This window comes from Phragmites australis, chromosome 6 (genome assembly GCF_958298935.1).
Source record: "Phragmites australis chromosome 6, lpPhrAust1.1, whole genome shotgun sequence".
NCBI lineage: Eukaryota > Viridiplantae > Streptophyta > Magnoliopsida > Poales > Poaceae > Phragmites > Phragmites australis.
The window spans coordinates 23,812,155-23,884,243 of NC_084926.1; the positions used below are offsets into that span (position 1 = coordinate 23,812,155).

The following is a 72,089-nucleotide window of genomic DNA, read 5'->3' on the forward strand; positions in this document are numbered from 1 at the left end:
GCGATCCTGGCCACCAGCAAGCCTCTCATACTCCCGATCCCTCAGGCCGCCTTATCACATGCACTTGACCACTTACAAGTTCTCGAGGATCAAGAAGCTCCATTTTGTGCCTACTGAAGAGCGGTTCGCTCCGCAAAGGGATGAGGGGGTCAACCCTTTGTTCTGTATGATCCTATAGGAGAGCTTTCACACTTCTTATCTTAGGAGGAGAGTCAGCTTGAGTGTTCATAAGAAGCTTAGCTAGCATTGCTTGGAGCTAGCAGCTGGTGGACTTGATATAAGAGCCCACTTTGAGGCCATTCTAGGACATGCAAATCTATTATCAGGAGTGAACAGATACATGGAGGATTGAGTGAGAGTCTTCTATCGTTACGTGAAAAAAGCTCAAAAGTGATAGGTCGTAATATCATGGGTGACAGGTGCCGCACCCATCACCTCGAACGCGTCATTGATGACTAGTCATAAGTAACGAGTAAGGACTCGTCACCAATGAGGTCATTGGTGACGGCTCAAAATTTGACCCATCACTTATTAAGGTCATAAGTTATGGGTCACAACTATGACTTGTCACTTATTACAAGTCATAAGTGATGGGTCACAATTGTGACCCGTCACTTATGAATGACAAACGTTTTCACTTTTTTTGACATAAAAAAGTCACAAAAAATTCACCTGAGCCATCACCTAAAAGTTAGCAAACCCCCCCCCCCCCTAAAAGTTAGCAACCCCCCCCCCCCCCTAAACTCGAACTTATCGAATCAATGGCAAATTTTACAGTACTCCATGTTACGTTTCAATTATGGGCAATTCATAACTGCAATTACCAGTTACTTTGTCCATTGGGAAAAGACACATTTTCTAATCCTAACTTCTACGTCTTCACATTGTATATATGTAACATTGATAAATGAAATACAACAGCGAGTTCATTCTCTACTCTCTTGTCTACTGTAGAATAGTAGAATGCTCTTGACTATAGGTGAAACACTTGAACTAATTAGCTATTGAAATCAAAGTCAACTGCATGTTTGTACCTTCTTGACCATAATTTGATTACATTCTCATTAATTTTAACTCTAAATCAAGTATTTTTGTGTCTAAAATTTTTATGTAGGAATGGCACGTACAGAATTTGATGCAGAGTCGGTCCCACCACACAGAATTTCTCTGACTCCTCCACGGTCACCGCCACCACCACCATCACAAAGAAGAAAGCCAACTCCTCCACGGTCGCCACCACCATCACCCAGAAGAGAGCCAACTCCTTCCTTACGCAAGTCGCCACCAAGGGAGCCAACTCCTCCTCCTCAGAAGTCAGCACCAGTGCCACCAAGAGAGCCAACTCCCCCCCCCCCCAAAGTCAGCATTAGTGCCACCGAGAGAGCCAACTCCTCCCCCTCCAAAGTCAGCACCACCATCACCAAGAGAGCCAACTCCCCCCCCCCCCCTCCGAAGTTGACATATCAACTTCGGAAATTCCATGCGTGGTATATGAAGGAGTCACGGGATGGTAAAGAAATGTTCGAGGCCAGATACAAGGGTTGAGATTTCCTCCATGGGGATGGTTTCTATTTATATATTATTTGAGGAAATGTATTGACTGTACTAACAAGATGCCCTCAACATGTCTATCTTGAGTTGTTGGACTCTAAAAGTGTCGTATATGTATAATTCACAGTATACATTCATATACCATTGGATTCAATGTCTTAACTTATTCCTTATGTAGAATGAATGGAGGTACAAAGATGCAGGATGGAGGGCATCGACCATGTGGGATTCATCGACCCACATCATGTAAACCGAACAATGATGCAATCCGATCCAAAAGAAACTAAGGACTATGCATTGAAGTGTATTCTGGAGTTAAATTGAAGAGATACATACTTTTGCCCTGCACTTTGGGTACGTGTTTCCCTCCATGAATGTTCTACTCTTTTTGAGCAATACATCGTTAGAAATTAGGACCAACTAACATATGGTAAACTATGTACAGTTATCACTGGATCCTCCTTGTCATCCAGCCAAACATTAGCAAGATCGTTGTCTTCGACTCACAAAATAATCCAAAAGAAACCTACTAACACGTCATTGACTTGCTACAAAAGTAAAACCCGACCATTTCATTATTGCTCTGGTAATATTTGATTTGATTGAATCTAAGTCTACTTACGGTAATAATCACACACATGCAGAGTGTACCTACGATACATCAAGAAGAATGTTAGACATCGGCCATTCGCGAAAGAATGGATTGTCCAACATGACTTTCCTTGTAAGAAGTAGGGCCCGGATAATAATTTATATGGTTTTTATGTAATGGAATTCATCCACAGATTCAATGAAGACGCGTCATATTAGGTGGTCGATGCCGAGGTATGCGACATACATCTTGATGACTAATTTTCAGGTCCGACACGTGTTCATAAGCATTGACTTCTTCAATTCTTGAAATTGTAGCTCCTCATGTTGTCCAGAGATCGACTCATGGCCATTGAAATCAACACACTTCAAGAACAAATTATCAGGTTCATCAATGACCAAGTCATCGGTCCAACCAGCGAGTTCTATGAATTTGGCTCCTCTCTCTCATTACCTTCATCCAATAAGAAAAATGAGAGTTTAGAACCTTCGATTAGCAAGAAACTTTAAACTCCTTTTCATTGTTGTAATGAAATCTCACATGTATGCGTTGAATATATACTATGACGAGACTTGATATTTTAAAAATAAAATTTATATGTGCTTGTGTATATATGCTGTGATAAAACTTGATGTCTCATAAATTAAATTTATATGTGTGTGTCTATAAATATACCGTATACTATTGCCGGTAACGGCCAAAATTTGAAAATGCCATGGTATTAGCGGCAACCACCACATTTTGAAAATGGCAGGAAATACCTATTAGTGCCGGTTCGATCCACGAACCGACACTGATCAAACCGGCACTGATAGTGATTTTCAGTGTCGGTTCAAAACCCGCCACTGATGGCAATTTTGAACTGACACTGATGAGGGTATCTGTAGTAGTGCAAGGTGAACTCGTTCCTCATTGTTCATACTTTCTTTGCAAAGAATAGGCTATTACTAAGTTTTTGTGTTGTTTTTTATTGTTTTGTTCCTTAGGAATATGGGACAGACACTACAACCTTACATAGACGTCATCACTCAAAGGTCAAATCTACTCAGACTTAAAGTCAAGCTCTAGTTGAACTCCAAATTCTACTCGGAATCCTAGGACATCACGTTAGAAAAATAGGCATAACTCTCGCATACAAAGTCCGTTTGAGGTGTTCTTGGACTTGTTGGAAAGCTTATGATGAGCCCTTTTCAATGGATCTAGTCTCGACCAAATATTCCTTATAGCTTAGTTATAGTCAATGAAATAAGGTGATGTGTCACTATTTTGGGCCTTGTAGGGTCTTGTAATTGTGCCGGGGTCGGAGTCCAGGTTGTGTATGCCTCTATCCACAGCTACACAACCATAGGTTGACCTCCTCACATTATCCCCCCTATATATATAATAGTCGTCGTAGTTTAGACTTGGATTTAGCTTAGATTATTCTGTTTTAGATAGTTTTGCCATATATCGGTTTGTAGAACCCCAACTTGAGTAGTTCATTGGTAATCAACAATATTCATATTACATCTACATAGTCTTGCTTGTGTTCTCGATTCGCTTGCAGGAAAAGACTTCTTGGTGAGGTCAACTGCGTCTTGGCACGGTTGATAATCACGAAGTAGTGGTGTAGTGGTGTAGTGGTTGCGTGGGTTCTCAATCTGTTCTGGTCAGAACCTTTGGATCACCAACATCGAAGCTATACCAAATCGACTTATCATATTACCTTTCAGAAGATCGGGCATGCCTGCATCAGTGGGTCTATCCAACACTATTTCCTCTAACATGTGTTCACATTATTAATTTGATATCTCTATCTCCATGATCTTTGAAACATGATCATCAATCAATACATATGCTAGTATATGAATCATTATTGTCCCACATAATAATATAAGACTAGGGATCATTTAGAATAATATCACAATAAAATAAAGAGCTTCACAAACAAGTCACATACTTGCTAATCAATATAAATGATAATTATCCAAGAAACCGAATAACACATTATTCAAAAGTATATAAAGATGAACGTGATATAATTATCTCTATGATCGCCTCTAGGGCATATCACCAACATGTTTGACATAAATCGATGTTTACTTTTAACGCTGCTTGAAATTTGATTCACCAAAGTACCTAACCTACTATATGGGGTATACTGATGAACATGAACAATAGGCTACATGGTGTAAATATGCAAGCCAATGTAACTAGGAGTCACCAGCACTAGCTGTGTTTACTGAACCTCTACCAAGTTTGTTTGTTACATTGATGTATTCTTGTGGAAATGGTGCAAGTTCTACTTTGTCGATGCATTTACTAAGCATCGAAAAAATGAGAGATAGATGCATCATTCCGTGATGTTCAAGCAAAAGTGCAAAATAGTGGAAGGAATTGGCCAATGCCTTGCATTGTGTTTTATAGAGTCTCATGTCATAACCATATTGCAAGATGGAATAGGCAACACAGTTCATTCTGAGAGCTCAGATCTTTGTTCATCAACCAGGGAAAAGTAACACATAAATCCTACTATCCTAGATCATCTAAGGCAGTTTAAGGATACTAGTACACATGAATTGTCGTTCTAGCTCCATGCTCTGTGGAAGTGTGGTGGGGCAACGAGCTAGTCGTCCAGATTGCTCAAGGCGGCAGTCGAAGAGGCTACAGGAGCAGCAGTGGCACCATGAGATCTAAGGGGCTGATGCATGAGGATGGAGATCTTGGAGAGGTGGTGGACAGAGACTTGCTGGTCAGCTAGAGTAGAGAGGCAGCGGCAGAGGTGTGGTCCATGCAATTTTGGAGAGGTGGTGGCCGACGGCAAAGGTGCAGAACTACGTATCTTGGAGAGGTAGCAGGCGGTGTGCATCTAGACAGGGATGATGGATCTTTGAGAGGTCCCATGGTTTCATGTTTGGGGCCTCTGAGCGGGAGCGGGGGGCAGTGGGAGTGGCCAAGCGGTCGGGGAATCATACCCTAAACCTAAAGGCTGGAGTTGTTGGGCTACGCCAGCCACCGAGCTGCTCGTGAGCCAGCTCAGGGTCAGCTCGTTTGACAACCAAGCCAAGCATGACTGAACCCGAGCTGGCTCACGAGCCTCAAGCTTTATTTCTATCACTATTTATGGCTTAAAATAGTCAGAAAAAATGTGGTACAAACCAACTGAATGAGTTCCTTCTACAGAAGGGTTACTCAAATAATGATGATTGCTCATATGTTTTTTATAAAGAAATCCTCAATTGAATTTTGTATCGTCTTAGTGTATGTAGATGATCTCAATATCAGAAGCACGCAATCATCTTAAGACATAATTTGAGATGAAAGATTTGGTAAAACCAATTTTTGCTTAAGTCTACAACTTGAGCATCTTCCATCAGGAATCTAGTGCATCAGTCTTCATCTAGAAAATATTCAATATGGATATATCATATCCACCAAAGTACCTATGATTTTTTGGTCCCTTGATATGGATAAAGATCCATTCAGACCTAGGGATGAAGATGAAGATATACTAGGAAATGAAGTTCGATATCACAGTACCTTTGGAGAGCTAATGTATCTTCAAATTGCTCCAAGCCTGGTGTTGCATTTGCAAGAAACTTACAAACTAACTAAAGCGCAAATCCAACAAACACCATTGTGCAACAATAAAAATATCCTCAGATATCTCCAAGGTACAAAGGATCGCTTATTCTATCAGAAAACCCAAGACATGACTATGATTGGATAATTGGATATATAGGGTACTCACTATTTATCTGATCCCTACAACGCCCACTGACAGACAAGCTTTGTATTCTTATATGATGGAAAAAGCTTCTCATGGAAGTCATCAAAACAGACTCTCATGGCTACTTCCACTTGAATATGTATAACTTCACATAATGGTCAACCACATAAAAGAATAGTTCTATTGATTCATTAGAATCACCAACCATTATCAATAAAGATAATGCAGCTTTTATGCTCAAATGCAATAGTTTGTATAAAGTGCAATGTAACAAAGTATATTGCCCTAAAATTATTTTACCCTACTGAATTATAGAAATAGAGAGATAGATAACCTTGCAGATTTATTCACAAAGTCTTTACCAATATATTTATTCCATTCATGGAAATGGTATGAGATGACTTTGTGAGTTTTTCCTATCAAAGTTTCTCAAATAAGGTTTTTAATGAGGCAATATTAATACATGCATTCATATATGTCACCTCTTTTTGTCCTAAAATTTTCCACTAGGGTTTTAAGGAGTTCTCGATGGCATCTCAAAATCATATTTTTCCCACGGGTTTTTGAAGGAGTTTTCATTGAGATATATGCGAATGACTAAATTGATCAAGGGAGAGTATTAAGAAATAAATTATAATGATCAATAAGATAAAACTATTCAGGGGAGATGCCTCCTGAACAGACATCAGGGATGCCTCACCGAAGTGACATGAACTTGTTCCTTCATTTTGTATAAACAAATATGTGTGCAATGAAAGAAACGATTGATTGACTCTCAATTCTCTCAACTCTCTACTACCGATTACAATGTACTTTAACATTTTCTTTAGATACATACATGTCGCAACTTGTTCATTGGTTTAACTAGTTGAATGCCCTATGTATTTTTACAGAAATTCGAAGATAAATTTTAGAAGAATGACCTCAAAACAAAATAAACATTATCAGGGTATAACTCTCTCTTGATCCCATGTAAGGGACCAAGCGCTCTCTAGTTGTAATCTTTCTCACTCTGGATCGATGAATTCCTGTACATCTTTATCTTAGGGCTTCAATAATCACTTTACCATGAAAATCCTCAATACCAAATGCCACAAAGGTGTCTAGGTGACGCCAATCACTAAAAGTAACAAGTTAAGAATCTCACTTGACCTAATCTAGACCAAACAGGTGGATGGATGCACACAAGATACTCTTATGATGTCCTTAATCTTCAATCAATAACTTGAATCATCACTCTAGATCTTCTTCTCCCTCTTGACTCTTCAAGGATGTAGGTGAACTGAAAAATCAGCCAAGAGGACCTTCAATGAGGTCACGGGGCGTATTTATAGCTAATCACTACAAACTAGCCGTTACGCCCTCGCCTTTAGAAAATTGGGTCACCGGACATTTAGGTGGGCCACTGGATTGTCTAACAGCTTCAAATCCAATGCTCCTGACAACTTGCCGTTATTGTATAGCCACATCACCAAACAATTAGGTGAGTCACTGAACTTTTCGGTGGCCTTCATCCTCCAAGTTTCCATGCCCTCTGGACATTCTATCCGTCCACTATCGGACTATCCATCCGGACTGTTCGGCGACCGATCAAACATTTAGTTGACCTGCTGGAATGTTCGGTAACCGACATATGCCAAAACTATAAGGCTCTTGGGACTTATTGTATGATTGTCAACAGACGATAATTCCTAATTGTTCGGTGCCACCAGAAAGTCAGGTTGCCCCACTGGATTGATATGCATAGAAGAAAGATGAGAATCCTGATAAAGAGATAAGTATGCATAGAACGAAGAACAGATCTATGGATCATGAGAGCACTTACAACCATGATAACCGAATCATGCGCCCAATAAAGCTCAAATCATATTAAAACAGGGGGAAAATAGCTTTGATAACAATTAGCTTTGCATCAAAGTAACCTTCAAGGAAAACTTATCTTGAAAATCAATGTGGCAAAACTGATGAAATAGAACAAAATCAAAAATTGTTTGATGGCATAAAAAAAATCTCATTGGAGCTAGAGATCGTCTTGCCCCAGTAAGTACGACGAGAGTTTATTCTAAGGAGGAGACTCAAGCTTGTAGACGAAGTTTGAGAGGAAAGAACACCATAAATATATTGATAGTAGAAAAATGGATCGGTCTGGGGGGAGTATCACAACGTGATTTAGTGTTTGGGCACCTCTGTGTCTTGTGTGTTGCCTTGAGCGTTCTCCTTGTGACCTCCCCTCCTCAGATGACTCGACACCCTATTTATAGGGTGGTGCGTAGCTTAGTGTATAAGTTATCACGATGTACAAATATCTAGGACCCGACTGAAATAATGGATCTTATCCTGGATAACTATTTTACCCTATATGGAAGATAAATATTTACCGTGGTAACTATTGTGGTGCCTGCCCCCTGAGGGGTGAGTCGGTCGCCAATTGCGGCCCGTCGCTGCTCTGCCGGGGGTGTCAGGACGACCTTCATCGCGCTGGGGTGTCAAGATAAGCATCACTGGCACAGGCATTAATCGCCCGACTACACGACTCAGCTTTCATAGGAATCCATGCCTCCATGCAGAGGCAACAATAACTCATGCTGAACTTTTGCAGAATAAAATGACTACACCAAGCAACAGATTTCGCAAAGAATCTCTGCAGAGCATCAGTGCCGAAACTTTTCCAACTTTCACATGGAATCCTATGCTCCAACCCCCAGCCATACCCATACACTCAATCCATGTACCAGCCCCCAGCCACGATAAATAACCCCACCCTCATCCATGGATAGGCCAATCCTCAGCTCTCTCAACTGCAATATCTTACTCAGCTCCACCAAGCCCACCCAAGAAACATTAGGGTATTTTCATCCCTAGGGGGTCAAACCGCCGATGTGCTTCTGTGGCGACCCTTGTAGGCTTCGCGAGTCCCAGGACATTTCCTACACCTATGGTCTACGCTTTTTCATATGTGCTAACTACTAGTACGATAAGCCTCGACATGGAACGTACGAGTACCCACCTGTATAGCTACATACATCACTCATGTGGCACTTTTCCTATGATTTCATGCATTGTCTTACTAATCTCTCATCTTCTTTCATTTGTCTAGTCTCCTCCACCTCAATGTGACTCATAGAATGGCTAGATATGGAGCAAAGTGGCGACCAGTGGGTTCAAATGAGCATGCGGTGGAGGAGGAAAGCGTACAAATGCAGGAGTACAAGCAACAGCAGGAGGAACTACGGCTTAAGTGTCAGGAGGAGGAGCGCATAAGGAGGGTAGCGAAGGAGCGTGCCACGGCTGAAGCTCGCGAGGATGAGAGGGAAAGGAAGCGGGAGAGGGCCCGTCGCGCTAAGGCTTCCGGCCCCGATGCTCTGAGGAAGAGCAAATATCCGAGGTGCACTCAGTAGAGACTATCTTTTTAACCCAGTCTATTTTCATTCCATGCCTTAGGTTTAGCAGCGGCATGCTATTAAGTTAGTCGTTAGGTGTCTCGTACATGCCAATATTTGTTGTTGTCATCTCTTTATGGTTATTGTCCATTCACGCACCGATGAAAAACCTCATATCAAATGTAAGGTTTATCAGCGTATATAATCTCTATGCTGGGTTATATGTAATTGTTCTTCACTACTATTAATGTTCAATCATTTAGAATTTGTATCCTCCGAACGTTAATTCACTGCAAAATTACCTTGCAGAATTCTTTCCAACAAGATTTAATATTAATATGAAATGATAAAAAATACATATAAATGGAGCATCACAAAGGCTTAATATTAATATGATAACCAAGGATTTGTGCATGTTAAATTATTTTTATTCAAATTGAATTAAGAAGAAAATATCACATGAAATGATAAAAATGCATATAAATGGAGCATTACAAAGAAATTCACTTTTTCACCAAATAATATAGGGTTGAAAATATTTTTATAAATTAGTACATCACATGAGAAAAATATTAGTGAATTTTTCTAGATTTTTGAGAATTTATTTGAGGCATTAAATATTGCTAGAATTTATAAAGTTGGCTTATTTGGAGAATTTTAATTAAATATTGGCTCAGGTTTTTTGATCAAACTAATTAAAATGGTTTGCTAGTGATATCTAATTTTCTCATGAAAATATTTATAATTGTTGGACTATTTTTCTAAAGAAATCGTGAATTAAGCTTCAGCCGTGGCGTCGCATAGGCCGTATTCAGTATCTAAAGTGCTGAATACGACCGGATCAGTCTTTTTTCGGTGTTTCAGATTCCGAAATCGGGTTTTCAAATTTTGAGTATTAAATATAGGTGCTAGATTTACAAATATACTGTCTGTTATCTATTTTAACAAATAGATCATCCTATATTATCTATTTTTCCATTTTTGCACGGAACGAGTGGTCTTCATCTCCAACCGTTGCCTGCCGCGCGTAGTCGTTGCCGTCGTAGTAGACGTCCTTCTCCTCCACGATGCGTATGGTAATGTAGCAGTCGCCCGGCGGCGGAGGAGGACGATGCTTCTTTTTCTTGGGCCTACGAGGAAACGTCGGCCTCCGTGACGACGAAACTAGGCGGGCCGAGCTGCAGGTCGCTACAATCGGAACAATGGAGCCCCCATCGCCGGCGATGCGCTGTATTGGCAGGGAATAGTCTCAGGTACAGGCGCACATCACTTTTTATCACGAAGAAAAACCAGGAAAGCCAGGGTTCGATCAGGACTCGGGTTGCATCCGACTCCGAGCCCTGGCTTTTGCTCGTCGATAGATGCGGCCAGACTGCTGGCGGGTATGAATCGGGAGGAGAACGGTACGGTAATTGGTAATCCATCTCGTTCTCGAATCAAGACGTGCATGCTTGGCGCGAATTCATCTCGTGATCAAACGTGGCTCGTCATGTTGCCGAGTCATGATTTAGCTCGATATACTTGGTTACAATTTTGAATGCTTGTCCATAAACGCATCGAAATGAATTAAATTGCCGACAAGACTAAAACACCACGGACAACAACATTTGTATACATTCACAAATAAATATATTTCAGGTTCAGGTCCCAACCTTATATCCGAAATCCACAACCCAGGCATGGCCTAGAGAGTCCATAAACATATAATTTTCAGCTTTGTGCAAGGGGACTAACCCAATAAATATGTTATTAACTTACAAGCGCCAGATAAATAAGCTATTAACATATGGATCAAAAGGGCAACTTAGAGTCGTAAACACGGCTTTTGTGCTAGCCGTCTGAAACTGTTCTCCATGAAGACTGGCTAAGCTTGTTCAACTGGCTCTTTATCTGGCCTCGACCATGTGGACTCTTTTACTATGAGATTGATTCCTCTGATCCAGAATTCCACACTGGAAGCACAACTGGCCTCAAAATGGACCTCTCTACCTGTCACAGTCTCAACTAGAAAGATCAGCTGCCGCGCAGATGCGTCGATAATCCTCCGGTTCTTTGTGAAGCTCATGCTTGGCCCAGCTCGTGCCACCTTGCAGGCCACATTCCTTTTGCGAGCCGCTCCCCATGTCAGCACACCGGATCTCATCATGCGCACGGTCTTACGGTGAGGCGAGCCCTTCCCTTCTCGCGTGTGTTTCATCAGCTCCTCTCCTGCAAGAACATGGGCACGTGAAAGATGATCCAGCAACCACTCGTCCGTTGCTTTGTTCGATCTGCTGCTGCTCCTTGCTAATGATAAAGCCGTCTCATTTCTTTCATTCACTAGGCTGCAATCTGCCCCTCCATGTGATACCAATATCTTGCACGAGTCTAACCTGCCGGAAGCAGCTGCATGCATCAGAGGGGTGTAGCCATCCTCATCCAGCGAATTGGGATCATGGCCCATTTTCAGGAGTTGTAGTAAAGAGGATGTGTCACCCATTCGGGCTGCATAATGCAGAGGTCTGAATAATGCATGACCTTTGAGTGCATTGGCTAGTGAAGCTTGGAGCAAGATCTGTTCAAAGCAATCTCTAGTCGCTGAAGATTTTTGTCGAATAATAGACATAACATGTTTCCCTTCTGCACTTCTGATCGTAATATCTGCCCCCTCCATCACTAAGAGCCGGAAAATATCAACATGACCCGACTCGGCAGCAACCATAACAGGAGTGAGCCCTGAACCATCAAGCTTGTTTAAATCTGTAGCTGACTGATGTAGCATCATCAGAAGAGGTTCTGCACGCCCGCTTCCAGCAAAGAAGTGCAGAGGGGAGAAGACAGTCATATCTGATGAAATCAGGCATGCTCCACAGCTCAATGCTCTAATAAGAATGTCGACAACTGAGGAGCGAAATGAACTTTTCTTAGCTATCATAATTGCTGATTCTCCTGCATTGTTCACTATCCCAAGGTCTGCCTCAAATTTTATCAACTCCAGGAAACAATCAGGATGCGCAGCCCTTGCAGAGACCATGAGAGGAGTATCCCCATTAGAAGCTTTTGCGTTGACTTCTGCTCCATGCAACATTAGCTGTTTCAATACTTGCGCATAACCCAACCTTGCCGCCAAATGCATAGGATAGGAAACATGCCCACCTTCTATCATCATGGGAAATCTAGGATTGGCACCACCATGTAGAAGCAAACGTACTGCATTTGGGTTCTGACAGAGTATCGCATGGCAAAGAAGATTTCGACCCTTATTTGTGGATTCCAACAACCAAGGAGCTCTCTCTAGCAGCAGCCTGAGAATTTCGCCACTAGATTCATAGTATTCCACTGCACACCAAGTGGAGTTGTAATGCTCACCAAGACATGTACCTACACGAAGTTCTTCACCCGATGCAGGGTCCCAAGACCAAGAACCAACTTGCACAAGAGAGTCCAAGTAAGAACCTTCCTGCATATCACAGCAGAAATCTAGATTCAATATAATGATGACGCTTTAAATTTTTTAGATATTATACATTTCCATCTTTGTATTGACTAATTATCTGTAGCATTGACTACCTCCTAATTCATTTTTTGAAAATAATTCAGCAAGAGTTTTAGAATGCTGCAGGGCAATAACACACATTTAAATACAAAACATAAACTATGAAGAAGAAATATTTTCAGAAAAGAAAATGCCCACGAGGCAAAATGGGCCAACTGTCCTATATATGACTGACTTCGATCACACAGGAACGGCTGGAATAGTTGGAAACAACAGAGAGACAAATAGATGTAGATGCTAGATAAAATGCGTTTGCTTTTAGTTTGAACAGCATGAGTTAAGTAGGATTGTCATTCTACTACATGGTAATGACTGTTACCCAGCCAACCAGAGGGGGAGAGATCCACCCTAACATTAATAAGTAACATTAATCAGAAAGCTGAAAACATAAGATAAAAAGCAGATACCTCTATCAAGAGTTCTACAGTGGAAATCCGACGACTGATAATTGCTGCCACTAGCGGTGTGCAATCCACATTAGCATGGAGCGCAGGCTTAACTGACCTCAAGAGAACCCTAGCCATGCAATTAACATCAACTCCATTCTGAGCATCAAAGGTGTATCAGTAAAGTTGAAATAATGAAGAAATATACAGGTTTAATTTTTCAACATGATTATTAATATTTGACTGCACCTTAAGTAATATGACCACTATATCATCAAAGCCTCTTGAAGAAGCAGTCACTAATGCATGGGTCACAGCTTCAGGCCCAAGCATCTCTGAAGAGACTAGGATTCGAATAGCTTCAGCCTCACCAAAAAGACAAGCTTCTGATAGTGCATCTTCACAAGCCTCCTGGGTGGCCCCTGCCACCAGAAGCATTTCTAGAACATCAGTCTTTCCTTCACGTGCAGCAGCTGTTGTTGCATAACCTAGGAATAACTTCTGATTAACATCAGCTCCAGCCACCTGTGATTTACATAGCATGTAAATATACATATCTATACAATGTTCGATACTACCTTTTTCATCGAAAGATAATAAAGCGCTAAACATAATGAAATACATATGTTGAGGACTTAAGGTTCTGTTATTTTCTTTTTTACAGTTTGTTAATTCCTGAATTAGAAATATTTATCTCAATTTTCCTCGTAGTCTTTTGAGAAAGCAAACACAATGTTATCGGAACATTCAAGAAGTCAAATCGAATTAGCACTAGCTATATTACTCAATATGCTCACCTGGATCAATTGCAACTTTAAGTAACATTCTTGTTATATCTATATTTTGTCACTTTATTGCATGGTTTGGGAAAATAACAAAAAAGCACAAGGTAATATTGACATAATAAATATTCAAAGAGCCTGAATCATAAAGGCTTGTAAAATACAACTCTATAATATCTGTAATTAATTAATATTAGCATTTGAAGGTTTCCTTAGTGTTTTGTGTACACTAGACTGTAAAGCATGGTTATCAAATTATGCATTACAAAATTTAATTTTGTTTTGCACATGCACAGATTTTTGTTTTCAGGAAAATTTGGCCTCAGTCACCGATTATGTTCATTGAGTACACTAGGAGGACGTCTGTAGAGGCCAAACTGAACCTGGACCCTACCTTTTGATGTCTAAGCACATAATAGTAATCCAAGGCTAAAGGGAGACGATTGGAGGAGACATATTTTGTATCGACATATTTGCATTTTGTCAAACAGGCTTATGGTATCGAAGGAACAACAAAAAGTTAGAGAACAAGTCAAATAAAAAACAAACATCATATTAATTGACGTCACTCAATAGGGAGAAAGTAGTGAAGGTGAATTCCAAATGGTTGATGAAGTTGGATTTAAATGCTTGGTTCATTTCGAATTGGCAATGTGCATTTGTCTAGTATCAACTGAAATATCTTTGAGATATTACACTTCGATTGGATTATCAATTGAAAGCAACTGAAAATAAATATGCATGATGCACATGTACATTCAGGTTTTGTGGCTACATTATATGTTTGACAATCATGATAAAATAATTTTGTTCCTTTAGTATTGATCGGAAGAGTGGATGTCATAAATTTGAACATTATGGGACTTTTGATGGAATTCATGAGTTATGATAACACCTCATTATCTTTTAATGCAGCTAGTAGTAATACTATGAGATTCGCAACAAACAGTATTGTTTGGCTAAAACAATTATAAAAGGGCTATCTACTATGCTAAGACCATCTCCAAGCTTCCCTTCGCAAGTCACATTCCCTTCGCGAAGGGATCCTCGTTCCCTTTAGCGCTCTAATAGTTCCTTTCCACGGTTCCTTCTATAAAGGGATTCTCTCTCTCATTCTCTCCACTCCGGGATTCTCTTATTTCCCTTCACGAATCCCTTCGAAGGGAAACTGTTAAAGATAAAGGAAATACATGGTATAAGAATGCAGAGGGGAATAAGGAAGAAAATAAAATGAAGAAAATATAGTTGGAGATTGTCTAACATCACAATGTGTTGAGCCGATACCATCTCCACGGTGCCATCATGCCGGATCAGACTCCTGTTTGGTGCCATCGCACGCTGTCTATGTAGCCAATTAATTTGAAGTGACAACTTATAACTTCATGCCAGTTTCTTTAAGAAGCAGCTAATAAACAAATTGTAGTACATATTGTTCAGTATATGGCCCGTATATATATTTAGGCTATGGCCCATCTCTTCTATATATTGAGACCAAGTCTAATGGATAGTTATGCCTCCAAATATATGATTCCAGTCAAAGTAATATAGTATCATAGCCTTGGTTAGGGTTACCTAATCCTGATCCGTTTTTTAGTCTCTCGTTTGTTAGCCGATTCCTGTTCGGATAGTAGCTGGTCCTGCAACCCGATCACTACTGGAGGATCTATTCAGAGAGCTGATGATAAATCTTGTCATATCACTCATTAGGGTGCACTTTCCACTTCTTGCTTTTCCATACCTGATGTTCCTTTTGTACCTCAATTATCCATAAATCTTCTCTTCGTAGGTCAAGTCACTGACCAATATTGTTTTGTTGGATTGATGCCTCATCTTGTTTTATTCAGGATCTTCAAAACGGGAGTGTGATTGGGACTAGCCGTTGCCATAGAGGATCCCCTAGCCTCTACTTTCTGGACACTTTGTGTCTCCTTTCTTCCGCCAGCTCTACTGATCATGCATCATCTACTACATCGTCATCCGTTTCATCTTTTTTTTCAGTGGCATTATCTTCTTGATCACTTAGGTGGACCGTGTCTGTCTACTTTAGTTTGTCAGGGTCTTTTAGGTCATATGTGCATTAAGTCAACTTTTCATTGTAAGGTTTGTAAGCTTTGTAAACAATTCCAACTCTCATATTCCAGTAGTATTTTCCATTCTACTAAACCTTTTGATCTTATTCATTCTGATGTATAGAGCCATCACCTTTTGTTTCAAAAGGTGGTCATATTTATTATATCATTTTTATTGATGATCATTCTCGATATACTTGGATTTATTTCACGAAGCATCGCTATCGGTTGTGTTCTATATATCTATGTTTTGCTCTTATGGTTCATACTCAATTGTCTACTGCGGCTAAAGTTTTTCTCTATGACTTTGGAGGAAAATATATGTCTCCTGTTTTTCGTCAGTTCCTCACCTCTGACGGCACACTTACTGAGCTCTCATGTCCTAGGGCTCATGCACAAATTTAATTGATGAACGCAAGGATTGCCATCCTATAGAGATTGCTCCCACACTTCTTATTGCATCTTCTGTTCCTCCTTATTTCTAGGGAGAAGCTATTTCTACAACCATCTATCTTATTAACATGTAGCCATCCTTAAAGCTGGCCAAAAAATGCCTGGGTGAGGTCCTTTTTGTTACTCCTCCTAGATACGATCATATTCGGGTTTTCGGATGTACCTACTATTTCTTCCTTGCCCCTCATGAGCGGACTAAGTTGTCTGCCTAGTCGGTTGAGTGTGTTTTCCTTAGATATAGCCTGGAGCATAAGGGTTATCGCTGCTATGATCCCTCCTCTCATCTCATGCGTATTTCTCATGTCAGGACCTTTGTTGAGGACTGTCCCTTTTTCTATAACCCCATCATTCAGCCCTCTTTCTCTCCCATATAGTCCACTTTCTTTCTATGTCTTCCTCCTCCATTTGATGATCACAACTCCGTTCCACTCCTTCTCCTCCGCCTACTCCACCCACATATGATTCGGTCCCAGCCCCTTCATACACTAGCTCTAGATTCAGCTCCTCCACCATATATTCCACCTATCACCCATGTCTATACTCGTCGAACAAAAGTTCCTTCTGATCATCTGTCCATTCCCACCTCTTCGGCCAAACCTGATGCTCCTGTGTTTACTGATTCTGAAGTTGTTAATGAGTTGCCTACTAGTCCCTATTGTAGGGATTAGTGACGTCCTAAAAGGGGGGTGAATTAGAACAATTAGAACTATTTTGGCTCAAAAAATACCACAAGATAAACCTATATCAATTTCTATCTAAATAAGCTCTAAGTTTATCTAGTGTGTCTACTCTACTCATCAAAGAGCTTGCAACCTATCTAAGAAGTTAAATTACAAGTAAGTAATGCGGAAACGTAAATTAGGTAGAGAGAGCAAACTCAGCACAAAGAGTTTTTCCCGTGATATCGATAGCATGAAAGCCACCCCCAGTCCACGTTGGAGCTCCAAAAGGATATGCTCCCGATCGGCACTCGGTTGCGGCTCTTGAGCCAAAAAATCACAAAGATGAGGCTTCCACCCGGATGAGCCACCAAGGCAAGGTTTCACCACTAGCCTCTCTTTCGGTTCCTTACCGCCGTGATCACTTCGGAGCTTGAGTCACCAAGGCAAGGGTCTCCGCGTCCCCGTACATACTTCTCGTCACCGTTCCACACCAAGTCGGAGGGTCAACAAGTGTGCCAACGAGTCACTAAGACTCCAAGGTGCCGATGTACCAAGAGGTACAAGCTTAGATCACTCCTTACTCCACTCTCTAGGTAGCAATCACCTAGCAACACACTCTCTAGGCATATAAGCATTAATCACTCTCTAATCTTGTGCTTAATTACCTTAGATGATCACTTTAAGCACTTTAGTGGCTTGGATGTCTTTTCAGGTGTATATGAACTTCTCCAGACTCCAGCTGCACGCCACACATTCAAATGACTGAGTGGAGGAGTATTTATAGCCTCAAACCTACGCACTAGCCGTTAACCTAACAGCTCTGAAAAGCTGTTAACACTTAATGATCCGGTGATAACATTAGTACATCGGATCATCCGGTGAGTACACTCTCATAAACTAGCCGTTGGAACCACACTCAGGCCACTGTAAACACCAAACACTCTAGTGTAAACTTCTTCTTCATCACCAGACTTTACGGTGAGTTATTTGAGCCATTCGAGCCTCTGCATCTGCTCTGCACAAATTGCTCCGGTGAAGCCTCCATTGTGCACATCTTCATCACCGGACTATCCGGTAGGTTGTCTTCAGCCAACTGACCCAGTACAATAATCTCTGAAAATATTACTCTGCTGAGATGATCTTCAGAGCACTAGACCTTCTGGTGAGGTCACTGCATTCTCCCATTTTTCAACAATGCTCCGGTGCTTGCTTCCGATGTGTTCAAATCAATTACCAGACTATGCAGTGGGGTCTTCTGCTTCTTCTTCCTTTTTGCACTATTTATTGTCTGGTGTGTGCACTTGTATCCATTTTGCACACATGTCACTAAGAAATACTCCGATGTTTAGCAAACACTTGGCACCAGACCTTCCGATAAGGTCAAATGCCTCTGAACATAATGCTCTGACGTGTTCATCTATGTGCACCGGACCATCCGGTGAGTTCATTTCTCCTAGAACTTTTTCAATTCAACTAAACTTTGTCCCGGCTTCGGTGGCTTCTTCATGTATTGCATCCATGAGACCTACTAACATATATTTTTGGCAAACATGTTAGTCCCATTGACTATATTGTCATTAATCACCAAAATTACAAACATAGCCGAATAGAACCATTTTCCCTAAACCCATTATAATATATGTGACAGTGCTACTATTGAGGCTCTTGATATGTGGGGATTCTCCTGTGCGAGTGTTGTTATAGCTGAGGAGCCATCTACTTATCAGGAGGCATTTGGTATTCCTGAGTGGTAGTCTGCTATGTCTGAGAAGCTTGTGGCATTTGATCATATAGGAACTTGGGATCTTGTTCCCTTACCATCTCATGCTATTCCTATCACATGTAAGTGGGTATTTAAAATTAAGATAGTTAGATAGTTCTATTGAGAGATACAAAGCTCCTCTTGTTGTTAGAGGGTTAAGATTATGATGAGACATTTGCTCCTGTTGCTCATATGACCACAGTTTTTACTATGATTGTAGTGGTTGCTACTCCTTCATGAACTATTTCTTAGATGAATGTTAAGAGCACTTTTCTTCATTGTGATTTCCATGAAGTTTATATGCAGCCACACCTAGGTGTTGATGCTCCTTTATGATATGTTTGTCATCTTTGTTGTGCTTTATATGGCCTCAAACAAGCTCTTTGTGCTTGGTTCGAGTGGTTTGTTTCTATCATGAAGTCTGCTGGCTTTTCACCTAGTAACCATGATCCTGCTTTATTTATTTACCTATCTTCTATATTGATGATATGCTGATTACAGAAGATGATATTGATCATGTTGTGTTGGGACCGAAATCCCGGACAGGGTGGACCCTTGCTCACGGAAATGCCGAAGGGTCTACAGGGTGACACGTGCTTGGGGTAGAACTATTTTCACCCACCTCTCGGATACAGTATGGCCCTATTTATAGCTCGTACTCGACCACTCCAAGCATGGTTTACAGTTCCTACCCCTTACCTGCTACATCCTTGGAATATTTGGGGCATTATGGTACAATTAAGCATATTTACATAATCACAACTCTGCTCCGAGCAGTTAAGGTGGGCCCTGCTATCCAGTCGTAGTCTTCGGCTCCGGAAACACGCCGAAGTCTTCTCCATTCCATTGCCACAAGCTGGCCTTCAGCTCCAGATCGAAGACCAGCTGCTACCTTCACCCACTACAGTCAATCAGAACCGCTGGCATGGACTTCAGCTTTTGGCCAAAGGCTCACCACCAGCCTTCGCTAACACGGGAAGCCGAGACTGCGGGCACGCCTACATCCTACGACCGATGGTACTTCACGATCTTCCCTACCTTCACCTGTAATCCCTGAAACGAACATGTAGTGACAAGCAGGTGGACCTTCCGGCAGACTTCGAGCTATCCTCTGAACGGGGGGGGGGGGGGATATCATCCCCAACAACAGCCCCCTACGGGTAAGGTTTATCTTCGATGGGTCGAACCTGTAGTCTTTAAGATGCATCTCAATACCGTCCCCTTCGGCCTGTCGAAGTCTACTGAGGTGGATGCACTTCAGTCAAATAGCCTATTTTTTTTTTACAGTATGACCATGTGGCCCTTGGGTAACTATATTGTTGACATGCATTTAATGCTTTTGATGTATACCGAAGCGTCATTTTCCTCGTCGATTCAGTTCTGATGCGTCTTTTTACCGTACGACGAAACAGTTGTATTCGTTCATTATTTCCGAGCAGGTCTTCGCTTGCCATGCGATGACATGGTTGTTAAAGTGCTGAAATTGTTCAAAGTTTATCTTCACCAGCTCACGCCCAATGCCATAGTAAGGATGGGGCTTTTGCGTGGGCCGCTCGGTCAGAGGGAGCGAGGGCATCAGCCAGGGCCTTCACCACTGCTCATCGGCTTCATCACCAGCCAAAACAAGTGTTTGCCTGGGGAGTCCAGAGCGAGGCGCATTATGGGTGTTTGAATGTCGCCTACCGCACTGGGTTATCCATGCCCGTCGTTGTATACAAGAACAAATGGCCGAGCGACTGGACACAGTGGTGGTTCTACCACAAAGTAGATCACGAAGAGTTTCTTGTTTCAAAATGTGAGGAAGTAAGGGGAAACCGCGCTCTAGACATGTGCTTGAAAGCATCCCAGCAAACAGCTCTGGAAGCCTTCGCCAGGTCTATCCACTCGTGACCTCGTAATGGAGTTTGTAGCCACTAGGGTGTGGCCCCTTAACCGGGATTGGAATATCCCGGAGTTTGGGGAGAAAGGGCCCGAGGGGCTTTGCCGTCCTCATCCTTCCGTGCACGGCTTCACGGGTATACATTTTTTTGCTATTAATTTTTTTTGGTTTTTAACTTCGCTGCCACTTGCTTACGCGTCTTGACCTTTTCCAGATTCATCGGTGTTCGAAGTCGAGGCCAAAGCTACAATGCTTGTTGGAAAATTTACACCGAGTGAAGCCCAGTTATGCGCCGAACAAGGCCTTGTTCGAAGACTCAATCGAGTCTTGGAATATAGGTGTCTTTCGTACCGGGAGAGGCCGAAGGCTAGTGCGGTTCTGCAGGGTCCTGGAGAGGGCTCCCTGGCAGAAGACGCCGGCGAAGAGGTTCCCACCGGAACCTTGAAGAAAAGAAAACAGCCCGAGCGATCGCCGCAGGGAGGCCAAAAAAGAAGGCGCTTGCCCTTCGGAAAAGGCCGCGCGAAGTTGCCTCCGATGCTGTCCACGAAGATGCGTCTCCGGAGGGTTCGGCCACGCCGCGTGATGTGCAAAGGCGAGAGACTCCAGAAGGCACCTAGGATCCCCGTCCTCTGAAGTTGGGGTTTTCACACCGATCAAGGGAAGCTGAGTCGTGCTTAGAGCAACTTGAGAAGGAACTTAGCGCCCTTCGCTCGGAGAAACAAGTGGCTGACGAGGAAGTCAAATACTTGCACCAAAACTTGCAATCCTCTGAAGCGCAAGTGTGTGACCTGCAAGTGCTTTGCACCACAGAGAGCGCTAAGACACAGCGGCTGCAAGAAGAGCTGAGTGAGGCGAAGGCTCTTTCCGAAGATGCTTTAAACGTGCTTAGGGAGCTAGAGCCGAAGGCTGTCGCTGCATGAGAAGCTATCAACAATAATTTCGATGGGATTGGTGCCTCGGCCACGCCCCCCAACACACAACATTGTCGGGTTGGGTGGTCTTATAAGTTGGATTAATGAAACCAGCGGGAGCCTTCTCCCAGCCGTTCAGTTATATGGCAACTTTTGCGCGATGGTTGTCGCCCGAAGCCTTGTCCAGTCGATTGAAATGATGGGTTGTGACCATCATACCGTGCTTCAAAAGTCCACCTTCTGGTACCCGATGGACATGTCGACTTCGGCCGTTACGAGGGTGTTGAAGGCCACTGCCCAATCGTTTATCACCAATTATTGGTGCAAACATGGTCGCGAGCTCGCCCTCCGAGAAGCGGAGATCAACCACCAGCGAGTACGTTGCTTCATATCAACGGTTTTGTTGTCTTCTTGGTCGTGCACTCTTTTAAGAAATATTTCTTTTGTAGGCGAAGGCGAGGGATGATCTCTTGTCTAAAGCTACCGCCGCGGCGGCCAAAGAAACCGGGAAGGTGGGATGACTCAGCGCGAAGCGTCATTTTATTTATTGAGTTTTCCTTATCTGATGGGGCGATGTATCATACATTGACGATGTAATATATAATATTATATTTGTTAAAAAATGTTTTTGACTTGTTGCGCTCCCTGCGCAGGTCCTCCCTTCGGACACTGCGCATGTAGCCGAAGAGGCTGTCCCCGTTACCATGATGAGGGACAATTTTTTTGTGTCTTGGTCTTGCTGGGAATCGTTTCACTATTGTCATCCGGATGTTGAGTTCGAGCGGTACTGGCATGCGAAGTGTAAGGCATACGATGCCATGAATACTAGGACTAAAGCATTTTGGAAATCTTTTAGCCCTTCGGCATTAGTTAACCGCCGAGCTGAGCGCAACTTGCGCTGTACTGCGCGCGGAGACGTCGAGCGTCCGCCTATGCTCATTGAGCCGAAGATTGATCCCGAAGACGACGACGGGCTCCCACTTCACCAGCTATAGCTTTGCTACCGCCGTGGGCCCTCTTCGCAACTAGTTGAACACACCAAAGGCGAAGATGCCCTTCGTGTGTCTCCATCAGCTTCGACTCATGTTGGGTCCCCTTTGGACCCAACCATGCGTTTTCATGCAAGTCAAGGCATAGGCTTTCAATTTGTTTTTAGTCGGTGGTATAAGGATTTTATTGGTCCTGACATTGACCGCTTTGCGGAATAAAGGGTCATTTACTTTGGTGGCACTGCGCTTGAAGTGACATTGTGGCGTTTTGCAATGCTTTCGGATGTTAGGAATGCTTTCTCGCTTACTTGAGCGAAGTCTTCTTCGGTGAATGATATTCTCGATTATTTATTTGGGGTGAAGCTTTAGCAGCGATGAATTTTTAAGATTGGATAGCGCCATTTCCCTGATTTTTCACAGCAGCTACCTGCGACTGCCAGAGAAGTGCTTTTTCGAGAATGTCGTCCCCCCCCCCCCCCGATTTTTGGTCGCAAGTATCTTCGGCTGATAAAAATTTATTATTTTTGTTTGAGAGCAGGCGTCACCTTCTGTTATGTCAAGCGACACTTCGGCTTTTATTTCGAAGGTTCGTTTTTCCTTCAGTGCGGGAGCAGGCACTCTTAGCCCCCGACTTTTTAGCTCAAAGTGCGTCACCTTCTCTTAGGTCGAGCAACACTTCGACCTTTATTCCAAAGGTTCATTTTTCCTTCGATGCAAGAGCAGGCACTCTTAGCCCCCGACTTTTTAGCTCGAAGTGTGTCGCCTTCTCTTAGGTCGAGCGACACTTCGGCCTTTTTTATTTATTTTTCAAGGTCAAAAGTGTACGTCTTTTTCATTGACACTTTGCACCTCTAGTTGTGCCGTCTATTTGCGGCCCTTCACTCGTCGATTGGTGTGCCACCCTGCTCTGAGAGGCTGGCACACTTTGATGACAAGTTATCAATACTTAGAACAAGCGATCTTTTCTGGGGGTATTTCTACTATATCGATGTTTACAAGGGTTCCTGCCTCGTTAAAAATCTTACGCCCTAACGAAGGGGTCCCCCTGTGAGGAAAAGAGTGCAGTTCCCATACAATTTGATTATATGAAATTAAAAATTGCATAAAGAAAATTACACAAACTTCACTTTTGCACAGACTCGTTGCCGAGATGCGCGAAGGCCTCCATCGCTGTTACGCATAGAACTTGCGAAGGTTGTCCGCATTCCAAGTATGCGGTAGCTCCTCGCCCTCCATATTAGCCAAGTGATATGAGCCGGGTCTTAACGACCTTTTGACTAAGAAGGGACCGTCCCATTTGCTCTGTAGTTTTCCCACCGGTGAGGTATTACCGAGTCTTCGCAGCACCAAATCTCCCGAGACGAAGTTCTTTACGTATATCTTCTTGTCTCTCCACTTTCTTGTCTCCTCTTGATACCTTCCCAAATTTTTGGTGGCTTGCAATCTCACTTCCTCAAGGGCATCCTTTGACGTTGACTTTTCGCATTGCTCTGGTTCATTTACGACCCTAAATGATTTGTTCTTGCATTCTTCTGATGTCATTGCCTCCTCTCCGAAGAGGAGGCGAAACGGTGTGAAACCAGTTGGTCTTGCTACTGTTGTTCTTATAGACCATAAGACTTTGGGCAACTCTTCGACCCATTTCCCTTTGGTCAGGCCCTGCAGGTGCTTCGTGACACCAGTGAAGATGATGCCGTTTGCTCTTTCGACGGCTCCATTAGACTGTGGGTGGTATACAGATGCGAAAAGGACTTTGATCCCCAGTCCTTCGCAAAATTGTCTGAATCCTGTACTGTCAAATTGGGTCCCGTTGTCTACTGTTACTTTGCGCGGGACTTTGAAACGGCATATGACGTTCTGGCACAGGAATTTCTGGATATTTTGAGATATTATGTTTATGAGCGGCATTGCATCCACCCATTTGGAGAAGTACTCAACCGCAACGATGGCATATCGCAAATTTCCTGGAGCGGCTGGCAGCTGGCCGATAATGTCAATGCCCCAACGCGTTACGGCTAAACTGGTGGGATTAGTTGTGTTTTTGCTGAAGGCTTGCTTGACCCCTTTGCCCAGAACTGACACTGTTGACAACTTCGGACTATGTAATCCGCATCACTGATCGCCTTCAGCCAAAAGAAGCTCTGTCTGTATACTTTTCCAACTAAGGCTCGTGTACCCACATGTGAACCACACAGTCCACCGTGAATTTCTTTTAGTCGATTTTGTCCTTCTTCCTAGGATATGCATCGCAACCATGGTGCACAGACTCCAGCCTTGTACAAATTGTTTCCCATAATTTTGTAATTTCTAGCTCTCTGGGCCATACGCTTACCTCAACATTATCCTCGGGTTTGTGATAACCACGAAGATAAGCCATTATCGGAGAGCGCCAATCTTCACTTTCGATCATAGCAACGGAACGCGCTGGTCACGAAGTGTTGTCGGCGGCTAGCTCGGTTAGCTTTTGGTAGAATACATCTTGTGGTATAGGTAGATTTTGCGCAGCGGCTTTGGCTAGCTCATCTGCTTCGAAGTTGTCATTTCTCGATATATTCTTGACTGTGAACCCCAGGAAGTACTTTTCCATTCTTCGGACTACTGCCTTATACTTAACAAGCTCTGGTTCTTTTGCCTGAAACGTCTTGTCGATTTGGCTTGCTATTACCTTGGAGTCTGTTTTAACCAGCACCCTTCGGGCACCCAAAGCCTTCGCCTTGCGAAGTCCAAGGAGGACAACTTCATACTTCGCGGTATTATTTGTAGACCAAAATTCTAATCTGGTGGCATATCTTAACTTTGCGCCCGAAGGTGAGGATAATACCGCAGCCACGCCTGCTCCTGTAGCTCCCCACACCCTAGCGCAATACGCGATCCAGACCGGTTCTGACGGTTCTTCTTCTGGGGCTTCGGTTAGTGGAATCCATTCTGCTACGAAATCTGCTAACGCTTGCAATTTCAACGATGTTCTTGCCACAAAAACAATCATGAATGGGGCGACTTCTGCTGCCCATTTCGCCATTCTTCCTATAGCTTCTCTGTTCTCAAATATGTCATGAAGGGGCAGGGAAGTTGGTACTGTGATCTTGTGAGCTGTGAAATAATGGTGAAGCTTGCGAGATGCCATGACGAGTGCCTATGCTACCTTTTCCAGTTCGGTATAGAGCCTCTTTGGGCTTGCGAGAGCTCCTGACACATAGTATATTGGGAACTGTCGTAATTTGTTGTCTTCGTGTCTTTCCTGAACGAGTACAGCGCTCACTACCAAAGGGGATGCCGCTATGTATAACAACAAATTTGCTCCTGGATCGGGGCTGGAAAGGGTTATGAGCTTCACCAGATAGTTTTCAATTCATCGAAGGCTTCTTGTTGCTCCGCACCCCATCTGAATAGGTTGGAGCTTTTCAACATTTTGAAGAAAGGTAGACTTTGCTCTGCAGATTTTGTAATGAACCAGTTTAGTGCTGCTAACCTCCCTGCCAAGCGTTGTGCTTGCTTTCTTTTTTGTGGAGGTTTCATATTATCGCCTCTATCTTTTGGGGTTCCACATCGATGCCTCTCTTCGACCCCAAGAACCCTAATAGTCTTCCGGATTGTACTCCGAAGGCGCACTTTTCTGGATTCAATCTTAGTCCCACCCTTCGCAAGCTTCCAAATGTGTCACGCAGGTCTTCGAGATGCTGGCTTCTTCTTGCACTTTTGTCCACTATGTCATCAACGTAAGCTAGGACATTTCGCCCTACCTGTGAGCTTAGCACTGTTTGCACCAACTTGGTGAAGGTTGCGCCAGCATTTCGGAGTCCGAAGGGCATCCTCACAAAGCAGTGTATGCCGAAGGAGGTCCTGAAACTCATCTTCTCCTCATCTTCCTTTACCATCCAGACCTGGTGGTACCCCGAGTATGCATCTAGCAAACTTAACATCTCTCAAACAGCCGCGGAATCCACCAGCTGATTGATTCTAGGTAATGGGAAATCATCCTTCAGACAAGCCATGTTCAAGTCTGTGAAGTCAACGCACATTCTCAACTTCCCGTTGCTTTTCTTGACTAACACTGGGTTAGCTAGCCACTCTGAGTGCAACACTTCACGTATCACTCCGGCATCGAGCAGCTTTTTTACCTCAGCCTTTGCTGCTTCTTCCCTTTCACTCGAAGCTTTTCTAAGCTTTTGCTTCCTTGGCTTCGCATTGGGATCTACATTTAAGCTGTGCTGAATGATTTCCCTACTTACTCCTTGTAGGTCCTTCGGAGACCAAGCAAAGACATCCTCATTGCTGCGGAGAAACATTATGAGTTGTTGGTGGTCCCCCTCTGGGGCCTCCGCTCCTATGGTGACCTTTTTATCTGGTTTTTCTTGATGTAGTGGCACTATTCTGGTTGCTCCCTCCGATACAGCCTTCGCTGCTTTGTTCATCTTCGGCTGGATATCGCTCTCCTCTCGATTTACCGAAGGTTCCGTCACCATGTGGACATTTCGCCGTCCTGGAGTGATTCCCACTTCGATTCGTCGGGCCACTCGCTGGTCTCCAAGCACCGTTATGACGCCTCCAGGACCAGGCATCATCATTCAGAAATACACGTGGTGCAGTATTGCTACCAATGTGTTCAAGACTCCCCTACCAAGTATCGCATTGTATGGGTAATTAATTTCAACCACATCGAAGGTAATATCTTCGGTCAGAAAATTCGTCCCTTCGCCAAATGACACTGGGATTGTTATCTTTCCCAGAGCGTTGATTGCATTCCCGCCGAAGACTTGTAATGGTCATCCAACTTGATTCAGGGATGTAGACCCATTTTGTCGAAGGCATCCGCGAAGATGATATCTGCTGAGCTTCTTCCATCTATCAAGATTCTATGCACTTCATTTCCCGAGATGTTTGCTGTGATAACGAAGGCATTTGTGTGTGGGTGATCTAAGACCCTCATGTCATCTTGCGAGAATGTAATGGGAACGTTGGACCACCTTGAATGAATGTACGTTGGCCCCACACCAACGTGGTTGACCCTTCGCACGTATTTTTTTCGCTATCTGTTAGATTCTGTCTGTTGGTTAGATCCTCCTGAGATCGCTAACACCACATTGTATGCAAGATTTACCGTGTTCATGGACTTACTGCTCTCTGGTTGTGCTTCGATCGCAGGCCTTGGTGGTGGCGGAGGTAGCTCCCCTTGGAGGGTCATTTGCCTCATTTGATACAGCTGAGCCGAGGCTGCAGAGGCATATTGTGGTGCCAGCATCAGTCGCCATTGGTTGGCAGACGTCGTGCTCGGGTTGGGGTTTTCCAATGCTTCCTTCTCCTAAAACTTGCTACGTGGTGAATGGTTCTTGCTTGAACGAAGGATTGCTTCGCCAAGCTCTCTTTCATGGCCATGACCTGTGAGCACTGCTTGGTCCTGTGGCCGACCCCTTCACCATGCAGCTCGCAGTAAAACATGATCGGGTCCAGCGGGACTCGTCCACCTCGGCCTCCGCGGCCCCTTCCTCTACTGGTTCGGCCTCCTCGAGTAGCCGCACTTTGAGCTTCACCTGCCACTTGAGCGACTTCAAATGGGCTGGAGTCTATCCAATTGACTTCTTTTTGCCTTGTATAGTCAGATGCTTTGGATTTCCTCGCTTGCCGCAATCTGTCTCTAGGGTTGCTAGTGCTTGCCTCTCTGGCTGATGCATTTGTTTTTATTGTTTTGGAGGCTATCATTTGATTTTTCCTTCGAAGATGATCGAGCTTAGATCTCGCGTATTCTTCCATCTTATTGAGCAGCTCTTGTACACTCCCGGGTCTTTTTCTTTTAAGCTTTCCTACTAATAGTCCCCCTCTGAAGCCTTGTATTGCCGCATTGATGATTGTGTCTTCGCTCAGCCCCTTCACTTGGCAACGTATGTGCTTGAATTGGTGCATATAGCTCTGCAATGTTTCTGTTGGTTATTGCTTTAGTGCGAAGAGGTCACTTGTGGTGATCTTGTCTGCCCGATTTCCCTAAAAGTTGCTGTACAGGGCATTACGCAATTGCTCCCATGAGTATATGGATCCCAGGGGCAACGTAGAGTACCAAGATCTTGCTATCCCTTTTACAGCCAATACGAAGGCCTTCACCAATGTTGCACCGTCTCCTCTGGCAGACTCGACAACCGCTTCGAAGCTCATTACGAATTCCCTTGGGTCTAACTCCCCATCAAACATTACTACTCTAGGCATTTTGAAGCTCACTGGTCACGGCTGGTTATGCAGATCCATGGCTAGCCGAGATTCTGGGTCTCCCACGGACGACCGCCACCGAAGGTCCTGCGAAGCTCATGCCGTGTCTTCGGGCGGTGTCACTTGGCGAGACATTCCCTCTGCTCGGTGTATTATATTGATTTCCTCTTGCATTTTTTTCCAATGTTTTCCTAGCTTCCTCTGCCCGTCTTTGATAGTCTGCAGCTTTTCGGCTCACTGCCAGGCTATCTAACGTGCGCTTCTTCTGCACAATCTCCCTTTCCAGCTCTTCAGCCTCTAGCCTGGCTGTCCCTTCCTCCTGTGTTTCGTCTTTGTTTTCATATTCTGCGAAGTCATCCAAGTCTTCCCACTCTTCATCCCGCACCTTCCCCCCTTCTTTTGCCGAAGGCTCGAAGCGTGCACGATCGCTTGTTTCCGTGACCCGCACCGGCTCCGCATTTATCTGGACGGCTTCTCCATTTCTGTCATCAATGCTTCCAGGTGGCACTACTTCAACGCCGTAGCATTGCTTGCGTCCGCCCGAAGCTCTGCCGGCCGAAGCATTGCTCGACCCTGGCAGCGCCAAAGGGGGTCTTTCGACCGAAGCCACAGCCACAGCCGAAGGTTCTGGCAGTGCCTTCACTGTACCGATTAGCTTCGTCTTCTTAGGTGGCATGGCTTTGATGGGTTCGATCCCCGCGGTTAGCGCCAACTGTTGGGACCAAAATCCCGGATAGGGTGGACCTTCGCTCACGGAAATGCCGAAGGGTCCACAGGGTGACATGCGCTTGGGGTAGAACTATTTTCACCCACCTCTCGGATACAGTATAGCCCTATTTATAGCCTATACTCAACCACTCTAAGAGTGGTTTACAGTTCCTACCTGTCGGTGGGTGAACACCGCAAGCGGGGATCCTGAGGGACCCCCTTTGAGATTCGGCCGGGGGACTGATTCTGGATCTACCTCGTACGTGGATTTAATGCGAATGTATGAGATCTAGGTGGGATGGATGATCGTCTACTAGTGAGAGTAAATGCTCAAGGGATTTTAGACAGGTTCGGGCCACACGGAGCGTAATACCCTATTCCTGTGTATATGATGTGCTATTAATGCTCTTGGAATGCCTTTTTCTGGATCTCTGTGTTACAAGGTTTTTTGTCTAAGTCTTGAGCTTCAGTCTTCAAGTTCCGATCTCTCTGAGCTTCTACTTGGCTTGGACTTCTTCGACCTCTCTCCGTCTGTGTAGTGCACCCCCCGTTTTATCCTATCGGCGGAGGCTTGGTGTGCCCAGGACGGGGGCACGAGTTCCCATGAGCCATAAATGGAAAGCAACCATTATGAGGCTACAGTTTGATGTTACAGGGGTTAAAAATGCGCCTTCGGCCGGTCTCATCGCCCAACACGCCCAACTTTTAGCAAGTGCACCGGGGGGGCACTGGGCAGCCACCGAACTGCCCTGCATGCTCGCTCGGTCAGAGCACGTCTGACACAACAAGGGGGCAGGTGATACTCCTCGAGCCCAGTGACGATATCTCCAAGTCGTTTTCCTTATGGGCCCTGCAGGGTGACGTGCGAGAGGACCCATCGCATTAAATGTCCCCATGCCTTCCTGCCAAGCGGTGGCTGGGACTGACGTACTCTGTACAACAGGCGTGGGGGGGAGTGGTTGGATGTGACTGGCCATGCTCCCTCTTAAATGCAGCATCGAGACTCCCACCGATTGACACCTCACCATGGAGCCTTTGTGGGGTCCACCAGCAAGGGGCTTCTCAGGTCCTCGGGGAACTCTGGATACTCGGGGACCACTATTTATGGCCCCGAGCGCCCTCTCCTGGAACTGGCTCTTCTCGGGTCCTCAGGGAACTTTGGGTACTCGGGGCCAACTGTTCATGGCCCCGAGCACCCCTCTCGGAACTGCCTCTTCTCGGGTCCTCAGGGAACTATGGGTACTCAGGGACCACTGTTCATGGCCCCGAGCACCCCTCCTGGAACTGCCTCTTCTTGGGTCCTCAGGGAACTCTGGGTACTCGGGGACCACTGTTCATGGCCCCGAGCACCCCTTCCGGAACTGGCTCTTCTCGGGTCCTCGGGGAACTCTGGGTACTCGGGGACCACTGTTCATGGCCCCGAGCACCCCTCCCAAAACTGGCTCTTCACAGCCCTCGGGGAGGTGGTCTCCGATGGATGGTGCCACGTGGCAATCTGCTGTCCTAACCTCAGGACTCGAAAGCGTCTTGGAGAGTTGTAGGCCAGTAAAAACCTTGCCGAAAGGCCTTTCGGACTAGCGTGCGGAATGATGCATGTCCACCGCACTCGCCCTCGTGGATCTCAGTGAGAAGCTCACTACCTTCTGCCCGGGTGATGCATTTCAGGAGGACACCGTCCGTGCCGCGCCGGTAGAGATCCCCATCTACAATGGCATAGTGTTTGGATTACTGTGCAATCCTCTCCATAGAGGCATCATCCTCGGGAAGGATATTTTCTTTCAAGTACCCTCGGATCTCGTCGATCCACAAGGCCTCCTGAGAACTACGGGCAAGCGCTGCGCACTCGCTGGGTGGCGGCACCCTGACGGGACTTCCCACTAAGGGTGCGACATGGGTTCCCCCAACTAGGCTCGAGGGTTCCCCTTCATCCTGGTCGGCAGGCAGGACGGATGGCCGTGTGAGCCTTTCTTCAAAGGTTTCGGCTGGGACGTGTGCCCGGGCAAAGGCCAGGCGGGAGAGGTCATCGGCCAGAGCGTTGTCGCGGTGAGGTATGTGCCACAGCTCCAGGCCGTCGAAGTGCCTCTCCAGCCTCCTGACTTCCGTCACGTACGCCGCCATCTGCGGGTCTGCGCACTGGTATTCCTTGGATACTTGGTTGACCACTAGCTGGGAGTCTCCCTTAACGAGCAGCCGCCGGATCCCGAGACCCACCGCTGCTCGGAGGCCAGCGATGAGGCCCTCGTATTCCGCCATATTGTTGGTCACTCGGAAATGCAACTGCACGACATACTGGAGTACTTCACCCATTGGGGAGGTGAGCACCACTCTAGCCCCCGCGCCTTTCAGCGTGAGGGAGCCGTCAAAGTGCATGACCTAGTACCTGGGCCCATCTTGCTTGGGGTATGCGGACAACTTTTCATTGTCGATCTCGAGGACCGGCGTCCACTCTACCACGAAGTCGGCCAGAGCCTGGCTTTTGATTGCTTGGCGGCTGACGAAGTGCAGATCAAATTTTGCGAGTTCAACCGCCCACTTGACGATACGCCCAGTGTGCCTTCTCGGTTCCACAGGATCGGCCCTAGTGGGTATGTGGTTACCACCGAGACCTTGTGCACCTGGAAGTAGTGACACAGCTTCCTGGAAGCGATGAGCACTATATAAAGCATCTTCTGGGCTTAGGGGTATCTCGTCTTGGCGTCACGGAGGACTTCACTGACGAAGTACACTGGTTGCTGTATCCGGTGGGCCCGGACTGCGGCCTCGCCTGAGGACTGGTCATAGCCCCCGAGCCCGACGAAGTGGTAGGGGCTGGCCGAGGTCTCAGGCTTGACTCCCTGGTCAGAAGGGGCCGAGGTCTTGGGCTCGACTCCCTGGTCAGGAGGGGCCCCGAGACCTGTATGTTGCTCGGGGGCGGCCGGGAGCTCGGACCCAACACCTTGCCCCGAGCACTCGTCACGCTCCACCACCAGTACCATGCTCATGACCTGAGGAGTGGCCAAGATGTAGAGCAATAAAAGCTCGCCCTCGGAGGGGGCCACCAGTACGGGCGGTAAGGTGAGATACTTCTTCAAGTCCTGGAAGGCCTGCTCGGCCTCCGGTGTCCAGTCAAAATGACCGATCTTCTTCAGCAATTTGAAGAGCGGGAGCCCTCGCTCCCCGAGCTTGGAGATGAAGCGCCCTAGGGCCGCCATGCAGCCAGTGAGGCGCTGGACCTCTTTGAGTCGAGCAGAGGGACGCATCTACTCGATGGCCTGGATCTTCTCCGGATTGGCCTCGATCCTTGGCTGGAAACCAAGAAACCGAGGAGCTTGCCCACGGGTACCCCGAAAACACACTTCTCGGGGTTGAGCTTCAGGCGGGTGGTGCGGAGACTATTGAAAGTCTCGGCTAAGTCTTCGAGCAGGGTGGCCTGGTCTCAGGACTTGACCACGAGGTCGTTGACATAAGCTTTGATGTTGCGACCAACCTGCGTATTAAGGGTAATGCGCACGGCTCGCTGGAATGAAGATTCAGCGTTGCGTAAACCAAAAGGCATTGACACATAGGAATAAGTCCCCACCGGAAAAATAAAAGATGTTTTTTCTTCGTCCTGCTTGGCCATGCGAATTTGGTGATAACCCGAATTTGCATCTAGAAAACACAAAAGATCGCACCCCGCGGTGGAATCGACTATCTGATCTATGCGGGGTAAAGGAAAAGGGTCTTTTGGACAAGCCTTGTTGAGGTCGGTGTAGTCGACACACATCCTCAGCTTGCCGTTGGCCTTCGGGACGACGACGGGATTTGCTAGCCACTCTGGGTGGAGGACTTCTCGGATGAAGCCAGCGTCGAGGAGCTTGCTGACTTGCTCCCGGATGAACTCCTGATGCTCGGGCGCCTACCGACGGATCTTCTGCCTCACCGGTCGTGCGTCTGGTCGCATAGCAAGGTGGTGCTCGATCACCTCCCTAGGGATCCTGGGCATATCTGATGGCTGCCATGCAAACACGTTGGCGTTAGCTCGGAGGAAGGTGACGAGCGCGTTTTCCTATTTGTCACCCAGGTCACCACCGATTTGGATGAAGAGGGTCTTGAGCCCCTTGGGTGTCCTTCGACCTCAGCCCGAGTAGAGACCAAGGCCGAGTATAAATGCTCAGCACAGGAGACGGCGCTGCCGGTCTCGGCGGGCACGGAGATGGGGCTGGCAGGGCCCGGCATCTTGACCGTGAGGTAGGCGTAGTGTGTCACCACCATGAACCGGGCGAGCGTCGGGCACCCGAGGATTGCATTGTAGGGGAGAGGGACTTCCACGACATCAAAGACGAGATTCTCCGTCCGGAAATTGTCCCGGCTCTCGAAGGTGATGGGCAGCTCGACTTGCCCGAGGGGTAGTGTCTGTCCTGGCGTCACCCCATAAAAGGGGAGGGACGGCTTTAGGTGCCTCGAAGGCACCTGCAGCTTCTTGAATGCCTCCTGGGACATGAGGTTCAAGCCTGCGCCCCCATCGATCAGCACTCCGCTGACCTTCACATTGCAGATGGTGGGGGACACTACCAGAGGTAGTCGCCCCACCCCTGACTGAAGGTGATCGGGGTCTCTGACCACTTCAGAGGCCTTGCGGCCGCAGCGCTCAGAGTTGCTGAGCACACCTCACGCCGCATTGTCTTGACGCAGCGACAAGAGGAGGGCATGTATGTGCCTCCATCGATGAAGGCGACAGTGTGCTAGGGCTCTTGGAACCCGAGCTCTTGATTTTCAGGAGCGGCCTTGTTGTTGCCACCCCTGCGGCGCTCCTCGCGCTCCTTCTGGCGCCGCTCCACGAGGCCCTTGACCAATCGGCACTTAGTGAGGTCATGCCAGTCAGTTTGGTGGATTTCACACCATTTTCCCGGCTCGAGCTTCGCGGGAGCGGGCTTCTTGTCGACAGCCGCCCGGCGTGTTGGCCTGAGGGCAGCGCCCTCCGCCAGCACGACAGGGGCAGTGTCACGCTTCTTCCTCGTTTTCTTTTCCCACTTGTTAGAGCAGGAATGACCTGCTTTGTCGGCAGCGGGCTGCTCAGGGCGCGGGACATGCCACGCCTGAGCCTCTACCGCCTTGGCGCACTTGTCGGCCAGTGCGAAAAGCTCCGCAGTGGTCTCGACCTCATGCGTACATAGCTTCTCGAGCATCCTTATGCTCGTCGCAGACGCCCTACCGAAAGGCGACAATAATGGCATGGGGGGTGATCTGCGGGATGGTGTTGCGAACTTGGCGGAAACACTGTATGAAGCGCCTCAGCATCTCCCCCTCTTGCTGCTTAACGGAATTCCAAGCCGGCGGCACGTGAAAGTGCCCTGAAAATTAGCCACAAATTGGTGGCACAGATCATCTTAGGAGCTAATAGATCCTGGGGGTAAGTTCATAAGCCAAGAGCGGGCAGAGCCCCTTAAGGCCATGTGGAAGTAGTTGGCCATCACCTTTTCATTCCCGCCCGCCGCTTGGATGGCGGTGGTGTAGATTTGGAGGAACTCGACGGGGTCGATGGACCCGTCGTACTTCTCCGGTAGTTCTGGTCGAAACTTCGTGGGCTAGTTGACCTGGCGGAGCTCACTAGTGAATGCACGGCAGCCCGTGCCGTATCCCACGGCGCCAGCAGTGCCCTTGGGGGGCGGACACCGGCGCGCCAGGGAACCCTGGCGGTCACGGGCCGGCATAGCGGAAGCCTGGTCCTCTGCTTTGGCCTCGTGCTAGGACTCCCGGTGGCGCTCGAGAGTAACACGCGCATCCTCGACAGCCCTCCTTTCATTGAGATGCAAGCGGAGCTCCTGTTGTGACTAGGGGGGTGGCACTCCGTCTGGAGCCCCCCCCCCCCCCGGCCGGTTCTGCCGCCACCCGAAGACGGGCCGACTCTTGTTGCACTGCTGTGGGAGGTGGCGCGGGCACTTTTGGCAAGTACTTGCCGGTGAGCCGTGCCCACTAAAGCTGCCACCTCCTGCAGCCAGCGACCCTCTGGGGTTTCCCCCGCTGCCTGGACAGGCGGGTGCCTAAGGAGTGCTTGCGCCGCAAGCAAAACACTCCCAGGGCTGGCATCACTGAAGGTGAGCCTACGTCGTAACAGCGCCCGGCGCTGTACGGACGTCGATCTTGTGGCAGGGACGTTTGTCGCTTGCTGAGGGTTGGGCGGCCCGTCTGTGGCGGCGACGGCCCTGCCGGGCCCAGCGCCATTGTCCCCTAGGGAGGGAGGCACCGTACGGGCCGACTGCTACTGCTGCTGAGGAACAGCAGGAGCCGGGGCCTCCTGGGCCACATGCTCCACTTCTTTGCTCAAGTTTGAGCCAGTGCGCCAAAGATGATGTCCGCTCGCCATTTTTCCTGCAGAAAACAAGGCGGATTCAGGGATGCAACCACACTACCTGGCTGCGCCAGCTGTCGGTGGGTGAACATCGCAAGCGGGGATCCTGAGGGACCCCCTTTGAGATTCGGCCGGGGGGCTGATTCTAGATCTACCTCGTACGTGGATTTAATGCGAATGTATGAGATCTAGGGGGGACGGATGATCTTCGGCGAGTGAGAGTAAATTCTCAAGGGATTTTAGACAGGTACGGGCCGCACAGAGCGTAATACCCTACTCCTGTGTATATGATGTTCTATTAATGCTCTTGGAATGCCTTTTTCTGGATCTTTGTGTTACACGGTTTTTTGTCTAAGTCTTGAGCTTCGGTCTTCAAGTGCCAATCTCTCTGAACTTCTACTTGGCTTGGACTTCTTTGACCTCTCTCCCTCTGCTCAGTGCACCCCCCCCCCCCTTTTATCCTATCGGGGGAGGCTCGGCGTGCCCAGGATGGGGGAACGAGTTCCCATGAGCCATAAATGGAAAGCAACCATCATGGGGCTACAGTTTGATGTTATACAGGTTGAAAATGCGCCTTCGGCCGGTCTCGTCGCCCATCACGCCCAACTTTTAGCAGGTGCAGGGGGGCCCACCAGGCAGCCGCCGAACTGCCCCGCATGCTCGTTCGGTCAGAGCAGGTCTGACACAACATGGGGGTAGGCGATACGCCTCGAGCCCTGCGATGATATCTCCAAGCCATTTCCCTTATGGGCCCCGCAGGGTGACATGCGACGGGATCCGTCGCATTAAATGTCCCCACACCTTCCTACCAAGTGGTGGCTGGGACTGACATACTCTGTACAACAGGCATGGTTGGATGTGACTGGCCACGCTCCCTCTTAAATGCAGCATCGAGCCTCCTACTGATTGACACCTCACCATGGAGCCTTTGTGGGGTCCCCCGGCAAGGGGCTTCTAGGTCCTCGGGGAACTCTGGGTACTCGGGGACCACTGTTCATGGCCCCGAACGCCCTCTCCCGGAACTGGCTCTTCTCGGGTCCTCGGGGAACTCTGGTACTTGGGGCCAACTGTTCATGGTCCCGAGCACCCCTCCCGGAACTGCCTCTTCTCGAGTCCTTGGGGAACTCCGGGTACTCGGGGACCACTGTTCATGGCCCCGAGCACCCCTCCCGGAACTGGCTCTTCATGGCCCTCGGGGAGGTGGTCTCCGAGGGATGGCACCACATGGCAGTCTGTTGTCCTGGCCTCGGGACTCGGGGACCCCTGGTTCCCATGTCACCGACACTACCCCCTTACCTGCTACATCCTTGGAATATCCGGGGGCATTATGGTACAATTAAGCATATTTACATAATCACAACTCTGCCCCAGGCAGTTAAGGCGGGCCCCGCTTTCCAGTCGTAGTCTTCGGCTCTGGAAACCTGCCGAAGTCTTCTCCATTCCGTCGCCACGAGCTGGCCTTCGGCTCCAGATCGATGACCAGTTGCTACCTTCACCCACTGCAGTCAATAAAAACCACTGGCATGGACTTCGGCTTTCGGCCGAAGGCTCACCACCGCCTTTGCCAACACGGGAAGCTGGGACTGCGGACATGCCTACATCCTTCGACTGATGGTACTTCGTGATCTTCACTACCTTCACCTGCAGTCCCTGAAACGAACATGTAGTGACAAGCAGGTGGACCTTTCGGTAGACTTCGAGCTATCCTTCGAAAGGGGGGGGGGAGATCATCCCCAACATGTTGCTCATGTGAAAAAGCAACTGAGTGAGTAGTTTTAGATGTCTAATTTAGGCCCTATTAGTTACTTCTTGGGGATTGAAGTTATGACTTATGAAAATGGGTTTCTATCTTTCTCAATCCAAATACATTCAAGATCTCATAACTAACTCTGACATTACTGATACTCGAAGAGTTGCTGCACCTATGGAGCTTCATCTGCAGCTACGATCTACTGATGGCACACCCTTAATATCGTCGTATAGTGGGTAGTCTTGTTTATCTAATAGTTACTAGATCTCATGTTGCTCATGCAGTTTATATTTTGAGCTAGTTTGTGAGTGCTCCAACATCTCTACATTTTGGTCATTTGCTTTGGGTATTATGGTACTTCAGGGGGACATCATCTTAGTGTTTGTTCTATGCCCATTCTAGTCTATTTTGGCTTTATGCTTACTCAGACTTCACTTGGGCGAGTGATCAGATGGATCATCGTTCTGTAACTGATTATTGCATTCTTCTTATCACTTCTCCTCTTATAGGGAAGTCCAAGAAGCAGATTGTTGTATCACATTCGAGTACAGAGGCATAACTTCGAGCTCTTACTACTACCACCTCAAAGGTTGTATAGCTTCACTGGTTGTTGGCTGATTTTGGTGTCGCTTGTGAAACACTCACACATCTTCTATATGATAATACCGATACCATACAAATTGCTAATGATCCCGTGAAGCATGAACTCACAAAGCATATTGGTGCTGATGTTTCCTTTACTTGGTCTCATTACCATCAGAAAACTATTGCCCTTCAATATGTGTCGTTCGAATTGCAAGTTGTTAACTTCTTCACCAAAACACAAACTCGAGAGCATCATCAACTCAATGTGTGATTTTGAAGGGTGGGGGGTGTTAAGTATATGACCCGTATATATATTCTAGGCCCAGGGCCCATCTCTGATTCTAGGGGAGCCATGACACCCTCTATGTTTGATGATTTCTTCAATATGTTACTAGATCTTTCATGCAAAATAGAAAAAATTATCTATTTAGCATCTCTAATATTCAGCTCTTCCTATTTGTTCTCCCCGGTGATTCTTTTCTAGCTCTGTCCTTGTTTGATTCTATATATTGAGACCAAGTCTAATTGATGGTTATGCCTCCAAACACACAATCCAGTCAAGGCAACACATATGTGAGTGGTATTCGTTATCTGACGATAGTAGTTTCATGGTCTTGATTCTTGAATCCTCCTGTAGACATTTATTTTATTTTGTGGGAAGCCGTTAACAATTTTGCAGTAACATACTATCATTAAATTTTTTTGAAGCAAGCATTTTTCGTCGGCCAATTAACTTACCTATGCTATTCAATTGACAAAATAAACCATATACATAATTTCTTAGCCTTTGAGGATTTTGGAAAGAGCATTAAGGTGTGTTGTGGTGCATCAGATGTGGGCACTGGAGCTGTGCTAAGTCACACCATATACATCTGGTACTCTTGACAAAGACACTGATTTACTTAATTCTAATTGTAAAGGGACATCAGGTCCGAGGAATCTACTTTATTTCCCATCATTAACTATTTTAAGTAAGCTTGTGGAACTGGGAAAGATTCAATGTACAACATCGATTAGATGCAGCACTGGTAAAGTGTAAAAGGTACGACAAATCCACCTATATGTGTGATGTGTCGAAGTCTGTTTTTTTAGTACAATTAGCACAACTTTTTCCTGGAGATATCGCGGAAATTTAGCCAAACACGCAAATCAACAGAGCAAGTAAATTTAAAGCTCACACTTCTAATTAGTTCAGGCTGGCAGCCTGTCACACCCTTTCTTGACATTTGACAACATGCTAAGAAGATTTCCCATCCCATTCCAAAGGAGAGCAGTTGCCATCACGCTACACCAAACAGCGGAAACAAGTTTAAAGATACCCCTGATACTAACTTACTTCAGCGATACATCCGACAGCCACATTTATCTGCCACAAATACTCATAGAATAGGTACCGACACTATAATGATTTAAAAGACAAAAGTAAAGTATCAGCAATGCGCAACCCGGGCCAAAAGAAGTGTAAAGTTGGTTCGTAGTCTTCTTAACAATTATGGTTTGTGCTAATTTTATCCTTGACCGTGCAACTGAAACAACAGGACGAGTCATTCGGAAGGTTTTACACATCCACTCGAAATAAAGGCCTCCAGGTAAGAGCGGCAAATTTTGTTAAGAAAGGGAAATGCGCGGTGAATTTTTCCTCGTCCCCTTTGATCTAACCATAAATGCGACAATAGTATCCGTTGTGATGATTAAACACCCTTAGACACGGCATGCCTGGCTTGTATTCGATTGAACTGATCGCAACGCAACGGGAATGATAGGAATTCGGGTACCGATCAATACCAGGAGGGCGTGGACGATGTCGGCATGCCCGGCGTGCGCGGCGGCGAAGAGCGGCGAGACGTCGGTCTTCAGCTCCCGCGTCTCCACGACCACCTCTCCCGCTGCCTCCTCCCGCAGCGCCACGTCCGCGCACCTCACGCGCAGGCGCGCCACACCGACGCGGCTCACCGCTGGCACGTCTGCCTCCGCCGCGGCCGCCTCCAGGCACGCCTCCACGGCCGCCGCGTCCCCGCGCAGCGCGGCTTCGACTAGCCGCTGCGCCGGCGACGACTCCTCCTCCTCGCGCGCCGCCGCCGCCATCGCGGCCGCCCCGCGCCGCACCATAGGCGCGCGCGCGGTCAGCTCTCTAGATCGCGATGGCGGTGAGGCGAGGCGAGGTGGTGCGCCCAGGTGCTCGCGGTTTTGGTCCGGCAGGAGAGATGGCGAGACGAGGAGGTCGATCACGACTCGGGGTGGGAGTGGGAGGTGGCAACGTTCGGGTGGGGAGACGGAGACCTGGTGTCGGGGGAGTTTGAAGTTTGAAACCAGTGGCAGCGGTAGAATAGGAGCGGATTTTCTGCGGTTGAGTATCTGCAGATGATTGCTGAGCTACCTCATCATCTGATTAAGCACAACATGTTTACTTGACAACAAATTAAAAAAAAAATACTGACTAGGCACTTGAACAGCGCCATTGACAGATTCCGCTCGCCTAAAGAGATGAAAAGGAAAGGGACCGTTTGGTGTTGAGTCAACTCGGTAACGTGCCATGTGTTGCTACATAGGGCATCTTTATCCATATTTGGGATGTGTTTTTATGAAAGTAGAATCGTTCTCTAATAGTTATGTATTAATTTTAAATATAAAGAAGTACATAGAAGATTTTTTGTAAGATTTCTATTTACAAGATAGATCGTGGATGTCAAGTTGCCTTTGTTGCCTTTTTCAGTTGTTGTGACGCTAGAACACTTAAGACTGGCTCGCTACATTCATGGATACATACCAATCCGCCACCATTGCACTCGTAGGCAATTATATTCCACCTGGAGCCATGCGTATAGTTGAAATGAACCGAGTTCAGAAAATGGCGGATTATTCTTCCCACGCTTTGTCATGTCACGCTTATACCATAATCTGTTCTCTCAAACAAAAGTGCATCAAACCAAGTGATTTGATAAAACAAAATATACCATGCTAAACTCGGCTCTGATACCCAATGACGTGCACCAAAATTAGTAGCACTAGCTGATCCGTAAGACAGTGGTACTCAAATCAGCAAGATGGAGAACAATGATGCACGAAAATGTCTTGTCGATGAACTCGTGAAAAATAAAAGCAAATACTACGGTAAATAGCTAACAGTTATGCACTAGGTAGATGGAAACCAAAACTAATATACGTACATTCAAACCAATTTGAAACAGAAAAGTTGGAAGAAAAATAAGAAAGGTCAAGTCAATGAAAGAGCAACCACCCTTCGATCGATGAACGCAGCAAAACCAAGTGGTCTCTCCTTCTCTCTTGAAGTACATACCCAACCTTGCCAACAACACATCTTGTGCTTTTTTAGATATAGCAATATACTGAAAGTTACCTTTGCATGGGTTACTCGAGTAGACTCTTCAATGCTAGCTTGCGCAACCCAGCAGGCACCAACATGATCATAATTTGTGCTACATAAATCCAAATTATGCACCATTTGACTCGTGTGGATGTAGGTTAGATAATCCTTCCAATCATGTATACCGAGCACACTGAAGCGTTGTAGATGGGTATAGACATGATTTAGTTTATTTCTCAGTGTCAGCGAGTCTACAGGGCTCACGCTCCTTGCATCTAGCTCGGCACTACGCCCGCGCCTGACGCCGCTCTGACGATGCCTCACCATTGTTTGTTAGCGCTCGGTTAGGCTTCAGTTGAGGCACAAATGTATTGTATATATACTTGATCTGTACACGAATACAATTGGCATTGCGTTCACAATTCTACATGGTTTCAGAGCGGGTTCAAGCAGCCATTGATCGCCTGCAAAATCCGCACTCTTCCGCTGCCATGGCAACCTCGATTTCACTGATTCCAATTACACCCAGTGGTGCCTCTTCTTCCACACGGTGTTCGGCAAGTTAGCTCTTGCTACACACATCAACACTCCCCCATCTCAGGCGCCGGTTGACCCTGATTGGATGATGATAGACTCGGCCATTGTCAATTGGCTGACACTACCATCTCCAAAGAAATCATTGATTTCATGATGAAGCCCAACAGCAATGCCCATGATGTCTGGTGCTCCATCACGAATCTGTTTCTCGACAACAGAGTGAACAGACTCACACGTGGTCTACATTGAGGCTGAATTTCGGAGCATCTGCCAAGGTGATCTCTCCATCATGCAGTACTGCTCCAAATTGAAAACCTTGGCTGATGCGCTTTGTGACGTTGGCCAGCCAGTTTGCGAAGAAAACCAAGTGCTTAACCTTCTCTGCGGGCTGAATCCAAAATGTCATCATGTCATTCCGACGATCACCTCCAAGGACCCTCTGCCATCGTTGCACTCTGTGTGTTCCTCTCTTCTCCTTGAGGAACTTCAAGCTGAGCAATCGGAGAACCAGATCGCTGCACAAGCCCTTTTCGCCGGGCTATCCTCTCAGCAATCCACTGTTCCTGATCCGGCAAGTGGACAAGGCAATCAGTGCTCCCGGCAAAAGAAGAAGAAGATCACCAAATCTGGATCCTCCTCTGGCTCTGGCGCATTTCAGTCATCCAACGGACCTCGTTCTTCCTCATCCATCTCTCCACCGCCTTGGATGCCCACTTCAACCCATGGACTGGGATGGTCCAGGCGTGGACCATGACATGGTGCCCGCCTGTTGTTGGCGTCCTCGGCCCTCGCCCTGGCGCACCCTCCAATCCTCAGGTTCTCTCTACTTTGACTACCTCCTCAGGTCCAACTACAACCAATCCGCAACCATGGGATCAATCCGGTTTGCTTCAAGCACTGAACAGTTCCTTCATCAACACATCCCAACCCAGTGGTTCTTCTGATTGGTTCCTCGACACCAGCGCTTCTTCATACTTCACCTCCAACTCTGGTATACTCCATAACCTTCTTCCCATCTGCAATTCATCACGCATTATCTTTGGAAATGGTCATACTCTCCCTATCACTCATACTGGATTCTCCTCCATCCCCACCACCTCTATCCCTCTTTATCTTCGTACTGTTCTTTACAATCCCAATCTTATCAAAAACATGTTATCTGTTCGTGCTCTTACTCGAGATAATCATGTGACTGTTGAGTTTGACCGTGATGGTTTTTCTATCAAGGATCTCTCCACCTGCAAGGAGATTCTCCAATGTGATAGTCAAGGTGATTTGTATCCCCTTTCACTAGCGATGTCGCTCTGCCTGTCCACAACAATCTCTAGCGACATCTGGCACCAACGCTTGGGACATCCTGACCAACATTCTCTTCATCAAGTCTTAAGAAGCTTTAATTTCTCCTGTAATAAATCATCCTCTCATGTTTTTCATGCTTGTCAGCTCGGGAAATATACATGTCTTCCATTTTTAGACTGAACCTCAATTAGTTTTCTGCCTTTTCAACTTATTCATGCCAATGTGTGGACATCACCTGTTGTAAGCACATCTGGATTTCAATATTATCTTGTTTTGCTTAATGATTATTCTCACTATATCTGGACTTTCCCTATGCGCAAGAAGTCAAAAGTGTTCTCTATTCTTCTTTACTTCTTCGATTATATCCACACTCAGTTTCAGCGTCCAATTCTTTCTCTTCAAACAGATAACGGCAAAGAATTTGATAATCTTGCAGTTCGCACCTTTCTGTCTAAGCATGGTTGCACGTTGCGGCTCTCATGTCTATACACATCCCAACAAAATGGTAATGCCGAGCATTCTTTGTACAATCAATGACTCTCTGCGTTCTCTCCCATATCATGCTCACATGTCACTGAAATTTTGGGCTGAGGCTCTCATCACCGCCACTTACCTCATCAATCACCGACCATGTACTTCCACCGGCTCGGCCACTCCTTTCCAGTTCTTATCTGGCCATGCTCCCGATTACAAATATTTACGTGTCTTTAGCTACTTGTGCTACCCTAATCTCTCCTCCCAGTCTCCACATAAGCTATCAGCATGTTTTGTCGCATGTGTGTTTCTGGGGTACCCATCCGATCACAAAAGGGTATCGTTGTTTTGATCTCTCACGTCATCGGATTATCAACTCTCTTCATGTCATTTTTGTCGAGTCATGCTTCCCCTTTCAATCCTCCACCACTCGACTTCACGAACCTCATTCACTAGTTCCCAGCAAAGTCTGCACCCTGATTCTACTATTCCACTTCTAACAACAAGTTCTTGGGGCACCACAAGGCCCAGAACCATGCGTCAAGCATCATCGCACATCCCACCGCCACCTTCATTGTCGCAACCAAATATTGCCACCACTCTAGCACATGTCCCAACCCTGGCCGCCTCTGTGTCACCCACTACCGTGTTCCCAGTTCCTGCGAGTAGCTGCGACACTCCACCACCACATTCCCCTCCTCTAATCACACATGCACCGGACTAATTGCCAAACACTTATTTCAGCCCTCCTGCTTCACCACACCTGGCCTCCGAACCACTGGTTGTGTCATCCTCTCTACCGTGCCACCATCTGGTCACCCGTAGCCGTGCCAGTATCTCCAAACCAAATCCAAAATACACCCATGCTACCAGAGTCACTACTGGCATATCTCCACTTCCATCATTTGTGTGGTCCGTGTTATGGGACCCTCTTTGGCATACCGCCATGGAAACCGAGTTCAAAGCCTTGCAAGCTAACAGAACATGGGCTTTGGTACCTTAGCCAACAGGAATGTGGTCTCCAGGAAATGAGTCCTCTGGCACAAATATAAATCGGATGGCGCATCGAATCTATCGACGATTGGTGAACCACCGATTGAATGAACTTGTTGAAGAATCGAATGATGCTTTAAAAAGACGAATCACAAGGGGAACACACAGGGGTTTCTAGATAGGTTTGGGCCTTCATAAGGATAATAACTCTATGTCCTATTTATATTGTATTGATCTGAACCTGTTGGAAGGGGGGTGTAGCTAGCCTAGTGTAACACTCGGTTTTCAGAATTTGCAACTTCTTAAAATTTTCTAAGACTATTGAATAGCTTCACTAGTAGAGTAATTTAAAACCTATTTTCATAAATAACCAAGCAACCTAGGTTATTATTTCTTGTACACTGCATGCTAAGTTTTGCTAGGAGCCAGGTAAATGCATTAGAGTTTTTTTTTCTTTTTCTTTCTCTTTGGTGTTTTGAGTAAAAAAGATTTCGAAAAGGTTTTTTTATAAAACTCAGTAGTAAATTAGTTAAGGATCTTAATGGTTAGAATTCAAAATCCTTATTCATTATCTATTCAATTTTTTATCATACTTGATCCTTCTCTAGTTCAATTCAAATCTTATCCAAATCCTTGTTGAAAGTCAATCTTTTCTTTTCTTTCAAATCCTATCAAAATACAAATTTAAAATTCAAACTCTATTCAAATTTCTCTGCAAAAGTTTTTATTCTAAAACCCTAGATATGCCTAAAGTGTCCTTGGGCCTAATCTTACCCAAGCCCAAGTCTTTAGCAAGTACACAAGTCCTCTAGAAGCCCTACCAAAAAGAATCCACGAAATATGTAAATATTCACGGAGTCCTAGATAGCCTCATCTTCCCACACGGTTTTTGTTGGAGGAAGGGTTCATCTTGCCCCAGCAAGTATGGCGAGAGTTTCTTCTAAGGAGGAGACTCAAGCTTGGAGACAAAGTTTGAGAGGAAGGAACGCCACAAATATATTACTCTGGGAGGAGTATCACAACGTTCGTTGTGATGCGTGTTCTTTTTTGTTGTGACCTTGGGTTTTTTCTTCCCCTCTCCCAGAGGACCATGGCCTCCTATTTATAGGGTCATGCGTAGCTTGGCGTACAAGTTATCATAATATACAAATATCCGGGATCCGGCTAAATTACTAAGCCTTATCTCGGATAACTACCTTCTATCCTGTCGGGAAATAAATATTCACCGTGGTAATTATCGTGGTGCCTGCCCCTTGAAGGCGGCGAGCCAGTCGCCAATTGCGGCCCGGTGCCGTATTGTCAGGGGTGTCAAGATAGGTACCATCATGCCGGGGTGTCAGAGCGGCGCCTATTAGCCTAGGCTTTTAATACCGGTCACTTCCTGGCAGGCAAAGCACGACCGGCGCTCCCCTTTCAGTAGATCTTCCCAGGACCTGCCGACTCACCTCGCTGCCTTCGAGAAGGTGGCCCGATCATCCCGAGGCGGGGGCCTCGGGAGGCATAGAACAGGGAGGTGAAGACGTTGAGAAGCGGTTCCCCGGAGAGCCGGGACTTAGGGAGGCCAAAGCTTCGAAGGACCGAGGCTTCAGGAGGCCGTGTTTTGGAAGGCTTCGGGAGGTCGAACCAGCGAAGCCAAGGGAGGGCTTCGTACGTGCGAAGGGGTACTGTGAAAGGATCTGATGATATCGGAGATAGAGCTTTTAACAGAGGGTTCGAAGATCAAGGCTCCGGAGGGACCTGGATGGTGATCTTCGACCGTTACCCTCAAGCTGGTTTATTTCCCCCCCAACAGTACCCCCTCATTCTCGGGCCCCGATGTTTCAGAGGGGGGAGAGGATTAAGAGGAAAAATTAACCCCAACCTGGTATCGTATCAAGGATGCGTGATGGCGATTCTCTGTCCTTCAAAGTTGCTAGAGTAGAGGTTTCATGTGGGTTTGGAGAATCCCACACGTTCACCTGGTGGGACAAGACGTGCCACTGCCGCGTTCTAACTGGATAATGCGAGGGGTCGCTAGGGTCTTGTGCCCGCGATCTTGTCACGTGCCGAAAGGGGTTTAGGTCATTAATGTGATGGGACGTCCGCGCGAGAAAACGAGGCATTTCGTTGTGGAGCGCTGCCATGTGTTGGAGGAAACCGGATATGGCCACGACCCTATCCCCTAGGTGTTTAATGGGAGGACACGTCGACGTTTGCCCCGCTTCGTCTTCCAGACCTACATGGCTGCGTGGCTCGGGTATAAAGCCAGGGTTACCCAGTTGGAGTCTGCACAGCCCCATGTGCAGCAGTTAACTTTGACTTGAGTATGGCATCATCTTTCTCCTCATCCTTCTCGGAGACATCGATGATCTCGACGGCTCCTTTAGGAGCCGGGCTGTTTCGGTCGTCGGCAGAGGTGTCGAAGGTGGAACAGCTTCCACCTCTGCAGGGGAGGCGATTGTCCGCTGCTTTGGCCCAACCTTTGGCCGAGGAGGGCATGCCTGTCGAGATCATCGGTATCTCCGATGACGACGAGGAGATCAACTGGGATCTCCTACTAAGGGAGAGTGAGCCGGCGTCTATGGGCCCGGTGGCAAAGCAGGAAGAGGCTAGGAAGGCGAGGAAAAGGGCCTCGCCGGTGACCTCCTCGGGCTCCTCAGCGTCCTCCGATAGCTCGGGAGCTGGCTACTGTATCGGCTTCCACAATGGCAGGCCGCAGATGAGGCGCGTACACCGTCTCATGCGTGGCCCCTGCCGGGACTCGTAGGAGGTGAAGGCGGTCACCGGGATGACGTACTTGGTGACGCCGTGATATATCCATGTCACGGCTGGACTTAGTCACCTTGTACTCTTTCTCGCCTTGTTTTGCTCCGTAGGGATCCATCTTCTTCGTGGCAATTTCTGTACGGTTGTTTTAGTTTGTATCCCCTGGATGTACTGATTGTTTAATAATATGATGTGGATCTTTGGGAACAGTCGTGTCTCCCTCCGTATCGCAATGCAAGAGGACCTTTCGAACGGGTGGCTGCGTGTGTGCGTGCTTTCGTGCCTCTAAACCATACTTCTTCGTCCCTTTCGAAGGTGACAACTAGTTTTTCTGATGATCGGTGGATACGTAGGGTAACCAAGGAGAACCGGGTGGAGTAGTGGCGACCTCGTCATCCCTGGTTACTGTGTACTCCTTCCTAATTTGTTCCAGATTTCTGACTCAGTGAAGTCCCTCTGGAACCCTTTGGAGATGAGCTCCAGAGGTGGTCCTTGACCCTTCGGGTTCCTTAGCAACTGCCCGGGTTGAAGGCGATGATGTGTTAGAGGCGCAGCCGAAGGCTAGGCAAGAGAGGCAGTCCGCGACCCCCTAGGCCCTTAGCCGCTGCCGGCTCCGGAGGTACTCCGTCCGGAGCCTGGCGACGGTGCATCGGAGGCGAAGCCGAAGGCTGGGCGGAAGAGAGGGTCCATGACCCCCTCGGCCCTTAGCCGCTGCCTGGCTCCAGAGGTATTCCATCTGGAACCTGGCGATGATGAGTCGGAGGCGAAGCTGAAGACTGGCCAGAAGAGAGGGTCTGCGACCCCCTCGGCCCTTAGCCGCTGCCTAGCTCCGGAGGTATTCCGTTCGGAGCCTGGCGACGGCGCGTCAGAGGTGAAGCTGAAGGCCGAGCGGAAGAGAGGGTCCGCGACCCCCTCGGCCCTTAGCTGCTGCTCTGCTCCAGAGGTACTCCGTCCGGATCCTGACGATGGCGCGTTGGAGGCACGGAGGTATTAGCCTTTAAGATGACGGGGTACCTTTCCTGCTAGGTCTTTTCAGAATCTTTTTGCCCGGCGGAGTTTTCAAAGAAACATCTCCATTGCGGGGGTTTTCATAAGTCTCTCCATAGTTCGGAGGTTTTGTAAGGCTCTCCATTGTTTGGAGGTTTGGAAAAGCTCTCCGTTTTTACCGAAGGTTTGGTAAAGTTCTCCGTTCTTACTGGAGGTTTGGTAAGGCTCTCCGTTTTTACCGGAGCTTTTGGTAATGTTTTCTGTTCTCACCGGAGGTTTTGTAAAAGCTCTTCGTTCTCACCGAAGGTTTTGTAAAGCTCTCTATTTTTACCGGAGGTTTTGGTAAAGCTCTCTATTTTTACCGGAGGTTTTGGTAAGGTTCTCCATTTTTATCGGAGATTTTGGTAAGGCTCTCCGTTTTTGTCGGAGGTTTTGGTAAGATTCTCCGTTTTTGCCGGAGGTTTGGTAAGACTCTCCGTTTTTGTCGGAGGTTTGGAAAGACTTTTCATTTTTGTCGGAGGTTTTGGTAAGACTCTCCGTTTTTGTCGGAGGTTTCGGTAAGACTCTCCATTTTTGTCAGAAGTTTGGTAAGACTCCTTGGCATTTATTAAAGTCGAAGGTCCTACACACTATCGGAGCTATGCAGTACCTTCCAGGAAACCTAGGCAGTCTTGCTTTCTAGGTGACCTAGGCATGCTACGCCTGCGGTGTGTAGGCATATCGTGCTCCCAGGGAAACGCCCGGGGTAGACCGCAACACTGTCCACCAAGGATGTGCCCTGGCGCATGGCATTTATATGACCAAAGCTATGCAATGCCTTCCAGGGCACCCTGGGCATAATCTGCCTTGTAGGTGACCTAGGCATAAGCGGTGCCTGTGGTATATAAGCATGTCGTGCAGAGAGGATTCCTTGCGATAGCATTCCTCAAAGCACCTCATCCTGACATCAGGGGAGTTCCCTGATGTGCGACGTCCACACACTATCGAAGCTACACAATACCTTCCAGGATACCTAGGCAGTCTTGCCCCCCAGGTGACCTAGGCATGCTACGCCCGTGGTGTGTGGGCTCCACTTCCTACCAGGGCAAAGCCTACCATCCAGGAAACCATTTCAGGTGACCTTGGGTTTAGGCAAGTGATGCTTACTAGTGAGTGGGCTTATCACACCTCTGGAGAAATCCCTCGAGGGCGCTGGAACTACATTACAAAGGAAGTCCCTTGATAACTGGCATCTACATACTAACGAGGCTACATAATATCTGCCAGGAAACCTAGGAAGTCTTGCCTTCTAGGTGACTAGGCATGCTACGCCCATGGTGCATAGGCATATCGTGCAACGAGGATTCCTTACGATAGCATTCCTCGGAGCATCGCAACTTCGCCACCGGGGACATCCCCCGAGGTGTGGCTTCAACACCCGAGGCTATGCAAATGCCTTCCAGGGCATCCTGCGCATAATCTGCCTTGCAGGTGACCTAGGCATAAGCAGCCCCCGCGGTGTGTGGGCCTCACTGTCTACCGAGACTACGCAATGCCTTCCAGGAAATCTAGGCAGTCTTGCCTTCCAGTTAACCTAGGCATGCTATGTCTGCGATACATGGGCTTATCACGCCACCCGAAGATGTCCTACGGGTGGCACCGCAACACGGTCTATCAAGGAAATCCCTTAATACGTGGCAACTACGCTTCCGAGGCCGCAAAATGCCTTCCAGGAAACCTGGGCAGACCCGCCCCCCAAGCGACCTAGGCATGATGCGTCTGCGGGAGTGTAGGGATTTTGCATGGTTATACTAGCTAAGTTTTGCAGTCTACTGTTGGCAATAAGAAGCTATTTGTAGCGTAAAACAAAGCTAAGTGATATAAATGTTCATGCTAAGTGAAAATGTAACTTAAGTTCTACTGCTTCTACCTAGTGGCTATCTATTGAAAAAAGACTCCTAGCAGTAAGGTTGGAGGCCTCTAACAGACTATGACCTTGCCGTATGAAAGACGGATCACTAGGTAAACTATTTGGTAGTTAACAGTGGGTGTACCTTTGTAGGAATGAGGCCTCTATCATGAGACTTAGTGACCTCGAAGCCTATGGCTAGGCTAGGAGAGGCGGTGCTTGACCCCCTCAGCCTTTATCCATTGCCCGATCCTGGAGGTAAACCGTCCGGAGCCTGGCGACGGCATGTTGGAGGTGTAGCCGAAGGCTAGTCGGGAGAGGTGATGCTTGACCGCCTCGGTCCTTGGTCGCTTCCTGGCTCCGGAGATATTTAGTTCGGAGCCTGGCGACAGCGTGTCCCTAACTCAGTTCTCGTTGCTGGATGTGGTACTGTTGGTAGTAGGGTTGGTAGTGACGATGCTGGGTTGAGGGGCCGGGGATTTGCCTAGGAGTTTGCCCCAGGCGTTCGAACCCTGCGTCGTCCCTCGCCTGCTCCTTCTACGGCCAGGTATTCTGCTTGCCTTCCGAGGTATTCCACCCAGAAGGTCATGAGGGTGCGGCAGTCGTTGGTGTTATGGCCGCGCCCTGGTCCGTGCAGGATACACCAGTGTGCCATCGGGGGCGCCGGAGCTTGGAGTCATCATCGGGGTCACTGCCGAAGGCGATGTGTCCCCGAGCCTGTGGTTTCCCCAGGGGCTCCTTCCCCTTTGGGAGACCATCGGGGCTGCCCGGTGAACCGACTTTTGGAGCTAAAGTGATTCTGACTATGCTTCACCGGACGAGGTGGGCTTGGGGTTCCCTACGCATGGTTGGCATTACGAAGGCGGTATCAGAGGCACTAGTGGGGTCCGCGCACCCCAGAGCCCTCCGTCTCCTTGGAACCCTCTTTTGCCTGAGGGACCCAAGGAGGACGCTGGGTGGACAGACTTTCCGAAGATGTTGGCTCGCTCGGGGTATCCCAGGTGTGGTCAAAGGGGACACCTCAGAATCATTGGAAGGCGACCTGCTTAGCTATGGCTTCTGCCGCGTCCTCTCCTGAGGCGGTGAGATCTTTGTCACGTAGAGGCTAGAAGGCCTCCGTGCCGTCTGGAGTTCCTGTATCGACCCAGGGTTCTGAGTTGGCCAAGGTCGGAGGAATGCCGTTCCATATGGCAGCAGGGCTGGAGCTTGCATACGGTGCGTTTGGCTGAGGCAACCATGCATATGGTTGCATGCTCGTAACAGTGGGTATGGCGGTTTTAGCTGACCCTCTGGTGATTTTCCTGGTAGATTCCTACCTCTCTTAGCACTTCTATGTTCGAGTCTCCACGGACGACGCGCTGTTGGAGCAAGAGTTCATCTTGCCCTAGCAAGTACGGCGAGAGTTTCTTCAAAGGTGGAGACTCAAGCTTGGAGACGAAGTTTGAGAGGAAGGAACACCACAAATATATTGATGATAGTAAAATGTATTACTCTGGGAGGAGTATCACAACGTTTGCTGCGATGCGTGTTCTTTTTCGCTGTGACCTTGGGTTTTTTCTTCCCCTCTCCCAGAGGACCATGGCCTCCTATTTATAGGGTCATGCGTAGCTTGGCGTACAAGTTATCATAATGTACAAATATCCGGGATCCGGCTAAATTACTGAGCCTTATCCCAGATAACTACCTTCTATCCTCTCGAGAGATAAATATCCACCATGGTAATTATCGTGGTGCCTGCCCCCTGAAGGGGGTGAGCCGGTCGCCAATTGTGGCCCAGCGCTGCACTGTCAGGGGTGTCAGGATAGGTACCATCATGCTGGGGGCGTCAGAGCAGCGCCCATTAGCCTAGGCCTTTAATGCCGGTCACTTCCTGGCAGGCAAAGCATGACCGGCGCTCCCCTTTCGGCAGATCTTCCCAGGGCCCGCTGACTCACCTCGCTGCCTTCGGGAAGGTGGCCCGATCATCCTGAGGCGGGGGCCTCGGGAGGCATAGAACAGGGAGGTGAAGATGTTAGGAAGCGAGACCTTGGAGGGCCGGGACTTAGGGAGGCCAAAGCTTCGGAGGACCGAGGCTTCGGGAGGCCGTGTTTTGGAAGGCCTCGAGAGGTTGAACTGACAAACCCAAGGGAGGGCTTCGTAGGTGCGGAGGGGTACCGTGAAAGGATCTAATGATATCGGAGATAGAGCTTTTAACAGAGGGTTCGAAGATCAAGACTCCATAGGGACCTGGATGGGGATCTTCAACCGTTACCCTCAGGCTGGTTTATTTTCTCCCGAACAGTTTGAGTTTGAGACTGCCTCAAATGCATATCTTGACAATACCAAAGTTGTAGGTCTTGTTGAGAGATTTGATTTGAACCTATGCAAGTCCCCTTTTGGATAATGGAGTTAGGAGTTATGGCCCCAAAATTAGTGCTGCACAGATAAATATGAGTTTAGATAGTTTATATTGCGACACATTTTTTGAAAATCAAGATGGCATTTTCAGAAGTTCCAATGAATACCAAAGCTGTAGATCTTTTCTAGTACTACAAGATAGAGTCTAGAAATATCAATTTGGAGTCCGGACAGTAGAGATATTTTCATTGGAATAGAGGGTTGCAAAAGAAGAAAAGTCAACCGACTCCAACTTGAACCAGAGTCGTGTCTGGCTTGGAATCCACCTCAACCAGCCACCCCTGGCCATATAAATAGGAGTTGCACGCCCTTCCCTACCCCTATTCCATGCCCCTAAGACCTAGCCACCGCTGCTGCCATGACCGTGCGTTGTCGTTCACCGGCACTGCCACTGTCGCTGCTCGTGATGCGCTACGTCGTTGTCTCCGCGAATCGTCCTTTCTCGACCATTGAAGCAAGGTGAGGGCCCCTCTTTCTCCTCCTTTACTCCTGTTTTACCATCATACTAAGTCCCTAGCAAAGCCCTAGCCCCAACCAAAGCACGATTTGTGCCGCTTGGTTGTTGCCATCACGGACAACCACGCTGTCACCGATTAGCATCGACGTTTTCGACCAACCCGAGGTCAAATCACCATACCCTTTGTCCACCACGTGCCCCAGAATGTTCCCCACACCCTCACCAACCAGATCAGCTATTAGAGCGTAGACACCACTAGGAACATGATCTTCGTGCCCACTGCCAAAGTCTAGATGCATTTTGCGCGCACACCATATTTGTATTCGCCCTCCCTGTCAATCTAGAAGCTGTATGGATGTGCCATCTGTCTTGCGATCCCCCAACCACAAGACACCACGTGTCCCACATCCGCCTTGCAGGACGTAATCATGTCTTTCTTCACAGGCGCATTCAATGCCCCTTATCACCAACGTCATCAAACGGACAGTCCAGATCAAGTGGATCAAATCCTGCAAGAGAAGCCAAGAGATACTAGGGACCATGAGCCATCAATGGTAAAGCCAGGGACCGCCGAAGACCCTTCTCCGAAAGAACCGCGGGCTCGACTGCTCCGCCAGCCATCCTTGTGAGGGGCTACTGTTGGGGGTCGTTGTTAAGGACCCCCGACGGCCCCATGGCTCAGCCAGCCCATGCCCAGGGAGCCATGCCCTCTGAAGCCTCTATCTCCTGGAGCCATGCCTCCCCTGGAGCCCCTTTCTCCAGGGCTTGGGCAGGCTTCCCAAAGGTTACAGGGTGAGTCATCAAGCCTCAAGAAAGATCGGCTAGAATGAGAATGCTGGTCATCCTTTGCCTGCAAGGAAGTGACTAGCATTAAATACCTAGGTTTGTGGACGTTACCCTGACACCCAGTACAATGGAGGTTATCCTGACAGCCCTGACAGTGCAGTACCGGGCCGTAATTGGCGACCGGCTCACCCCTCAGGATGCAGGCACCACAATAGTTACTATGGTAGATATTTATCCTCTATGCAGAGTAAAAAATAGTTATCCGGGATAAGGCTCAGTAATTCGGTTAGGTCCTAGATATTTGTACATCATGATATATCACCCTATAAATAAGGGGCCATAGTCATCTAGGAAGAGGAGGTCACAAGGAGAATGCTCAAGGCAACACACAATACACAAAGGTGCTCAAGCGCTAAATAACACTGTGATACTCCCTGCCAGACTGATCTAATTTTCTACTATCAATACATTTGTAGTGTTCCTTCCTCTCAAACTTAGTCTCTAAGCTTGAGTCTCCTCCTTAGAAGAAACTCTCACCGTATTTGCTAGGGCAAGACAAACTCTTGCTCCAAGAAACGCCAATGCCATATCAATCGGCACATATAGATAATCTCGCAATTATGTCAAGTCATCAATTATAGAACAAGGAAGTAACAAACTAGTTACTCACTGGGAAGTGATGGTAACATTTAAAACACCGATATAGCGATACACATCTAATATCATGGCATACATATCTAATAATAAGCCAACATATTTGAACTAAAATACATATCTAATTTCAGACCTAAATTGGCTAACAAAAATTGCTAACTACATTTTGCTAACTTAAATTTGAGAACTAACCTAGGTGTTTCGTGACCCTTCTGGGTAGGAAGGGGATATGCCAGTGAGGATCTGGGGGCCAGGAGTACGAGGGTGGTCACCTGGACCCGAACGACTGGATAGGATGGAGCGGCTACCTCCATGCTGCCTAGATCTATGCCCTCCACCTCCATTGTTGTTGCTGTTCGCCATGGGGATGTCAAGGAGGCGGCGATGGGCCGGTGCACGATGAGGACGAGGAGGCGGCGGCAAGCCGACGCATGATGAGGACGAGGAGGTGGCGGTCGCGGCGCGACGAGGATGAGGAGGCAGCGGTCGGCGCGCGACGAGGACGAGGACGAGGAGGTGACAAGCCGACATGCAATGAAGAGGCTGTGGATGGGGAGGAGGCGGCGGTCAGGGAGGACGAGCGGCGTTAGGCTGAATGGAGCAAACGAGGAGAACAACTAAGTGCTGGATATAAATATAACACAGGCATCAGTGCCGGTTCTAATTCTAACCGGCACTAATAGTGATTATCAGTGCCGGTTCTAGTTCCAACCGGCACTGATAGTGACTATCACTGCTAGTTCTTAAATTCTCACGCACGAGCAATAATTGAGCGTCAAGAACAGACACTGATGGTGCCTATCAGTGTTGGTTCTTAGCACCTGAATCGCATTTCGCGCGTAGGAGTTTAAGAACCAACACTGATACGTCAACAATATCGGTTACTTTCGAACCGACATTAATGAGGCGCTACTTATGACCTATTCTATAGTAGTGCCGGTTCAAAACCCAGCACTAGTAGTCAGTGACTATCAGTGCTGATTCATTAATGATGGTTCAAGACCCACCACTGATAACGAATTTTAAACCGCCACTGATGTGCTTCTCACGTAGTGTTGTCATCCACGGATCGAAGGAATTAATATACAAGCGTCGTCTAAGGACAGAACAATATTTATTTTGAAACCGCAAACAAAACAAAAAAAGAACATCTATGGATATCGTTCCTACATTATCATATTAACACTTTTGATACCTTTATTCTTGCAGGGTGCTATTGTCGTCGGGATCTGCATAATCGCATCCATATTTTTTGTATGGTGTTGCTACCTTTTTAGGTCATCCTGATTTACGTGAGAATTAGTCAGAGATACTGCAGTCACACAAGTTCTACTGAAGATAGAAGAATATTTTATTGACCGCAGATGATGAACATTAATACTTATTGCTTTGTCCTTTTCTATTTCTACTAAATGCTTACGGATGCATTTGCTACCATGCCAACATTTTGGGTCTCTGGTACGTTAGGTTAAGTGGTTTTTCGTGTAGTTGATCGCACTCACTATAAAAAATTCTTTCATCGTCGACTTATAAAAAAGTTTCACTACCGGTTTAAGAATCGGTGGTGGGCAACAGATAGTGATAGTCTCCGACTATCATTGTCGGTCCGGAGACCAGCAGCAGTGAAGGGGTTAACACTGCCGGCTAAAGGCTTCAGCCGGTACTATCACTACCAGCTCGTGGCTAGAGCCGGCAGTGAAACCTTGACTATTACTGTTAGCTTTAGCCACCAACTGACAGTGATGCTTGACGACTATTACTGCCGGCTCTAGCCACCAACCGGCAGTGATAGTTAAGGTTTCACTGCTGGGTCTAGTCACGAGACGACATGATAGTATCATTGTCAGTTCGTGGCTAGAGCCGGCAGTGATAATCAAGTTTTACTGCCGGTTTTTTTCGAATGTCTTTTTAGTGTCGATCTTTGATACAAACCGGCAGTGATGGGCCGGTATATAAGCCTATCTCTATAGTAATGACTACTTCAAGAACCTGAAAAAACCTACAATTTTTCGTATGAGTAGTTACAGAAAAACACGATAAGTTGTCCGCATCAAAAAATAATCTTGAATTCCAAACATCACCTTGAGGTAGCCATGCTAATATCAGAGTCATTTTCTAAAAAGTTAGTTATGCTCGAGACTTATACGTAGGACCTTTTTTAATTTCTGTCTATGTCTCATATATGAGTCCCTAGATTAGTAGCTTATACAGGCAGATTATAACAGAAGTGATATCAAATTCATGGAGCTCGATACATTAACTCCAGAAGAGTACATAGTCTTACAAAGGTATCTGCCTTAATTTTCGTTACAACTACAGCCGACACGCCAAATAAAAGGAGTTTAATAGATGCTTAAGGGATCTCAAGGAATAAAGCCATATATCTTATTTTGAGTGCAAAACAAGTTTTGATGCAAGTGATTAAAGATGATAACCCGTTGCAAACACGTCGAAAAGCAGTTCCCATTTTTTAATCTGATCAACACTAGTTCACATTTCCATGCTGGTATTCTTCCAAATTACTCGTGCATCAAGTAATACTCACACACCCCACCCATGCTAACCATTTTGTAGTTGATACTTCACATGTCTATAACCGTGGACATAGCTATTTAAATAGATTGACACTCTATATTAGAGCACAAATATGTTATCTTATGGCACTATGTAAGAAACTAGCAAAGAAGATATCATATTAGTGATGGCTGCTCAATATGTAACACTAATATCCTATTAGTGACAGGTCCAATAAGAACGCGCCACTAATGTACCTTCTGATCGGGACCAAATATAGACCCGTCACTAATAAGTGGTTATTAGTGACGGGTCGTAATATGACCTGTCACTAACGATAACAGTGACGGGTCAAGTTGTGACTCATCACTAATGAGTAGGTTATCAGTGATGGGTCGTTCTAGGCCAGTCATTAGTGATGGGTCAAGTTTTGACCCGTCGCTAATAATAAAGTTATTACTGTTGGGTCGTCCTAGGTCAGTCATTAGTGATAGATCAAGTTGTGACTCGTCACTAATGATAAGATCATCAGTGATGGATCAACTTATAATCCGTCACTAATGACAAACTCCAGTCACTAATAACGGTATTCGTAAATATTTTTATTTTTATTTCATATTCCTCTTAGTTTCCTCACCTCGACAGCACTAGAATAGGAACCATTGTACATTTCTGCTTAAGTTTGATGTAAGATGTGATAGCAATGGACACAAACGCGCGTTCCGAAAATGGTGCAGAAACTTTCGGGGGCGAGAACTTAATTTTCCAAGCTATTTTTGGCCTTAAAAAAATTCTTTGAACCTGATGAAGTGGGCAGAAATGAACGTAACTTTTTTTTATAGATGTCCGTAGAATAAAAAAACGTTAAAATCGGAGTCTATATGCAAAAGTTATGCCCGTTTTACTGAATGCACACCGGGTCACCTATCAAATTATAACCCTCGACGAAATTTGACAAAATTAGTCATTAGTGATAGGTCATGGTTATGACACGTCACTAATAACCTTCGACAAAGATGGTTCAAAGGATAAAATATCCAGTTTCTATCACAACTACGTGATAGCAGAGGTGGCAAGGTGGCTACCACACGAGGAGGAGGTCGCAGGTTCAACTCCTATGAAATACAAACTTGAAGACAATGTGAAAAAAATATGGCTGGTAAGGCATATAGGATGGACCTGTGTTGGGATAACTCACGTGATTTTTTTTTATTTTTTTGTCAAAAAATACGAAAAATATTCATCGATCATTACCAACCCGTCACTAATATTCAGTCAATAGTGACGGGTCACGGTTACAACCTATCATTAGTGACGTGATAAGAGTGACAATATAGAACACATCACTAATACCGGTTATCACCTGTCACAATAATTTTTCATGTAGTATGGTATCACATAAAAATATCACAGAGATATAATTAGTTAAATTATGTTTGACAAGTATTAACGAGAGACGTAATGCAATACTATCCACCGTATATATTTGCATTACATGCACTGTCTTGTTGATATATAGTAATCTAGAGGCCAAAAGCAAACTTTGATTTAAAGGAATCCAAACAGGACACGTGTGACAGCTACTACCTAGCTTGGAGAATATGAGACCATATCTATAGTATCTATGCGGCGGCCCCACTAACAGTCATTAATGAGTATAAAGCTCAATCCTCAATGAGCCACGTCACTGCAAAATTACCACAGTTGGATCATCGTGGCTCACTTATGTCCGGCCGTCCTCATTGTTAGAAACCGACTGTAAACAACTGCCTTCGGTTAATTCGCCCATTGGGCACTAGACTCTCGTTGGGAAGGAATACCTCCCGAATAGGTACTTTTTACTGTATATATAATCACAACATCAATTAATGAGAATTTCAAGTTCGAATCCATTTTGTTCATTGCTTACATTACATTGTAATCCTATCAAACTACTCTCAAGACCTTATCAGCATGAATGCTCCACTAAGTTCAAGCACTAAGGTACAAAGGCCTCGATCAAAGGTGAGCACTATAGACAACATACCTGCGATGGCATTGGTTTCCGCTCTCCTTAGCGCTCTGCATCATGTGCGACGTCATCATTCACACACCTTTTTCTGTGGTCACCATAGTCTTCATCACGCCCCGGGTCACGATTGTTGTCGTCACAATGCTCCTGGGCCTCGACTGTCAATTCTTCCATCATCATGGTCATCGTGGTCCACGTCAGCTCCATCATACTCCAGTCGACGCGCAAGGTGCTGGCCCAAGTACAACCACCAGTACGTAAGAAACTATTAAAGAAGACAAGTCATTAGCGACAGCTACTCAGTACGTATCACTAATGCACTATTAGTGATGGGTTAAATGACAACCCATTACTAGTGTGTGGCCCGGGTTAGGACTCGGCCAAGACCCGTCACTAATGAGGGGTCATTAGTGACGGTGAGAGAACAACCCTTGACTAAAGATAGTAGTGATGGGTTGCCTCAAAACCCGTCATTCTTGACAGATAGAGAGAGCACACTCATTAGTAACGGGTGACCTCAAAGCTCGTCACTAATGATGGAGTCATTAGTGACGTGCAGAGAAAGCACACTCATTAGTGACGAGTTACCTAAAGGTCCATCACTAATGAGTCATTCATTAGTGACGGGTAGAGAGGGCACGCTCATTAGTAACGGGTGACAAAGACACGCATCACTAATGACTGACTCATTAGTGACGGGCTTTTAGGTGACCCGTCACTATGACTAGTCGGATCTCGGGTCATAGTTGGTCGATAAAAAATTCATAACTTTTTTATACTAACTCAGATGGAAAAAAACTTTATTTGAAAATTATAGTCCTTGAAGAGGTCTATAACTTTGTAGTTGATCACTTTCTTATTTGAATCCATATAGATTCACAAAATAAATATATAAAGACTATCGAAGAAACCACACAGGTAGCCACAAACTAAAGTGTTGGATCTAGTGTAAAAATAGTAGGATCATTGAAAAACATAGACATAGGGTCACAAAGTTAAAAATTGCAAATTCAAAGATTTTTATCGTGAGTTTGGTAACTCGGATTGATGAAATGTCTACGCAGCACTAATTTTTAGATGTAGCACTATCTCCAAAAATTTCTAGGCAAATCGAAGAAGGTCAATTTTCGACGAAAAACTTTAGAGGTCCTGTTGAGAGTCTTTCAAGCCTTTTTTGGGGGGTCACGAAAAGTACAGGTTTGCTGACCTATATTTTTCTCGGATGCGCCTCCTCGTTAGCTTCAAAAGTAGAGGTCAAAAATTGAAATTGGACACCGTAAATTGGAGCCTCGCGGCATTTGCCGAAGGTTGAGCTGATGGCTAGGCTGGGGGAGGTGGTCCACAACCCCCTCGGCCCTTAGCCACAATAAGGCTCTAAAGGTAGGGCCGTCCATAGCCCCGCGATGTTTACCAGAGGTGAAGCCGATGGCTTGGCCAGGGGAGGTGGTCCACGAACCCTCGATCCTTAGCCACGGTCAGGCTCTGGAGGCGGGGCCATCCGGAACCCCGCAGTTTGCGCCGGAGGTGAAGCCGATGCTGAGATGGGGGAGGCGATCTGCGACCCCCTCAACCCTTAGCCACAGTCAAGCTTCGGAGGTAGGGCCATCTAGATCCCCACAACATTTGCCGGAGGTGAAGCCGATGGCTGGGCCGAGGGAGGCGGTCCTTAGACGCGGTCAGGCTCTAGAGGTAGTGCCATTCGGAGCGCCGTGATGTTTGCTAGAGGTGAGGTCGATGGCTGGGCCAGGGGAGGTGGTTTACAACCCCCTCAGTCCTTAGCCATGGTTAGCCTTTGGAGGCGGGGCTATCTGTAGCCCCGCGACGTTTGCTGGAGGTGAAGCCGATGGCTGGACTGAGGGAGGCGGTCCACAACCCCCTCGACCCTTAGCCGTGACCAGGCTCTGGAGACAGGGCCATCCGGAGCTCCGCGACATTTGCCGGAGGTGAAGCTGATGGCTAGGCTCGGGGAGGCGGTCCGTGACCCTCAGCCCTTAGCCATGGTTAGGCTCCAAAGACTGGAGGTAGTGCCATCCGGAACCCCGCGATGTTTACCGGAGGTGAAGTCAATGGTTGGGTTGCGGGAGGCGGTCCATGACCCCCTCGGCTGTTAGACGCAGTCAGGCTCCAGACGCAGGTCCATCCGAAGCCCTACGACGTTTGCTAGAGGTGGAGCCAATGGCTGGGCTGGGAAAGGTGGTCCACGACTCCCTTGGTCCTAAGTCCCGGTTAGGCTCTGGAGGCCTTGCCTCTAGAGCCCAGCGACATTTGCTAGATGTGAATCCGATAGCTGGGCCACGGGAGGCGGTCCACGACCACCTTGGTCCTTAGCCGTGGTCAGACTCTGGAGGTAGGGTCATCCAAAGCCCTGCGACGTTTGTTAGAGGTGATGCTAATGGTTAGGCCAAGGGAGGCGGTCCACGATGCCCTCGCTCCTTAACCACGGTCATGCTTTGGAGGCAGAGCCATCCAGAACTCCGCGATGTTTGCGAGAGGTGAAGCCAATAGCTGGGCTGGGGGAGGCGGTCTGTGACCCCCTCAGCCCTTAGCCACGGTCAGGCTCTGAAGGTAGGGCCATCCAGAGCCCCACGACATTTGTTAGAGGTTAAGCCGATGGCTGAGTTAGGGGAGGCAGTCCATGAACACCTCAGTCCTTAGACGTGGTCAGGCTCTGAAGGTAGGGCCATCTGGAGCTCTGCGGCATTGGCTGAAGGTGAAGCTGATCGCTGGGCTAGGGGACGCGGTCCGCGACCCCCTTGGCCCTCAACTACGGTCAGGTTCTAGAGGCAGGGCCATCCAGAGCCCCGCGGTGTTTACCGGAGGTGAAGCCAGTGGCTGGGCTGGGGAGGTGGTTCGTGACCCCCTCGGCCCTTTGTCACGGTCAGGCTTCAGAGGCAGCGCCATTTGGAGCCTCGCGGCATTCGCCTGAGGTGAAGCCGATGGCTGGGCTGGGGGAGGTGGTTCACGACCCCTCTCGGCCCTTAGCCACAATCAGGCTCCAGAGACAGGGCCGTTCATAGCCCCATGACGTTTACCAGAGGTGAAGCTGATGGCTGGGCCAGGGGAGGTGGTCCACAACCCTCAGTCCTTAGCTGTAGTCAGGCTCTAGAGGTAGGGCCATCCGGAACCCTGCGGTGTTTGCTGGAGGTGAAGCTAATGGCTGAGATGGGGGAGGCGGTCCGCGACCCCCTCAGCCCTTAGCTGCGGTTAGGCTTTAGAGATAGGTCCATCCAGAGCCCCACGACATTTGCCAGAGGTGAAGCCGATGGCTGGGCCGTGGGAGGCGATCCGTGACCCCCTCGGCCCATAGATGCGGTCAGGCTATGGAGGCAGCGCCATTCAGAGCCTTGCAATGTTTGTTGGGGGTGAAGTTATTGGCTAGGCTAGGGGAGGTGGTTCGCGACCCCCTCGTTCCTTAGCCACGGTCAGGCTCTGGAGGTAGGGTCATCTGTAGCCCCTTAATGTTTGTTGGAGGTGATGTTGATGGCTGGGCCGAGGGAGCTGGGCCGCGACCCCCTCGGCCCTTAGTCATGGTTAGGCTCTGGAGGCAGGTCCATCTGGAGCTTCGCGGTGTTTGCCTGAGGTGAACCTGATGGCTAGGCTTGGGAAGGTGGTCCGCGACCCCCTCGGCCCTTAGCCGTGGTCAGGTGTGACGTCCTTATGTGTGTTGAACATCCTAGGTACACATAAGCTGCATCTGGTTTTGGCCATTAAAACTGGGTGTGACGGTGGTATCAGAGCCAGGTTCGTGGAGCGACAACCCAAGAATTACTGTACCAACCACGAGGCTGATATGGGTAAGGCTTAGCATATTAGTTAGACACCTGGCTGGTATTCATTGGAGTACCAGAACCTAATAAATGGACAATGCTTCATAGCGATCTCCTAGCGGCACACCAGTGGCGTGTTTTAAGTGTCTAGCTAACACGGTAACATGGAAATCATGACTCATGGGGAAAGCTGGACAACCTCTGCAAAGTGTAACATCTGATATATCAGCCATGCTCACGGTCATTAGAGACTTGGATCCTCACATGATTAGTTAGTTTTGGTTCTGGTTCTGGTTCTGGTTATGGTTATAGTGTACAAGGTGGGTAGCCTTGGGTGTGGGATAAAGGTTGGATTAATTGGGTTAACTTCACTTAATAATTGTTCAATGCTTTTAAAATTTAATTGTTTTCTTTACTCATATTTATGCAAATAAACCCTTGTGTTAGCCTATTCTTGATATAAGCCTGCATATCATTATCTTTCCCACACTTACTGAGCGCATCATGTGCTCATACTTGCTATTTTCCCTATACCATGCGACATGTGTGGTGCTGCTCAGTGAGTGAAGATGTTGAAGACTATCAAGACGAGGTTGCGATGTTCTAGGAGCGTGTCTCTCGGTCAGTTGCCTGCAGTGTTGTTGGGTACCAGTGCTTCTGTTCTGCTGCAGATATCTTCATAGAAGACAATCTATGTCAATTGCTGTAAAAGTTTAACGTTTATTCTATAAAAGTATCGCTTTTGTTACTTCACCTGTGACATCCTTATATGTGTTGAATATTCTGGACACACATAAGTTGCATTTGGTTTTAGCCATTAAAACTGGGTGTGACATCAGGCTCCGAAGGTAGGGCAATCCAGAGCCCGGCGACATTTGCCGTAGGTGAAGCCGATGGCTGGGCCAGAGGATGTGATCTGCAACCCCCCTTAGCTCTTAGTCGCGGTCAGGCTCGGAGCAGCGGAGGAGTCCATACTAGCTTCCATGCCACACAGATTTGACATTTACTTAATATTAGGTATGTTCTTTATGTATGATATATGAATATGTATAGACGAAATTGTACTGTACTGACTTCACTTTTTGCCTTACATTTTTGCTCACACCAATGCTTTGGCTGTCTCCCTTTCCCACCCCCTGGCATCCTGCGGCCGCTACTGGTCAGTGGGTGTGATTCTCTAGGGGTATTTTGTCGAGTTGGGTGTGAGCAAAGCTGAATTCTTGTTGCCTTCTAGGTGACCCATGCTACAGAGGATGGCAAGCTAAAACATATTAGAAGTCAAGCTAAATTGAATATATGATATGCTAAATGGGTGAAATTTATTGAGTCATTTCCATATTGCATAAAGTAGAAGAAGGTAAGGACTATGATTGCTAATACCATTTCCAAGCGTTATATCATGTTATCTCAATGTGATCATAGGATTTTTAGTTTAGAGACTATTAAGGACTTATATGCTACTAATTGGGACTTTAAAGAAGTGCTTGAACATTATAAAGAAGGGAAAATATGAAATAAATATGTGTTGAATGATGGTTTGCTCTATTGTGCTAACAAGCTATGAATTCCAAATAGCTCTGTTCATCCTTTGTTGTTGCAAGAGGAGCATGGAGGAGGTCTCATGACACATTTTGGAGCAAATAAGGCTGAAGATGTGCTGGCCGCCCATTTCTTTTGGCTGATGATGAGAAGTAACATCGAACGCTATGTGTCATGCTGCACTACTTGCAACAAAGTTTTTGAGCCACTTTTGGAGATCACTTTAGAACAAATTGGGGACAAAGCTGCTACTATTTTTTACTATGTGTCTCCCAAACTGATGGGCGTGATCCACCATGTTGTAGGCTATTTTGAAGAAGAACTTCGGGATATGGGAAGAGTATTTACCACATATTGAGTTTGCTTACAATAGGTTGGTACACTCCACCACCAAGGTAAGTCCGTTTTAGGTAGTGTATGGTTTTAATCCCCATGCTCCTATTGATTTAGTACCTTTGTCCACCTCTGAAAAACTTAATTTGGATGCTTAGAAGCGTATTGAATTTATTATTAAGTTACATGCAACATCTAAGAGAATACATCGCATATGGCTGAAATGTATAGGTTTGCTGGAGTAAAGGTAGGAAAGAAGTAAAATATGAACTGGGTGATTTAGTTTGGTTGCATTTGCAAAATGATATATTTTCAAAATTAAGAAAATCAAAGTTGATGCATAGAGCTGATGGACCATTTAAATAATTGAGAAGATAAATGACAATTCATATAAATTGAATCTACTTGCAGATTTTGGGGTTACTCGCACATTTAACGTTTTAGATTTGATTCTATACGTGGGAGAAGATGAGCTTGAGTTGAGGACGACTCTAATTCAAGAGGATGATGATGAGGAGGACATCACTCATTCGGAGATATGCAACACTAATACAAGAACACATGCATGACAATTAAACCACAAGGTGAACTCATTCCTCATTGTTCATGCTTTCTTGGTAACGGATGGGATGCTACTAACTTCTTGTGATGTTTTATTGCTTATAAATATGGAAAAGTGCCACAACATCACCTGGACGTCACCCCTTGAAGGTCAAGTCAAATCAGACTCCAAGTTCTTCTCAAGTCGGACTCCAAATTCTGTTCAGAGTATGTGAATAGCACGTCAATAAAATGGATATAACTTTCACATGCAGAGTTCAATTGAGGCGTTCTTGTACTCACTAGAAAGTTTACGATGAGCCCTTTCCAACAGATCTGGTCCCACCTCTAAATTCGTTAGAAATCAATCAAAATCGATAAAATAAGGTGCCATATCATCATTTTGGGCCATGTTAGCCCTTGTAAGGATGTTGGGATGTCACGTCCCGAAATCGTATCATGTAATTAAACATAACCATACATCATTAGCATCATGTTTAACTTTGAGCAATTTTATTTTGGAGCACTAAAGTACCTCGTTTTGGATTAACAAAAAGAGACAAAGAAATTTGGGACATAAAAAATAGATTTTTTTCAGTTAATACGGACTAGTTTCCCTAACACGTGGGACCCACCTAGCTTGCCCCACCGCCTTACCCACTCTTTCCCACTCCCACTAGCAGCCCTCTCTCTCACCCCCACCCACTCCCTCTCCCTCACGTGCTCTCTCTTTATCTCTTGCTCTCCCAATCGGTGAAGAGAAAAAGGAGAGGGGGAGGAGAAGAAAGGAGAGGAGGAGAAGCAAGGAGAGGCCAAGGAGGGGTCCCCGGCGGGCTCCCCAACCGTAGCCCGCCGAAGGTCGTCCTCCCCGTTGAGCTCAAGCACCTTGGCCACCTCTTCTTCCTCCTCAAGCCGGCCACCGCCTCCATGGCTTCATCTCATGCTCCGACCCTTCCCCAACCTCAAAAAATAAGCCACAAGCTTGCTAGAATGTGGTGAGCACGTCAACCCTCTCCTATTTCATTCCCATCGCCGGATCTACTGGTATCGAGCTCAAAAGAGCTCAACAATGGTCATTGCTACCATTGGAGGCAATAGTCGAGTTTCGGTCATTTTCAGCTTATGCATATTATCCTATGCAGTAGAGGAAGTCAAGATGATACCCTAGGTCCAAAATACCTACCTGCCAAGCCGCCGAAATCGTTGCCGGAGAGATCCCCGGTGAAAATCAGCATTTCTAACCTCACCCGCAGACTCGGAGTCACAACTCGAAGGTTCCGAGTGATCCTAGAAAAACATAGCTGAGGACCCCCACCTGGAGGTTCACTCGGAGACTCTGGAACCTGGAGGGTCCAAGTTCAACCCGACGTATCCGGATTGTATTGTTCATCAGGTGTTTTCTTTTTTAATTTTATTTCCTAAAATTTGTAAAATTCATAATAAATTCTATGTAGCTCCAAAGATGTCCATTTGAGGCATTGGAGTCTTGATTAGCTTGCAATCATCCATCTTGAATTTCTTGATAATATCTTTTGCGTACTTCTCTTGATGGATGAAAGTCCCTTCCTTCAATCGCTTGATTTGAAACCCAAGGAAGTAGTTAAGGTCGCCAATCATTGACATCTCGAACTCATTTGACATCAAGTCCCCGAATTCCTTGAAAAATTCCTTGTTAGTTGAACCAAAGATTATATCATCAACATAAATCTGACAAAGAAAAAGCTCATTGTCGATGGTCTTTGTGAACAATGTGGTGTCCACCCTTCCGATCTTAAATCCTTGATTGATTAGGAAGTCACGAAGGCACTCATACCAAGCTCTTGGGGCTTGCTTGAGTCCGTAAAGTGCGTTATACAACCTATAGACATGATTAGGATATCTATGGTCCTCAAAACTAGGAGGTTGTTCGACATATACAAGTTCATTTATGAAGCCATTTAAGAATGCACTTTTCACATCCATTTGATAAAGCTTAATGTTATGAAGCAAATGCAAGAAAAATACATATGACTTCTGGTCTTGCCACGGGAGTATTCGCCGAATCCAAACCTTCCTCTTGTGCGAAACCTTGAACGACTAATCTTGCCTTGTTTCGAACCACCACACTGTTTTTGTCTTGTTTGTTGCGGAAGACCCATTTTGTACCAGTGACGTTCTTATCTTGAGGCCTTTCCTCAAGTATCCAAACTTCGTTGTGGGTGAAGTTGTTAAGTTTATCTTGCATTGCCATCACCCAATCCAGATCCTTGAGGGCTTCTTTTACATGAGTGGGTTCCACACAAGAAACAAACGAGTAATGCTCACAAAATGAAGTGTATTGAGAGCGAGTTCTTACTCCCTTTGGTGGACTCCCAATGATCAAGTCAATTGAGTGATCCTTTGATATATGAGTTTGCTTCACTTGTGGCTCTTGTGGTGTATCTTGCGGTGATCCAACGTCTTGAGCTTGAGCTTGAGCTTCCTCTTGAAAGATGTGTGTATCATTTATTGGAAGATGTTGTTCATCCTTTTCTTCGTCTTGATCCACTTGTGGTGCTAAGGAGGTATGTGGAGTGAAAGTAGTAGGTATGTATTTGTCATCCTCCTTAGGCTTGACACCCCCAATGACCATCTTCTTCATCACTTCTCTCAAAGGTTCATCACATATATCATCACAAAAAATACCTTATCCTTGGGAGCCATTAGATTCATCAAACTCCACATCACATGTTTCTTCAACAAACTGGTGGCATTGTTGAATACTCTATATGCTTTGGAGTTAGATGTAGAACCAACAAGAAATCCAATATCACAACGACGCTCAAACTTCCATAGGTGTTCTCTCTTTTTAAAGATGAAGCACTTACAACCGAATACTCAGAAGTAGGAGATATTAGGCTTCCTCCCAATAAGAAGCTTGTATGGTATCTTCTTCAATAGTCGGTGGAGATACACTCTATTTAACGCATGGTATGCCATATTGATTGCTTCTGCCCAAAACTTCTCCGGCGTACCATACTCATCCAACATAGCTCTTGGAAGTGTAATCAATGTCTTGTTCTTCCTCTCCACCACACCATTTTGTTGAGGAGTGTAGGTTGATGAAAACTCATGCTTGATGCCTCTTTCTTCACAAAAATCTTCAACTTGAGTATTCTTGAACTCCGTCCTATTATCGCTTTGGATCTTCACTAATGATGCATCAAACACATTTTGGGCCCTCTTTGCGACTTTTTTGAAGATCCCAACGGTCTTACTCTTGTCATCTAGAAAGAAAGTTTAAGTGTATCTTGTATAATCATCAACAATGATAAAGCAATAGAGATTACCACCAAGAATTTGTAGGTGGTTGGTCCGAAGAGGTCTATGTGTAGTAGCTCCAATGGTCTTGATGTGGACATCATAGCTTTGTAAGGATGTGATCTTGCAACTTGCTTTCCCGCTTGGCAAGCACTACACAATTTGTCCTTCTCGAAGATTACCTCCTTCAAACCGACCACCATTCCGTTCTTGAAAGCCTTCTTGAGTTGGCTCATTATAATATAAGCAAGTTGTTGATGCCAAAGCCAACCCAAAGATGTTTTGGTGAAGAGGCACGTTGTCAAGCTAGCTTCATTAGATGAAAAATCCACAAGATATATATGCCCATGTCTAAAGCCTTTAAAGATTAAATCATTATACTTTTTGCTAGTAATGACAACATCAACATCACTAAATAAGCATGTGAAGCCTAAATCACATGATTGAGCTACAGAAAGTAAATTGAAACTAAGCGACTCAACTAAAAGAACATTGGAAATAGAGAGATCATGGGAGATTGCCACCTTACCCAAACCTACCACATTTGCTTTTGAGTTATCACCAAAGGTGACTTTATCATGTTCGCCCACGTCATCTTCTAGAGATGTGAACATCTTTACATTACTAGTCATGTGTTGTGTACAACCATTATCAAGCACCCAATGTTTTTCGTCGGTTTTGTAGTTCACCTACACACATGAGATCAAGCCTTTTGTTTAGGTACACAACTAAGTTTGGTACCTTTCATGTGAGACACAAGATTCTTGGGCACCCAAATTTGCCTTGGAAGCTTGCGCTTTTCTTGAGTTCCAATGAACTTAGCCATGACTTTCCCATTCTTAAACTTATGCAATAGAAAATGATGACCATTAAATATAGCCTTGTATTTAGATGACAAAATGGGAAGAGATTTAGAAGGAATGGGACACTCCCTTGTGTGGTGACCAGTGACTTCACAATGTTGACATAGGAGCCAACTTCTTTGATTAAGCACTTTTTTATCTCTGGTGACTTGATGACCTTTTCCATCGGGTTTGGGAAGCAACCAATGCCTCTCTTGTTGTAGTACATAGCATTCTTCATGAGGATTTCTTTATGCTTGTACCCTTTATTCAACCAGGACACACATGAATTCAAGCTTGCAATCTCATCCCTAAGCTCCTTTTCCCTTGCATGGTTAGTCTTTAAAGATGATACATCATCACATGAAGATGAGCAAGGTATTTCAAGAAGTCATCACAAGATGTAGATGCATTGATCTTTACTACTTTAGTAGTAGACAATTCATTTAGAGAAGAATCAATGGCATCAAAAGAAAGTTCAAGTTCTTGGTATTTGCATTTCAAGTCAACATACTCAAGCTTTAGATTTTTGTTACTAGCCTCAAGAGACTTGCTAGATGCAACCACTTCATCATTTTTCTTAAGCACATCATTGTATTTAGCAAGTAACTCATTGTTACTAGAACTAAGCATGGCATTAGCATTTAAAAGAGACTTGATTTTAGCTTTTTGTTTCTTGATGATAGTAGCATAATCATTAATGAGCTTAGATAAATCACTAGGAGAAAGACCATCATCATCATCACTACTATCATCTTCATCACTACTCACCTTGTTGTTACCTTTTGCCATGAGGCACATAGGTGGTGGAGGTAGGGGTGCATCATCCTCATTGGTGATAGCAAGACCCGCAAGATTGTTGCCTTCATCATTACTTGAGTCATCACTTGAGCTTTCACCGGTGACCCATTCACCAACAATATAGGCCTTACGTCCTCCACCCTTCTTATTGAAGAGCTTCTTCCTTGAATACTTATCTTGGCTCTTCTTCTTGTACTTGTCCTCATCTTCATTTGCTTCAATCTTCTTGCCCTTTTTCATGTTCTTCTTGTGGGTTGAGGGCAATCATATGACATGTGGCCAAGTTCACCACAATTGTAGCACCTCTTCTTGTCTTCTCCACCGAGCTTGTCAAATTTCTTTGGGCAAAATTTGTTCCTCTTGGGATCATAGTTGTAGCCCTTCTTGAATTTTTGATATCATCCTTGTAGTTCTTCTCATAAGAAGAGCAAGCTCGGTGTCGAAGTCATCATCATCACTATCTTCTTCATCGCTTTCGCTTGATGATGGGAGCTTTATCTTCTTCTTTTTCTTATCAACCATCTTTGCCTTGAGTGCAAGATTCTCCTTGGATGAAGACTCATGACCTCCAGATAAGAACATCTCATGAGCACATATTTTTCCAATAGCATCGGTGATGGTCATGTCATTGATGTCTCTTTCATGAAGAAGAGAGATGACAATGTTGTATTGCGGCTTTAGAAGCACCATAAGATCCTACGAATAACGTCTCCTTGAGACAATTGAGTTAGTTCAAGAGAATTAATTTCTTCTACAAGCATGTTCATGTGATAATACATATCATTTCATAACTCATTTGGAAGCATCTTGAACTGATTAAGAGCATTCATGAGCACATGATATCTTTCCTCAAGAATTTAATTTTTCTAGACCCCTCATGAATTTCACAAAGAGCGATCCATATCTCATTGGCATATTCCCTGCTACGGATTCCAGAGAAAACTTCTTCACTAATTCCCTCAAAAATAGCATTCTTAGCCTTAGCATTCCATCTAACTTATTGGTCGGTAAAAGGGTGATCAATCCTAATGGAAGCGGCTAGCCAAACTTCGGGGGAAATAGCCTCAAGATAGCTCGCCATGCGAATTTTCCAATAGGCAAAGTTCTTTTCATCGAACCTTGACACGCTACTTCCATTCCCCGGGGCCATTGCTCTAGGATTTAAAGCCTAACAATAGTACGAGGCTCTAATACCAATTGAAAGGATATAGTGGCCCTAGAGGGGGGTAAATAGGGCACTAATTTGAAACTAAACCAACTACCGATTTGTAGAACAAAAAGCAACCTTAGCCTAGAAAGCAACTAGACGATATAGCAAGCTAGAAAGATAAGAACACACATGCAAGCATATAAGGCATAACTAAAGTGCGGAATTAAAACTTGCATGAAGGAGATGCTAGAAGCTAAATGCGAAATGTAATACGAGTAGGGAAAGAGGACATCAAATTTTTTCCGAGGTATCGAAGAATTGGCACTCTCCACTAATTCTCGTTGGAGTATCCACACAAGGATGTTGCTCCCCCTTGAGTCACCGAGACTCAAGTGCTCACTAGTGATTGCCATTTCTCCATCTCCGGATTGGCGGGCATCAAACCAAGTACACGCTTCCCGGGGCTCCCACAAGACCTCCAAAAGCTCACCAAGAACACCTCCAATCTCCACGACTGGCTAGGTGTTGCCAACCACCAAGAGTAACAAGCTAATTGGTTCACT

General features: G+C 46.4%; 1 protein-coding gene and 1 long non-coding RNA gene across 2 annotated transcripts; one reads left to right on the plus strand and one right to left on the minus strand.

The window, feature by feature from the left end:
* The first annotated feature begins 1,601 nt into the window (after positions 1–1,601).
* Positions 1,602–2,563, plus strand: LOC133920556 (uncharacterized). The gene is made up of 4 exons (XR_009910119.1): positions 1,602–1,905; positions 1,997–2,107; positions 2,196–2,376; positions 2,461–2,563. It is a non-coding gene; the product is annotated as an uncharacterized LOC133920556 (long non-coding RNA).
* Positions 2,564–10,828: 8,265 nt separating this feature from the next.
* Positions 10,829–40,623, minus strand: LOC133922150 (uncharacterized). Its single transcript, XM_062367350.1, has 4 exons — positions 39,994–40,623; positions 13,403–13,678; positions 13,175–13,312; positions 10,829–12,671 (listed from the first exon to the last, which is right to left on the minus strand). The coding sequence occupies exons 1-4, from the start codon at positions 40,315–40,317 to the stop codon at positions 11,097–11,099; spliced, it is 2,313 nt and encodes a 770-aa protein (XP_062223334.1). The 5' UTR covers positions 40,318–40,623; the 3' UTR covers positions 10,829–11,096.
* Between the last annotated feature and the right edge of the window lie 31,466 nt (positions 40,624–72,089).

Coding starts and splice junctions, on each gene's coding strand:
- LOC133922150 (XM_062367350.1), bottom strand. CDS start 40,317: ATGGTGCGGCGCGGGGCGGCCGCGATGGCGGCGGCGGCGCGCGAGGAG. Junction 13,679..39,993: donor ACATCGTCCACGCCCTCCTG/GTATTGATCGGT, acceptor TGTAAATCACAG/GTGGCTGGAGCTGATGTTAA. Junction 13,313..13,402: donor TAGTGGTCATATTACTTAAG/GTGCAGTCAAAT, acceptor TTTGATGCTCAG/AATGGAGTTGATGTTAATTG.